Source organism: Hemiscyllium ocellatum, chromosome 11, assembly GCF_020745735.1.
Source record: "Hemiscyllium ocellatum isolate sHemOce1 chromosome 11, sHemOce1.pat.X.cur, whole genome shotgun sequence".
Lineage (NCBI taxonomy): Eukaryota > Metazoa > Chordata > Chondrichthyes > Orectolobiformes > Hemiscylliidae > Hemiscyllium > Hemiscyllium ocellatum.
The window spans coordinates 83,750,037-83,822,125 of NC_083411.1; positions in this window are offsets into that span (position 1 = coordinate 83,750,037).

Consider the following 72,089-nt stretch of genomic DNA (forward strand, 5'->3'; position numbering starts at 1 on the left):
TGCTCAGTTCAGGAATCTATTAGAAATCCTGGAATTTATTCAGCTTCTGTTGTCAGAATGATGACTGGGAAAATCACCTACCATGCTCTAAGTGCATTAACTCAAATACTTTAATTGGCTTAAAGGGTAGCAGCATCAGCTCACTTGGGAACAATTTAATTTCCCATTGATGTGGAATCACCTTCTGTGGTTGAGGACTTTTTCTGTGGAGAAATCTCATAAAATGTAAGACAATAAACTCAGTAAATGAGCCAGCTCAAAATTAAATTCCCAAATTAAGACATTGCACCATTACTTCATCATCAAACATTTCATTCACAGTTTCGACGATTTGTCAGCATTTTAAGTTGCTGGAATACAGTGGGAGGTGACATTTCTACAGGTCTGCGATGTTTGGTGAATAGGAATATCTGACAGCTACTGTCATCTGCTGCTGCTGGGACTACAGAGTGTTGGTTAGTCAGATTGGCCAGCAGCTTTGGAAAGAGAAAGCTCCTGCCCTTGAGGGTCTGACATCCAACTCTGCACTAATCAAGTATTACTGCTGTGGGGAAGCTGGATGTTACATCGGCAAAGTGACAATCAACTTTTAATTCAGGGTGGGGACAGCACATCATCCATCCTGACATCAAATGCACGTCAATGCTCCAATTGAAGCCAAATTAGTGACAAAAATAGAAATTGCTGGTAAAGGTCAGCAGGTCTAGCAGCCAAGTTTTGCGTCATCTGCAAATATTGAAATTGTGTCCTATGCACCTACATGTAGATCATTAATATAGATTGAGAAAAGTATTGGAGAATCCCATGACATGCTTTCTTCCAATTCCGGAACAGATTTTCACCAGAACTTTCCCGTTTCCTTAAATCAACCAATAATTTGCCCAAGTCACCCAACCAACATTTATTGGAACAAAGTGTAGTCAGAATGTTGTATGGTGGTCCATCCGTATTATACATTATTATTGTTTACAATACTAGTTTACTATAAATTTAGCTAAAAGCAAAATCCTTGCATGACTAGCAACATTACACTTCTCAGTACAAGACAAGCACTTGCTCTACTGGTGGCATTACAATTCCATGCTTGCTTGTGTTTTTTTTTGTAGCTAATTGATTTAGACAAATATACATTATTAATACAGACACTGTTAAGGAAAAAAATCACATCAGTCTCTATTACTCTGGTAGCAATACCAAAGTAATCATTGTCAAAGCTGATTAACAGTGCCAGAAACAAAAAAGTACAGATTTAAAATTTAACAGCATAAGCAGAACACTGCATTCAGAAGACAGTTGATTGTCATCATGAGCAAATATCTCCTTTCAAAACTGAATTATAGTTTGTAAATGCTGTTTGACTACTTAATGGATTTTAATGTTTTCAAATCAGTCACTGAAAATGCTTCTTTTGTAATCTGGCTGCTCAAAGAATAGAAAATTGTATCTTTCACCAGATATCATAGACACCACCTGTTTTGAACTTGACTACTTTCAGTTGCAGAGAGAAAGTGAGGACTGCAGATGCTGGAGATCAGAGACAAAAGTGTGGTGCTGGAAAAGTACAGCCAGTCAGGCAGCAGCCAAGGAGCAGGAGAATCGACTTTTTGAGCATAAGCTGTTCATCAGGAATTTTGGGGGGGGTGGGAGGGGAGGGGTCAAGGAGGCTGAGATAAATGGGAGGGTGGGGATGGGGCTACAGAGATAAATGGAGGTGGGGATGGGGCTGGAGGAAGGTAGCTGGGAAGGAAATAGGCTGATGCAGATGGAGGATGAAAGTAATTGGTCGGAGGGGAGAGTGGAACAGATAGGTGAGAAGGAAGGTGGAGAGTTCAAGGGGCCGGTGCTGAGTTGGAGGATTGAAACTGGGATGATGTAGGGGGAGGGCAGATGAAGAAACTGATGAAGTTGATGTGGATGTTGTGTGGTTGGAGAGTCCCAAGGCAGAAGGTGAGACATTCTTCCTCCAGTCATTGAGTGGCTTGGATTTTATGGTGGAGGAGGCCCAGGACTTGCATATCATTGGTGGGGTGGAGGGGAAGTTGAGGTGGTCAGGCAAGGGGTATTGGGGTTGTTTGGTGAGACAAATGTACCAAACAATCCCGCCGCCTTGTGCCAACCACTTCTTATTCTCACAGTGTCTATCACCTTCATGTACTGGTGGGAAATCAAATCAAAGCCAATTTATTTAATCCTTTGTGGGAGATGGGTGTCACTTATTGGGTCAGCATTTGTTGCCCATCCTTAATTGCCCTTGCACTGATTCAGTGGGCAGGTAAAGATCACCACATTCTGTGGTCCGGAGACACATGTCAGTCAATAAAGTAAAGATGGCAAATTTCCTTTCTTCTTTTCCATTACAGGACATTTGTGAGGAAATAAAACTAAGCAAATTCCTACTTATCACCTTTTAGGCAATCTGAGGTATTCCTAGAGATCACACTGAATTTGAATCATATTCTAGGAGGTAAGGAAAGACTGGATGAGACAATTTCCACCCATCCTGCAGAGGTCTTTTGGAAGAGTTCATATTTCAGGTTGATGACCTTTCCAGCTGCCTGGGGCAGAAGCTGATTGTCCTTCCAGGAGACCCTTCAGAAACATGTTTGGAGGCAGTAAAAGTATACTGCTGCAAAGTTCAATACCAGGAGACAAGGTCTGAGGAGTTGGAGGCAGTGCTGCAAAAGTCAGTGACCTCACAAATGATCGAGGCCAGTGAGTGCATCTTCAAACACCTTTTCCTATGGACTACACCACCAGATTTAGACACTACTTGATTCACCACAGCCCCACTAATCTTTATTAATCAGAACAAATACCTGATCTACATGTGCTTCAGGGAGGAGAAAGTGAGGACTGCAGATGCTGGAGATCAGAGTTGAGAGTGTGGTGCTGGAAAAGTTCAGCAGATCAGGCAGCATCAGAAGAGCAGGTGCTTCACTTCACCTTCTCAACTGGAACTGCTGCAAGCCTCACACCCACATCTCACAGTTGACACCTGCAGCCAGCTACTCAACCATTCCAGTGACATCACCCAAAGATATTGCACCACACTTACTGACAAACACTTGTTTCTTATACACTTACTTTCTTACAGGATGATAACTGAAAGACAACTCTTGTGCTTGCATGTCCCAACCTCTATGGAGAAGACAATGTTTGCCATTATGGAATGGTTATTGCCAAGGCCATAGCCAGAGACAGGCTGAAAGCATCAACATGAATATTATGGTCCTACCAAAACTCCTTATTGGTGCATTGTAATGTGACCAAACCATTTGTTTGTCTACCTGTAAATTATCCCCCCAGTTCTGATGGCAGGCAGTAAGAGTGGAAACATTTTCAGGTCAGCCATATTGCAGAAGGCAATGGCAAACCACTGAGTATTTTGACCACAAGAATGGATCAATCCAATGGAAATTCATGGCCTTGAAAATAATGCAGGAAGAAAGTCAGATAGGATGCCCTTCCTCCCAACCCACTGCATGAACATCCCACATTCTCCTTTGTTTTACTCGCTGCAGATATTGCAAGCGTGCAACTTGTACCTGCCTGACCTGCATTACCATCACAACCCTATCCTTGTGCCTGTCTGCTTTAGGATAACCAACAAGTGAACCCTAGCTAGACAGCAGAGGAAAAGCAACAAGACTGTGATGCTGAAGATGCACTATCACTTGGTGTATCTTACTCTGCCACCAGCTCACACACTAACATTGTTGACAATTTAGCTGATAGCAGGTGATGAGACATCAGGTTCAAGTACTGTAGCCAGACTTTGAGACAGGGTTGCAAAACTCACTGGGAGGGTGGGAGGAGAGGAAACAGCATATACATCTTGCACAGAGAACACAGGTGACAACTTCAATGTAGCAGGGTAGGTAAAAACAATGACTGCAGATGCTAGAAACCAGTGGTGCTGGAAGAGCACAGCAGTTCAGGCAGCATCCAAGGAGCAGCGAAATGTAGCAGCCCACTGAACACTGGTGGTGAGATACGAAACAAAATGCTTGGTGCATTGAGGAACCTACTAGAAAATTCAATGTTTACTGAGTGTCGAGGGATCCTGCATTAACTTGGTACGGGGCTTCCTGCAGTGCTTGCAGCCTGTCCATTCTTCACACTTGACCAACTCTTCACCCTCTTGTGAATATGCCGCTTATGCAAAGTATGATCACCCGTTTCACAGCTTCCAGTGCAGGAAGCTGCCGCCACTCAGTATAAGTGCTGCCATGTAAGTTCAGACTGCTGCCTTCATTGCTGTCGATTATAACATGCAAAAGATCGTGCAGAGTATTATAATAGTGCAGCAATCTGTACCCGAACAGATTTTTAGTAATGCTGAAGCACTACTGAATGACAGTGTTTCAGGGAGCACAAATCCGCTATCTTCTTTCGGAGTGACATGCTTTCATTCTTCTACCTTTGCCATTCTAATAATTCTTGCTGTTGCCTGTCCGTCTGCAAAACCAGGTAACCACTCAGTGAGTTCGTGCAAGAATTCTGCAATGCAGCCCAGGCAGTGAAATCTTTGTTTCGCCATGCCAATGGTCAGCTCTATTATATTATATGCGCTGGCAGGGTTTTCATTACGTGTGTGAGTGGTGTACACATCTCGTCAACTAGTTGGAAGAATAAACTATCTTGTCCATTGTTAAAATTGTTAAGTTCTCAAAATATCATTTAGTATTACGTATTATGGCCAAGTGAGGAAGGATGACTTCCCTTTTCAATTCCCTTCGTTTATTTGAATAAAGATTTATAATTCTTATTAGCACTCAGCTTTGTCACACTTCAATTAAAATCTACTGCTTATCAAACTGAAGGAGTCAATTTCAAAGCTTGCTTGAGTGAAAGAAAATGGAATTTCATTGCTTACTAATCTCAAGAAAAATGATAAAATACAACATCAACCACACACAACAAAGTGTAAAATTCATAAAAAGAGAAGATTGTCTAGTACTTTAAAAATAATCTCAAATATGTAGTTTAAAACTTCCTTAGAGCTCTCAATGTGCTGTGAAATCTGGTATCAGAATTGTTTAATTGATAATTTGTACCCTTGCAGTTGTGAAATTTGTAGATGTTACTAAGTTCTCACTGAATGGATTTTTCTTCAATTTGTTTTTCACCCTGCATTGTGAGACAAAAACATAAGTTGTTGAAAAATCTCAGCAGATCTGGCAGCAGCTGTGGAGAGAAATCAAAGTGAATGTTTCAGGTCCAGTGACCCTTTCTGAATGGTTAACTTCAATTTCTCTTCACAGGTGTTGCCAGACTTGCCGAGACTTTCCAACAATTTCTATTTTTTGTTTCAGATTTCTAGCATCTACAGTTCTTTCGGTTTAAAGGTAGTTCTCCTATAATGCTCGTTTATTGAATGCGATTTGGCTGTAATGCTATTAGTGAATTGTAGACCTTTTTCTTATTAAGTAAATCCCATTTGCTGTTACGTGACTCTATCCCCACCTCCCACCACATATGTGGCAGGTACTCATGCGATTCAGCCAACGTTGTCTATTTCATACGCTGCAGGCAAGGATGCCTTTAGGCATGGCACATTGCTGAGATTAAACAGAGGCTACGGCAACAAATGAATGGAGACGGCAGAACAACCAACAGACAGGGGTGTTCCCTCCCATCGGAGAACACTTCAGCAGTCCAGGACATTTGACCTTGGACCTTTGGGTAACCGTCCTCCAAGTTGGGCTTCAGGACAGGCAACACTGAAAAGTGGCTCAGCAGAGGCTGATAGCCAAGTCCGGTACCCATGGGGATGGCCTCAACCGTTCATGTCACATTACAGGTGACCCCATTGCACTATACTCACACTCAGACAGGCGCGCACACACATACAGATGCACACACACACACACTCACGCAGACGCTCTCTCATACACTCACACATACAGTCCCACACATACCCTCTCACAGACTTAAATCCTTTTAGACTCACACTCACATGTACACACACTCTCTCACAGACACTCATAACCCTTCCACCTCCACACACACACAGACACACACACACTGACATGCAGACATGCACACATACACACATAAGCTTGTGGGGTGATTTTGTACTTGCAGAATTACAATTGACTTTGTTCAAAAACTGCATGTGAGATTCTGTAAATCCATGTGTGAGGCTGTCTGTGCCACAATAGACAGACTGAATCTAATCAAAAAAATGGATTTACAGAATCTCACATGCAGTTACATCACACTGTAAACTTTTGCAATAAGTTCTGTGTCTTTCAATCTTATTCTCCACAACCACCTGATGAAGGAGCAGCGCTCTGAAAGCTAATGCTTCCAAATAAACCTCTTGGACCATAACCTGGTGTTGTGTAATTTTTAACTTTGTACACCTCAGTCTAACACCAGCGTCTCCAAATCAAATTTACTGTACTATTTCATTTAAATTTTTGATTTAAAGATTTACTTAAACTGTACTATTGTTTGTGTTAGACTATTATTTTTGTTTTGATTTTAACTGATATTTTTCATGGTTCTCTGTTTTTCCCATAGGGCCCATTATTTTTATTGCACAAATTTCTATAACAGAGTTTTGGGCAGGAATGCATCTGTCACTTTATAGGAGAACTACTTGTCTTCTGGAAGGCGAAGTAAAGGCAGAAGAGAGAGAGGAGCAAGCCTTCCAGTTCTGTCATTACAAATACATTGTTTTTGCTCTCCTATGCAAAAGTTATTGCCGAAAATATATTTCCATCTCTGTTCCATTGCTTTTCTCCAGGCTGGATGATCAGCAGATAACATTTGTTCCAATATGTGAAACTTACTGCAAAGGTGTAAATCAAAAACAGGAGATGCAGGTCTGTGTAATTGATTTCAGCCTTTTCATGTCATATTAATTTCAGTTCAAACTATTTCTCCTTTTTGACAGCTGAATAAAGTTTGGCTCAATTTGGTGAGGTGATCATTTGCGGCCATCTTAAGTCAATATCTTTCCTTTTTAAAGACCATCATAGTCTCTGAAAGGTTCCATGTATTTTAATCAGATGATGAAAGTTTTTTTAAAAATCATTCATTTTATCAGCAACACAGGGTAATTTTCTTGAGTAAATTCCACAGCAGTTGTGAAGTTACAAATTGTCCCTCTAAGGTACCACATATGCCCAGCATCATAAAAAAAATTAAAGATACTGTACATTGAAGTAAACAGGCCATGCACAGAAAGAAATTTGTATTAGGCGATTAATTTCTGGTAATTTCTGGAAATTTCTGTTTCAGTGCAGCAAAGGATTCAAGCAATATCTGAACACAGCAGAATTAAAGCCTTCGGAGACAGTGGAGTGAAACTTCTTTTTGACACAGTGCTGTGTTTGCTAAAACAAAATATTACTCATGTTTGGGAGAAATGTAACATATCTGTCATTCGTGTAAATTATCATCTGCATTGAGTGATTGTTTGCATGGAATACTCTCCTCACGTACAAGAAAAAAAAGAGGCAGCCCAGATGTTTCCAAATGCCTATGGCAATATGTTTCCTCCCATGGATTGATTTTAAACTTTCCTGTTCACTTGTCTCAATCCGTCTCAGCTGCTGTACGTCAGTCTCGTGGCGATGAGCACTGCCCGTTAGATATACGTCTAATTTCTCCTTGCTATTGGATCCTTTGCTGCAATGCAGGCTGAAAGGTTTCAGAGCTGCACTTTGCCCCTGTCTTTGCTGAGAATGCCATCACAGTGGGCCACCTTTTGTTTCCAATGAGCACTGAGATCCACAGCCGGTGTGTCATGCACACTTTTTGCAGTTTGCGTCACCACGGATGGAACAAAAGGAACCATCGACTTTTGCTGACTTCAGATGCATGCGATTGCATCTCCCCTCTCTTAAACATCGCGTGTGAGGTGATTGAATAATCAGTGGGATTACCCTGGAGGGATATAAATCCCTAGATCCAACCAGTCAGCAAGAGAGGCTGACTACTTTGGAAAAAAAGCAAAGAAACGCACTCTGCAGTGTAATGCAATGCTTCAGACGGGTTAGTTCACATGCCAGACAACTGCAGGGGGAGAAAGAAAAGGTTTGGAGTGTTTTTTTTTAAAGCTATACACAGTTCAAACCAATAAACCCAAATTTAAATGGCAAATTAAGATTTCTCACAAAGCATTGATTCTAAAAGAATCATAATGCATTTTATTAGAAGTCAAAATTAATGATGCTATAACATATTATAGAATTCAATTGATTTTTAAAAAGAAACAGATAATCATCCTTTAGCAATAAAACAGAAAAACCCCACAAATTTATCAAAACAAACTAACTTTAAAAAAAGAACATTCTAATCTCTATATGTTCACCTGTTTCAAGCCGCAATTATATCATCATCAGCATTAGTCATGTCCAAAGTGTTAGCCTCTGGTTTATGTCTGATTGGTCTTATCAGAATGCTTTCAACACTTCCCATGGTGTGGGCCTTATTGACACAGTACAAATCCTATGGGGGTTTATTGCTAACCAGGTTGTCATAACCATTATCTTTCTATGGCTCTTTGCTGCACAGAATAGAACAGCAAACCAAAACAAACACATGAGCTTGTACTTGAAATGCACGCTATCTTTCTATGTTCTTTTAAAAAACATTATCCATTGATATGCTGACATCTGTATTGGATCTCTCTGGGTGATACTTCACAAGGTAATTCAATTTATGTTGGCCATCAAAAGCCCACTCTTGCTTCCAAAATTAATTATTGCAAATATTTGATGTTTTGAATGGTTATCAATTCAATGAAACTCATTAGATTAATAAGTGTTATAATTTCATAATTGCATATATTGTTGATATCCTTTTAATTTTTTGAGAGTCAATAACATTGTTGGGGGTGAGGGGGGAGATTTTGGTTGCTGGAAATGCCAAAATAATTGATTTCCCTTCTATGCTGAAGCTGATGGCAACAATTTTGTTTTATTCATTGATGGGAGGTTGGTGTTGCTGGCTGGGAAAGTATTTTCTATGCATCTAAAGTCGCACTTGAGCAGGTGCTGGTGAATTGCTTTCTTCAACCACTGAAGTCCACTTTAGTTTGTCACTAGATCAAAATGCCTTCAACAGGGGGTTTCATGACTTTGCCCTACCAATTTGATTATATGAAAAAGGCAGAAGGAGGAACAGAACTAAAGAAGAGGAAATTTCAGGCTGTTGACAAACTGAGTGCCATATAATTGAGGGGTTGATTCATAACAACATTCCTGCTGTCACTCCAGTTACAGCAACATTCCACACAACTCAAATATTGGGAAGTTGGAAGAGTGACTTGATTTATGCAGTAAGCCGATTTAAAATGTTATTTTTGCCACACATACCTCAATCAGGAACAGTTTATGCTCTAACTTTTATTTATTCATGGGATATGGGTTGTTGCCCTTCCTAGTCACCCTTGAGAAGGTGGTGTGAGCTGCCTTCTTTAATCATTGCAGTCCATGTGGTGCAGATATAGCCATGTGTTGTTATGAAGGGAGGTCCAGGACTTTGATCGAGCAATAGTAATGTAAAGGCAATGTAGTTGCAAAAGAAGATGGTGAGTGGCTTGGAGGGGAACTTGCAAGTGCTATTCATCCAGCATCCCCGCCCGTGGCCCTTCCAGGTAGTAGAGGTCACAAGTTTAAAAGGTACTTCTAAAGAACCTTGGTGAGTTGTTTCAGATTATCATGTAAATGGTATGAACTCCTGACACTGTATATCTGTGATGAAGGGAGTGAATGTTGGAGATAGATAGAGTGCCAATCACGCAGGCATTTTTTTTAAGATGGTGCCATGCTTCTTGAAATGAAAAATAAATTGCTGGATAAACTCAGCAGGTTTGGAAGCATCCAGATAGAATGCAGAATAACTGTTTCAAGTCCAGTGACTCTTCATCCAAATCATGGCAGAACTTTCCCGAAGTGTTTGGATTACCAATCCATTGATAATACCACTAAGCCATTGCTTACCTCACGGACACAAACTGTTTCAGCAATTCAGGAGCTAAAAATTACACCCATTGCATGGTAAAATAGTTGATCCTAGGTCACCACCTGAAAGAAATGCTGCAGTGATGTTTTGGGGCTGAAATGATTGACCAACAACAAACCTCAACCATTTTTCTTTATGCTAAGAACTACTCCAACCTGGATAACTTTCCCCTGGCTTTCACTGACTCCAGTCTTGCTGGTGGTTGTTGATGCCCACTTGCTCAATTGCTGTCTTGATGCCCAGTGCACTCATTCTCACTTGCCCTCCTTTGGTTCAGCTCTATTATTTATGTTTGGACCAAAGTTATGATGAGGTCAGCGGCTCAGTGGGCTTCGCAGAACTCAAACATACCATCAAGGAGTCGATTATTATTAGTGTGACTTGACAGTTCTGGTGAGGACTCCTTCTATCACTTTGTTGAAAATTGAGAGTAGACTGATGGGTCAGGAGTTGGCCAGGTTGGATAGAGACGCCATATCTGATTAAATTTTCACATTGCCAGGTGGCAGCCAGTTGTGTAACTTTACTGGAACAACTTGGGTAGGGGCATGGCTAATTCGCCTAAGCCCAGGTCTTCAGTATTATTGCCAGAATGAAGGCTGGAATCTGCTGGGCTCTCCTCTCGTTGAGACTGAGAATATTTGCAGATCCTCCATCCCTAGTGAGTCGTTTAAATGTGACATACTGTAACCCGAAATTTGCTGCTTGATTTTTGTGCATTTGAGAGAAGGATAGTCATATACTCCACCTATCCTCTACTACTCCATCCTTATTCCCTTTAAAATTTACCCCTTTGCATAATCTTACAATTTGGCCTCACAACCATCTGTGCTGTTGGTCAAAGACACTTTGGATATTTAATCTTCAACCATGGTTCATCACTGACATTAATGATGCCCAATCCCTCAAACATTTTTTGAGGAATGAACATTTGTTAAGCCAATACATTTCTTCAAATCTTTTCAATCCAGTTCAGACAAAAATTGAGTTCAATGCCTCTACCAAGCAATGATGCTGCCAATTGGACATCACATCCTCCATGCTGCACTGAAATGACAGCCTGGATTTTGTTCTCCCGTCTCTGAAGTGAGATTTGCTAGAGAGGAAGTTATCTTTGAGTCATGCCCACTCTTTCCCAATAAAATTGAAAGATTGTATTGACTTGGCCTCCACATGATTTGCAGGAGCTAAATGGGGCTATGCAGCTGTGGATGAGCTGGTGGAGAAAAGAGTTAATAAATTTGAACTACACTTTCTATGAAGAAGTGTTTCATAATTTTATTCCAAAATGGCTTGGTTATAAATTTAAGGTTATGTCTCCATGTTCTGAGTTCTTTATTGGAAGAAAGCATTTCATTTTATCACTTATCGTGAATCCCAAATCCAGCTTGTCCCTCTCGAAGACTTTTTTAAAATCTTCTTCTTATCACAAAAGCTCCTATCTTCCCAAGGAGCAGGAAGCTGCAAAATGCAGAAGATTAAAAATGAAAACCACGAATGAGGAGGCATTAACAGACAAGTCCGCTTATTAATTTAAAACAGGACCGATTTGCAGGGTGTAATCCCTAATTCGATGATAAAAGTCACAGAATATTAAGTAACAAGGAAGAAACATATTCAATCATCATAAATCACTGTCACAAAACAGAACGTCCTCTGACATACTAGTATTAATGTTACATTTAGTTCACTGGTACTGATTAAGTAAATGAGAATTTTTATTTTGAGTATTCTTAATATGTTCAAACAGTCAAATTTCAGAATAGTAAGGAAGTTAGGGGTAAAAGGAAAAAAAAACAGCTGAGTGCAAAATGTATTCACATAGCAGCACTTCATTAATAGATTGATTCACCATTACAGGCAGGAGAAACCCACAGCACTATTCATCCACTGCTTTTTGTCACATATATAAATGGTTTGGATGTGAACAAAAGAGGTATAGTTAGTAAGTTTGCAGATGACACCAAAATTGGAGGTGCAGTGGCCAGTGAAGAAGGCTACCTCAGACTACAACAGGATCTTGATCAGATGGGCCACTGGGCCAAGGAGTGACAGACCAAATTTACTTTAGATAAATATGAGGTGCTGCAATTTGGAAGGGCAAATCAGGGCAGGACTTATACATTTAATGGTAAGGTCCTGTGGGGTGTGGCTGAACAAAGAGACCTTGGATGAAAAATGTGGTGCTGGAAAAACACAGCAGACCAGGCCAGGAAGAAGGGCTGATGCCCGAAACGTCAATTCTCCTGCTCCTCGGATGCTGCCTGGCCTGCTGTGTTTTTCCAGCACCACATTTTTCAACTCTGGTGTCCAGTATCTGCAGTCCTCACTTTCTCCAAAGAGACCTTGGAGTCAGGTTCATTGTTTCTTGAGAGTGGAGGCACAGGTAGATAGGATACTGAAGAAGGTGTTTAGTATGCTTGCCTTTATGTTCAGTGCATTGAGTATAGGAGTTGGGAGGTCATGTTGTGGCTGTAAAGGACATTGGTTAAATCACTATTGGAAAACTGTGTGCAATTCTGGTTTCCTTCCTGTCGGAAGGATGTTGTGAAACTGGAAAGGGTTCAGAAAAGATTTACAAGGATGTTGCCAGGGTTGCGAGGATTTGAGCTATAGGGAGAGGCTGAATAAACTGGGGCTATTTTCCCTGGAGTGTCGGAGACTGCAGGGTGACCTATTAGAGGTTTATAAAATCACAAGGGGAATATATATAACAAAAAGACAAGGTCTTTTCTCTGGGGTGGAGGTGTCCAATACTAAAGGGCATAGGTTTAAGGTGAGAGGGGAAAGATTTAAAAAGGATCTAAGGGTCAATGTTTTCACACAGAGCGTGGGGCATGTATGGAATGAACTGCCAGAGGAAGTGATGGAGGCTGGCACAATTACAACATTTAAAAGACATCTGGATGGGTATATGAATAGGAAGAATATAAGCCAAATGTTGGCAAATGGGACAAGATTTATTTAGGATATTTGGTAGGTATGGATGAGTTGGATGAAAGGGTCTGTTTTTGTGCTGGATATCTCTATGACTGTGTGACTCTAATTGATGTAAATCTTTAAAACAGTGTTTTATGACTGAAATTGCACTCCCAGCTTCTAAAAGATAATTCTTCAGGTATCATATTTGTAAGTGTGAGAAGTGTTTTCAAAACTACAGTATTTTGTTGTCAGGTCAATCAGTATTCATGGGTGTAATCCAGGAAAGTCAAATTTTCTTGTCAGAACCTCGTGCATTGTATTTTGCTGTATGAAAATGGGTAACTGTGTTTCCCACATTTTAACAATGACCACATGTCAAAAGCTACCTGTGAAGCATTTTGAAGTATTTGGAAGGTTAATAAAGGTGCTGCACAATGTGAGCTTTACTTATTTTAATGTGTAGACATTTTGACAAATACGTGGCTTGAAGATATGCAATTAAATTCCTCAAGATTTGATCATCCCATTACATTAGGTTGCCTGCAAATAAAGATTCACATAATATTCACTGTCCCCTTCCCACTAACCTCCCTTATCCCATGACCATTTATAAGGGATATTTATCATGAATGTTTAAATGACAACCGTGGGGGAATTTGAGATCACTGGGATTTGCATTATACGCAAACATTGACGTGAAATGATTTTGATTACATTAGTTGCAGCTATGGAGAATTTCTAATCAAGTATCTATCAGCAGGAAAGAAAGAAGATGTTTCAAATGGCTGAGAACATGCACAGTGACTTAAAATTACAAAAATAACTGGTGAATGAAGCAGAGAACCCACATCAACACAGGAATAATTTTAATCAAGTGGGGAAAATATATGCTATTAATTGAAATTTGATGTTTCTAACTGGGACAAAATTAAAAGATAAAAAAAGACAGAGACTTGCATCCTATTTTGTTCATTCTATGTCTCCTGGAAGTGCTTCAGAGCCAAGATCAACTACTTTTGTAGAGTAACAGCTGTTGCTTTCTGCAAACAACTGGACAATTTGCGAACAAGGGCATCATAAATAGCTTTTAGATGGTGACTGGCTAATCTGTTTTTGATTGCAATGGTGGGGAATAAATGTTGACCGCAACATTGGAAAACTTCATTGCTCTTTGTGATCTTATGCATTCTCATCAAGCAGATAGAGCTTTTGATTTAATGCCTTTTAGCTAGGACACCACCTTTCGTAGTGATTTAAACCTTCGCAGCAGCAATTAATTACCAGTCTAGATTATATGTGCAAGTCCTTAAGAATACAGAAGCTTTGACTCTGAGGTGAGAGACCTACCAACCAGTCTAATTTAATAGTAGTTCTATTAAATCTTTATACATGGATAGCAGAGGAAATAGGGAGCTCTAAGGTGATGAGGGAGGTAGAGAAGAAAAGGCAGCAGCAAATTAATGTGTTTGACAGATGTCAGATTGATAATACAAGTGAAAAATCAGGCTGACTATAGGAAATCCAAAGGAGCAGTGAGAAAGCAGATAAGGGAGACAGAAAGTATGAAAACAGATTGGTAAGTAATAGCAATCTGAAAGTCATCTTCTGGCACTTACATAGTAAAAATGATACTCAGAGGAAGGTTGTGATCAAAAAGGAAACCTATGCTCAGAGTCAGAGAAATGGCAGTGGTAGTAAATGTATATATTGCTTCTGACTTTAGCATGGAAGAAGATGCTGTTGCAGGCAGTTTATCTAATGACTCAGCAGGGTCAGATACAGATTAACAATTGTTTTGCAAAGCACCACACAGAGAAGATCCAAACCAGAGCTCAGACCTCAGCAAGATATCTTGGATATTTATAAATTTCAAGTCATGTAGACAAACAAATCATGTTTTTCATGCATACCAAAATGGCAGAGGAACCTAACCACTTCCATCCCAAAGCCTCTGCTTCATTGCCATCTTTTGACAAAACCCCACTGCTTTGTCTGAAAAGTATTTGCTCAATATGGTCCAGGGTCACTCTCACAATCCATTTCCAAGTCAGACCTCAGGATCAGTGCTGGTTCAGCCATGTTTCACTTTTGCAAAGTTGTGTCTATCTGCTGTATCATCATTGTAAGCCTGCTTGTGTGTGTTGACCCTTTTTAACCTGACTACCTTTCTTCAATAAAAATAAATGGAGAATAATCTTAAATAAAAGTTTTACATGATTGTTACTTATTAAGCTAACTAAATCTCACTACCTTATTCTCACCCACACTACCTCATGCTCTACCCAATATATGTCTCTACAGTGCTGCCAAAATCATTGCGAGAGAACACATAACTATAATAATAAATGAGTATGACAGAAATGTTAGATGTATTTAGTATTTTCAGTCACCAAATCTGGAGGGATGCATCCAAGGATATAGATGGGAGAGGAGAGTGGGGGAAAATAAGGTGGAAATTTTGAAGGCACATAAACTTCCAATCTTCCTTTGTTACAGAATTGGTAACAAGAGGACTGTAGATTTAGAGTCATAGAGTCATAGAGATGTGCAGCGTGGGAACAGACCCTTCGGTCCAACCCATCCATGCTGACCAGATATCCCAACCCAATCTAGTTCCACCTGCCAGCACCTGGCCCATATCCCTCCAAACCCTTCCTATTCATATGCCCATCCAGATGCCTTTTAAATGTTGCAGTTGTGCTAGCCTCCACCACTTCCTCTGGCAGCTCATTCCATACATGTACCACCCTCTGCATGAAAAGGTTGCCCCTTAGGTCTCTTTTATATTTTTCCCCTCTCACCCTAAACCATTTGCAAATATTACACCATTGCTCAAAAAGGGGCGATGGATAAATCCAGTGTATGTAGGCTAATCGGTTTAATAATGGGTTGGAAATTTTCCAAGGATTGGCAATCATGCACAAATCACACCGTTTTCTTTACATTGAGAAAGAGTTCCACAATTCTGACAAAAGATTTTGATCAGGATTCCTTCAGGAATGCAGAGCCACACTTTAAATCTGCAAGTCCCTCAGGGTGCAGAAGAGTTGAGGGATGGCAAACCATACCTTTTTCACAGCAGCCAGTTGCCATTTTCTGCGCTTTTATGGTCTCATAGCACACTTTGATAGCTCCTGTGAAAGAAAAAGAATTATTGCATAGTGAGAGGTTAGGGTGGCAAGAGGGAGGATGAAGTGCCATGTGGGTAGACAATAAGGAACCAAGAAGGAGAGCACCAGGTAAGTGTGATGCCAGGAAAGAAGGTAGTAATGGGCAAGATAAATGATGGAGTGTTTATGGTAGATCAGGGTGGTCTGTAAATATCAGACAGTAGGATTGGGTGTCTGGTGCCATTGGGAGGGAAAGAAAGGGATGTCAGGACCTGGAGGAATGGATTGAGAGTCCAACAGCTTTGGGGGGTGGGGGTGGGGAATGGCGTTGGATCCCAGAGGGCTGGGGGTGTCGAGATAGTTCATAGGGGTGGCAGGCTCTGGGTGTATGGGGAGGGATATGTGGTAGTGGAAGATGTTGATTTCTGGGGTTGGTTGGTGATAGTGTCAGCTTTGCCAGCCAGGAAGAGGGGTGGTTCCATTTGGCAGCAGAGTGTCAGGTCCTGGAGGTAGTGGGGAGGTATGGGTCAGGGTTTGGAGAGGTATAGTTGGGGATAAAATAGTCTGATTTTTTTTCCCTGAATATTTACTCAACTACACCAGAACTGTCTGAATTCTCAGACCTAAATGGATACTTTTGGAGTTTCCAAGCATTGGGGATATACCCATCAGAATCCTCAATTTCCCACGCAATGTCTTCAGAGTTCTGCCACACCAGGGATTCCACACAACCCCAATGCACAACTTCCCATCCCTGCTCAGAAATGATTATCTGGCCATCAGAAAATAAAGGCCAAAGTGTTACAGGCTTTCTTCTTTTGCATAGCTAACACTGAACAGAAACATTTCATCATAAATGTATAAGGCCAAGGTACAATACTGAATTCATCACTGTCTTATAATGAAAAGAATAGATGTAACCTTGTCATATGTTGGACTTTTGTGTAAGAATGCTATTGCATTGCTCAAGGGTCTCACAGTATTCGGCTGAATAATGCCAAGTATGTGAGTTCTCTGTTGAAAACTATTGTGCTGATAATAGATAGTCAGTAAGTTATAGTAATACTTTGTATATTCAAGGTTCGCACAAAGATTTGTAGCTTGGGTGCCGGTTGTCATGGTTATGGTATGTTTGCCGAGCTGGGAAGTTGATTTGCAGATGTTTCGTCCCCCGTTTAGGTGACATCCTCAGTGCTTTGAAGCCTCCTGTAAAGTGCTGCTGTACTGAGGGGGTTGGAGTTTATTTGGTTTTGTTCCCGTTGCTTCCGGTTGCCGGTTCGGGAGGTTCATTGCTGTGTTTGGTATATAGGTTCTAGGTCAATGTGTTTATTGATGGAATCCATGGATGAGTTCTAGGAATTCTCTGGCTCTCCACTGTTTGATTTGTCCTATTGTTGTTGTGTTGTCCCAGTCAAATTTGTGGTCCTTGCCATCTCTATGTACAGATATTAGGGACAGCTGGTCATGGTGTTTAGTGATTAGTTTATGTTCATGAATGCAGACCACTGTCTGTTTGTCCTAAATAGTGTTTCATGCAGTCTGTGCATGGAATCTTGGACACCATGTTTGTCCCACACATGACAGGTATTGGGTCTTTTGTTCTGGTGAGCTGTCTGAGCGTAGCTGTCAGTTTATGTGTTGTGATGAATCCAAGTAGTCAGAGGAGTCTGGCTGTTAGTTCCAAAGATTTGTTTTAATTTCAGGTGGAGTGGTTAGTGTGTTAGGCCGTGGCATGTCCTCATCACATTGCTTGTCTGTTCGGCAGCTGCGCATGAAGTTACGGAGATATCTGTCATTGGCAAGACTTTGTAGAGGTATTGTTCCTTTTCCCTTCATAGATCTGGAGTGCTGCAGGATGTTGTAGCCCTTTTGAATAGGGTCCTAATGCAGCTTCTCTTGTGTGTGTGTTTGGGTGATTGCTGTTGTAGTTCAGAATCTGGTCAGTGTGTGTGGCTTATCTATACACTATTATTGTGCAGGACAAGTGTGGTGTACAATATTCCATGCACAGACTGCATGAAACACTATATAGGACAAACAGGTAGACAACTAGCAATCTGCATTCATGAACATCAACTAGTCACTAAACACCACGATCAGCTATCCCTAGAATCTATACACGCAAATTACAAATTCGACTGGGACAACACAACAATATTAGGACAAGTCAAACAGAGGACAGCCAGAGAATTCCTAGAAGCTCATCCATGCACTCCATCAATAAACCCATTGACCTAGACTGTATATATGCACCACAGCAACAAACAACTGGAACCAGCAACCAGAAGCAACAGGAACAAAACCAAATAAATTCCAACTGACTCAGTGCAGCAGCGCTTCCCAGGAGGCTCCATAGCACTGAAGGTGTCACCTAGACAGGGGAAGAAATGTTTGCAAATCAACTTCTCAGCTTGGCAAACATACCCACAACTATAGTAACTTTCTATCCTTTAATGCAGTGAAATAGGATTCAAATATTCCTCATTTCTGTATGATACATTTTTGCTCATGACTCATGATTTTTACTTTCCATACATGCTTTCAAATAGCGATGTACCCATTTTAATTATTATTTTTATACCAAATGAGGCAATATCCGTTCTGAGAAATCCTCTTTGAAACTGAAGTTGATTATTAAATGTGTATTATTTTGCAAAAAATACAGAAATAGAGGGCATCAATGTCTTTTCACTGATTAATCAGTAACATTTCATCTTGTGCTGATGTTCTGTTGACAATTTACAGAAATCTGAGGCACATACTGCAGCTCTTGCATTGACATCAATCTTCTCTATATTCTTGTAAGATAATACATTTATCTTCCATGGTTTTTCACTTTTTGAAGGGATGTATCTGATCCTGAAAGCTTGAGAAAAAATTTGTCATCTGATAGTCAGCTAAGCACAAGTTGTGACACTCGCTGAAACCTTGCATGTCATATTCTTTTCAAACTGCCCAAAAAATGCTGATTTTAGTCAGATCAGCCTGTAATATCTTCACACCCAACTTGCTCAAACTGACTCCTGTCCTACACTTCTCATATCAATCAAATGAAGAGAGTCATTATGTCATGACAAACCAGTCCTCCTCCATCATCTCAGTGCAGAGACAACCAACTTTAATACACATAGACCTGTCAATAATAGAAAGCCTTAAATATCAGCAGCCCGCAGATGTTTGGTTTTCCATCAGCAGCCCTGTAGATGTTTAGTTTTTGAGCTGTGTATACTGATATTACTATGGTATCACATTTTCTTAACTACGCACAGTGTGACCCTAAAAGGTTGCCTGTTTGTTCTGAAATTTTGTTTTCAAAAATATGCCACTTGGTGCTGTGCTGTGTTAAAATTACATTGTATAGAACTCCATGAGCACAATTCCTCAACTTATCTTAATATTTACTTTGTCATTAAAATGTCACCATTACCAGTTCTGGTTCAATTGGTGCATACTACTCAGTATTTGTCTCTTTTTATTTATTCATAGGACATGGACATTGCTGGCTATGCCAGTAAAATGTGCCCATCCGGGATTGCCCTAGAGAAGGTGTGGATGACCTGCTTTCTTGAATTGCTGCAGTTCCTGGGGTGTAGAAACACCCACAATGCTATTTGGAAGGGAACTTCAAGATTTTAATAAAACAACAGGAAAGATATGGTGATATAGTCTCAAGTCAGGATGATAGGTAGTGTGGAGGGGAATTTGCATGTGTCCTTCGAGGTGGTACAGGTCATGAATTTGGACTATCAGAAGGGCCTTGGTGAGTTAGTGCACTGTCTTTCGTCGATGTTACACACTGCTGCCACTGTACATTGAGGGTGAAGGGGCAGAATGGTGAATGTGATGGAGAGGGTGCCAGCTGGCTTTCCCTTGGAAGGTGTTAAGCTTAATGAGTGTTATTGGAGCTTCACACTCTAAGAAAGTAGAGAGTATTTCACCTTACCCTGACATATATTTTGTAGATGGTGAGCAGGCTGCGAGGACGCAGAAGGTGAGCTACTTGTTGCAAGAATCCTAGCCTCTGTCAGGTTCTTTAATGATGTTAATTTATTGTCACTTGTTCATATTACAGTGAACAATGCAGTAAAATACAGCAAAAAGCTTCAAATCAATCCAATGCCATTTTGAACAGTTTAAGACTAAAAAGCATAAAGATATAACTGAAAGAGAATCAGTCTTAGTCATCTGTGCCCACCATGAGTCCCAAGACTACTCATCAGCAACACTTCATCTACCCTGCCGTCCCTCTCCCACCACCTCATTGCCATCTACACTGGACCCACCATCATTGGAGTTGCCATTCTTTCGGCACCATCTCTTCACCGCTGGGCCCACCTCACCAGTGGAGAGCTTGCTCCTGGATTCTCATTGACTCCAGGTTTGCTAAGGATCTTCGATACCACATTCTGTCAATTGTAGCCCTGATTTTAAGGGTAGTCACTTGTCTCTGGAATTCAGCTCTTTTGTGCATGGTAAACCAAACATGCAATGAGATCAGGAGTTGAGTGGTCCAGGCAGAACACAAACTGAGCATCAATAGGCAGTTGCCACTGAGTAAATTCTTGGTAGCACTATTGATGACACCTTCCATCACTTTACTGTTGGCCATCCAAGTTGTCCAGCAGATGCTGGTGTTATAGTTAGACTAGAACAGCTTGGCTCAGGATGCAGCAAGCTATGCAGCAAGTCTTCAAGACAATTGCTGAATGTTGTTAGGGTCAGATTGCATCAGAGTACAATTCTGCTAGTGATAATGGCACATGAATTGCTAGATCTGTTCAAATTCTGTCCCAAATAGCGTGGTGATAGTACTATATAACACGATGGAGGATAGTCTCAATCTGATGACAGGATTTTGTCTCCACATACCCAGTGCAGTCATTCTTACTCATGGAGAGATTAATTTGCAACAGTTTCAGCAGCTCCATTACTGATAATAGCCAGTTGTGTCCTAAAGTACATTGCTGCTAGTACATTGCTGAAGCAACCGAAAAGAGGTAAACATTAAAAATCATACAACACCAGGTTATAATGCAACAGGTGTTGTGTGACTTTAAATTTTGTCCACCCCAGTCCAACACTGGAACCTCCACATCAAAAAGAGGAAAAAACACACTTGATCTCATCAACTGACAATAACAGCATAGGCAAAAAAAAGACAGTCCATGTTGAGACAACATCCTGTCTTCACATTGAGCAAATGCTCCATTATCTTGTGAGACTCTATCATTATACTAAATTGGATAGACTTTGAACAGATCTAGCCACTCAAGTCTGGGCATCCATTAGATGTCACTGTTAACTCCATATTTTTATTGGATTGAAATTCCACCATCTGCTATTACAGGATTTGAACCTGAATACCTAGATTATTACCTGGGTCTCTGGATTCATTGTCTAATAACAGTGCCACTTGGCCTCCATCTCCTTGTGCACCATATCAATTCTGTGATTCTGAGACTTCCATATTTCACAACTAACCTGGAGAAGGTTCATTAACTCATATCTATTCCACCACAATTGATTTATGACCAAAACTGTTCAGAGGGCTTATCAATGAAGTATTTACAATCGGCTTCCAGTATACCTGTTCGATTCCTTATCAGGCTATTGAATTATTGCTGCTTACTAAAGTAGCATTTCTTTTTATACACTAATTAACATGCATACAAGCAGTGCCCTAACTTAGTGTGGCTGAATGAAAAAAACAAAACCTTTTGTAATATGTTGTGTTTAAAGCATCTATCATGTTCTCTTATCAGAAAGGCATGATTGCTGATGCCTTATCTAACCATTGTCCCTTTTTGGACTGCTTACAGGTATCATCACTTAATCATTCCATGGATTTCTATCCAGAGACACAAAATTTCATACAATTTTCAGGAAAACAAAACTCACAGAAGTAACCTATTAGCTTTTCCATTTCAATCATATCTATTAGGCATATTGTTAAGTTCTAACAATTCTATAATAGGAACAGTTAACATTGAGGAAAGAGGGCATCTTCAAAAATTTTCTGTACGTTATATTGTGACAGCAATGAAACTAATCAGCGAGAGTTGGACAAATCCTTCCCACTGCATTGCTCCACTTCAGCAAAAAATATAAGACACAGTACTTCAGGGGAGAGAGTTTTTGTGATTAATGTGACTCACTACAAACCACTGGACCAGCTGGCAGAGAGCTTTCAAATCAAGAATTATAAGTTCTTCTTTATTATCTTCTTGTGTATATTAAGGTCAGGCTAATGCTTCTAATAATTTGACATAAATACTTCCCCACACCAACGCTCAGACATTGCACTTACAGTTGTTATCAAGATTCACTAAGATAGATCGTGTCACATGCTTTTTGAGAAATTTATATTCAGGGAATTATGAAGAATTGGAAATAAACATGTAGAATTTTAAGATAAAAATAATTCCTTGCCAAAAAGACACATGAGGAAACATTGGTTAAAGCCTGAAGCTGTGTACAGGATCACAGAATGTGATTAAACCCTTGTGTTTCTTTTCACATTGCAATGTAGACAACACACAAATTAAAGGCTTTGACATAAGAATTAAACAGAAGGAGAGAGATCCTCCAGTTCAACAGAGGAATCAAATTGCTATCATTGTCATTGCTCTATCGTCAATGAACAGTATTCCTCACACACTTGACTACAGCACAGGAAGGTAAATGACCTCACAAGAGTGGTCAAGGTCAGATATCATAGACTTATAAAGGAATCAGAAACCTAAATCTTTATTTCATTTGCAATTATTAGAGCCAAGCTGAAAATTCATAGTCTCAGCTGATACTTAATATCACAGCAGCCCTTGTATACATTTCTCTTTCCGCTTCCTTGCATCTATTCAGTTATGGTGTGGAGATGCCGGTGTTAGACTTGGGTGGACAAAGTTAAAAATCACACAGCACCAGGTTATAATCCAACAAGTTTCTTTGGATACAAGCTTTTGGAGTACTGCCCTTTTGTCAAGTAGCTAATGGGGCAGGATCATAGGACACAGAATTTATAATAAAAGATCAAAGTGTCATACAACTGATGCAAAGTATCGAACAAAGCTACATGCTGTTAAGTGATTAACAGCACAAAGCTTGCTGTCATTGTTTAGGAGAATGGGGAGCTTGATACCAACTTCACCTACTATTCAGCTCTGAGATTAGCTGTTCTTTGCAGTGTAGAAATGGTGACAAACTCCACAAGAACACCCTCAAACCTGAGCAGCAGCACCTGATGACAGATGACTCAAATTTCATACTGACATAAGCAGAAATCACTATTGGAGTAAAAGTTTGGATCGAGCCTGTGAAGGTTCTACCTGTCTCTTCATTACCGGGCAGGCTCAGGCTGCTGAACCATGCTTACAGACAGTGTGTGACTGCTGAAGATTGATTTCAGGGTCTCAGCAGTTCAGCAATCAGCACTTTGATATATGATGAGGATTTCCGAGGCACCATGCTGTTGATCATGAACTCATGGTCCTCTTTCAGTGTGACAGCATTTGTAATCCCATCACCGCCACATATCAGTGGTCTTGCCATAGTCTGTCAATAGCCAGCCCACAGTGCTGCAACCACACCAAGGTGGCGCATTCGGAAGATGGATCTTTGAGAGTCAGAGCTGCTGGAGGTCATCCTGGAAGGTCAATGGCGTCTCTCCCACTGAATGCTAGCATCCTTTCACCAGCCATGTTGTACCCACTGAAGCAACACTGCATGGAAGCATTGGACAAGGCGGATTTGTTGAGTTTCTCTGAAATATCGCAAAAGTTGGCGTGGCATGTGTTTTATGGTGGATTTCAAATCAACATGGTGGTCAAGAAAACATAGTGACAGTGAGAAACAGTGGGAAGGTAAGGTATAGGACTGCTGTACCACAGGAAAGTGTGATTGTGTTTGGTAGAACTTTTATCAGATGAGCTCAACACAGTCAACCCGCCAGAAAGCAGATTAATTGGTTGATTCCTTCCTTTCTGCTACTGCTCCTCTCCTTCCTCCACTTCCTCCTCCTCCTCCTCCAGCAATTGAGTGCTCACATTATCCCTGATAGAATGGCTGTGACAATATACACTCGACCATGATGAATTGGGACTAACACTTGAGTGTGTTCTTCAAGGTTCTTCCAGAATTCATTCCAAGTTAATACAAGTGAACAGCACAGCACAAGCTAAAACACTGGTGCCTATCTGACAATGTGGAAAATTGACCAAGTTGTCCTGTGTGCAAAAAACAGGCCCAATCCAACATGGCCAATCAATGCCCTGTCAGCCCTCACCGATTATCAGAAAGTTGATTAAAAGGATTGTAAAAAGCTACATTGGCAAAGGAATTTCATTGACCCTCACTTTGGGTTTGGCCTGACCTCATCACAACCTTCATCCAAACATAGATACCATTATTATTAGTACAAAGAATAGCCCGGGAATTCCTAGAGGCATGGCACTCATCCACAGATTCAATCAATAAGCACATCGACCTGGACCCAATATACCGGCCACTGCAGCGGACAGCTGGAACTGACAACCGGAAGCGGCAGATACAAACCACTACAGATGCCGGAGGAAAGATCACAGAAGCGCTTCACAGGAGGCTCCCAAACACTGAGGATGTCACCTAGACAGGGGACGAAACGTCTGCAACACAAGTTCACAGCTCGGCGAACAGAACCACAACAACGAGCACCCGAGCTACAAATCTTCTCCCAAACTTTGAACATAGAGAAAGAAGATGAATTCCAGAGGTAAGGTGAGAGTGACAGCTCTTGACAGCACGATAGCATTCAACCAAGTATGGCATCAATGAGCCCTAGCAAAACTGAAGTCAACAGGAACCAGGGAAAAATCTGCACTGATTGGAGTCAAACCTAACAGAAAGAAAGATGATTGTGTTTGTCAGAGGTCAATCATCTCTGTCCCAGGACATCACTGAAGCAGTTCCTCTAGATAATGTCTGAGGTCCAACCATCTTCAGCCTGAGCATCCATGACCTTCCCTCTATCAGAAGGTTAGAGATGAGGATATTTGCCGATGACTGTACAATGTTCAGCACTATTCATGATTCATGAAATTCTGAAGCAATCCATCTTCATGCACAGCAAGACTTGTGCAAAATTCAGGCCTGGGCCAGTAAGTCACAAATAACATTCATGCCATTGAAGTATCAAGAAATAACTATCTCCCACAAGAGACAATCTAACCTTTGCTCCTCAGTACTCAAAAGAATCATCATCATTGGTTCCACAGTTATCAAGACTAACATGTGATGAAGGAGCAGCACTCTGAAAGCTAGTATTTTCAAATAAACCTGTTGGATTATAACCTGGTGTTGTGTGATTTTTAACCTTGTCCAATACCCTGAGGGTTATCATTGACAAGAAACTGAACTGGTCTGATCATGTAAATACTTTGACCACAAGACCAAGAGAGAGCAGGCAATTCAGTGCAAGTGTAATTCCAAATCCATATAATAAATGTCCCTGTTTGCTCATGCGCATAACCTAATAGTTTAGAAAGCTAAGCCCAACCAATGTTGTTTCATCAACGTCTTTCCCTCCATTGTAAAGTAAAAAAGTGGGGATATTTGCTAATGAATCAGCTTTGTGACAATGCTAAGACATTAAGAACCATCTCATGGCCTTTGCACTGAGGGAAAATGGATTGTTATTCCATGTGCCCACAAATATTCTTAGCTAAATAGCCTGTAGGTGGCATCAACTACTCAAAATGATAAAGATAACATTTCCTTCAAAATTTGAGACTTGGGCTGAATATAATATTTACCTTGAAAAGTGTGAGTTGTATAAAGATTTTGGAAGACTTCCTACTGCAAAGTCTAGCAAGATATCTTGTCAAACACACCTCATTAACTACCTATCCATCCTACAGCATTCCTCACATCAAACTCTAACCCTATCTTACCATGCACTGTTCCCAGAACAACTTGCCTCTCAGTGGATATCCATCAGAAAACTGGCATCCCTTACACACATGCCATCTTTGAAAGGCCAAAGAAACTGCAGATACTGAAGCAATCTGTGTTCAAAAGCAGCAAGAGTTCAAAAAATATCCAGGTTTGGGATGTAAAGCAACATTCACACACACAATTACCAGAGCAGAATCTAGCCATCGCCCTTGACTTTTAATGGCCTTACTTGATCCTCCACTATCAACATCCTGGGAATTACCATTGACTAGAAACCGAACTGGACTTGCCAATATAAATACTTTAGTTGCAAGAGCAGCTCAGAGGTAAGGAATATTGTTATGAATAACTCACTTTCTGACTCTCCAAAACTTTTAGAAGAGTGTGGAGCTGGAAAAGCACAGCTGGTCAGGCAGCATCTGAGGAGGAGGAGGAGAGTCATGTTTTGGGCATAAGCCCTTCATCAGGAATGAGTCGTCAATTTCTCTCCAAAACCTGTCCTCCATCTACAACATACAAGTCAGAGGCCGGATGGAATACTCCCCACTTGCCGGGATGGATGCCCATGCAACAATACTCAAGAGTTTGACACAATCCACCACAAAGTAGTTGCTTGATTGGTACTACATCCATAAATGTTTACTCTCTCCATCACCAATGCTCAATAATAGCTGTCTTTATCATCCACAAGGTGCACTGCAGGAAAACAAATCACCAAGCCTCCTCAGACAGCACGTTCCAAACCCACAGCCACTTCAATTTAGAAGGACAAGGGAGGCAGGTACATGGAAATGCCACCACTTTCAAGTTCTCCTCCCAGCCACTTACCACCCTAACTTAGAAATAAATCAAAACTGGAAATGAATGCATTGGCATGCCAGTTAGCATGTTCTCATCCTCGGAAGTACCTAAGAATACAGCTGTATAACTGGAAGGACCATTGATTGTGGGTTCATCTACACCAAATAGTTTGCAGAAGTTCAAAGGAGCAGGCCAGCCACCACTATCCTTTCAAGTGCAACAAGGGGTTGTAATAAAAAGTGGTTGAGCCAGTGACACCCACATTCCATGACAGAGAAATAGCTTTTCAGGCATGTCTGCTGTCTTGTCCATTCTGGTTTGGTGCACAGTACTGATTGGAAAGATACAGAGAAGATTAGCTCATGTGTCGTATTCCATCATAAGCCCTAGTGAAACTCAACAGAGCAACATACTGTTCACAGTCATTCCTGATTAGTTGCTTGATCAAGTAGTAAAACAATGAATTATGTTTTGAAAATTTAAAATTACCACATCATATTGTCCTCATTTACACTTTGATCATGGGGAATATGATGGATTGTCTTTCCTTTGTAAAGTGACTCAACAATATGACAATTTTCAACTCTTAACATTCAGATGATGTTAGAGTTAGGTAGTTGTAAGTATGATGTTGGCAATTGAGTCACTTTGCTTCAAGAATGACCCTGTAGAATCAAAGCATCATAAAGTCATTGATTGATCTTTTAGAATCATAAAATGATAGGACATCTTTCAGGCCAGTATTGTACACTGGATTTTGAAAAAAAAAATATCCTTTGCTTACAGAATTCACTTTGAAAAGTGTTAATTAATCTTCTTCGATCATACTTTCAGGCAGTGCATTGCAGAGTGTGCTCTGGGAAAAAAACACTCTCTTCCTGTCTTGGGTTCTTTTGCTAAATACTATAATTCTGTGTTCTTTGGTTATTAATTCTTTTTCTGGATCAAAATTTTCATCTATTTACTTTATCTTATACCATTGTGAAGGATGTTTTTTCAAGCAATGTTTTTTTCTTTTAAAAAATGTGTTTTGACAATGATAACTTATTTTCATGACGTTACAACATTGCACGGAAACTGGTCACTTTTCAACAGACGTATGTATTTAGAAGAAAAATTGAAGTTTTCAAAGATCAAGTTCATTTCAGCCACAAATAAGAAGCATGAAATAAAATTTTATTACAAAACTAAAGGACTGTGTTGTCTGCAATATCTTTCACATTCTGGAGAGTTTTGACAAGTAGACAGCAGGCAATTCAGCACAAGTGTAATTCGAAATCCATATAATAATTATCTGCTCATGCACATGACCTAATAGTTTAGAAAGCAAACTCTCTGTAACTAGTAACAAAAATAGAAATAGCTGGAAAAGCTCAGCAGATCTGGCAGCATCGGTGGAGAGAAATTAGAGTTCGCGTTTGGATCAAATGACCCTTCCTCAGAGCTTCCTTGAACAGAAATATTAATTCTGATTCCTCTCCACAGATGCTGCCTGATCTGCTGAGCTTTTCCCACAATTTGTGATTGACAGCATCTGCAGTTCTTTCAGTTTTTATTCTGTGTAACTAGTGCATGAAAACCTTATGGCATTTAAGTCACATGACTTTGTCATACTTTTAAAGGAGGTAATTGGTCTGTCACTATTCAATTATGGACAAAGTAACTTGCTATAATAAAATTAATGTTCATGAATTAATAATATTAAATATATTTTGTACAGAATCAGATAAAGAAGCAGATACTTTAGTCAATATTTTCAGGCTGATATTGTTATACATTATAGCTAAAACATTAGATGTTTATCAACTTCTAATTGTTGCAAGTAGTTATTAAGAAGTCTCAGTTGTTTCTTTTTAGGACAGTGATTTCACATGCAGCTTTGTGATTTCTGAGAAAGTATTTTTAAACAGAAAAATGAATTAAAATTTAATTTAAACATATCTTTTAAATCACTTGATTATTGCTTAGAAAGTGACAATTGGAATTAGATCAGTCTGTCCTTTGTCCCTAATTGTGAGATTAATTGGTGATTTTCTGCTTTTGTGGTAACGTTCAGCTTTGCAATTAATCCCAAGAACCAGAAGCAAGATGCAGTAATGGCACCTCAAGTGCTTTTAATAACACCAATTCTTTTTTCTATTGATGAATTATATCAACACAATACCACTTACAGAATGATTTTACATTCACATTTTGAAGTGATAGTCATTTTTCTTGTATTTATAGCGATATTCATCTATTCTCTTGCTGTTCTCACTGTTTAATATTTCACTGTTTCTCCTTCGATTTGCCATTTTTGCAAGCCAGAATATCCTTTATGCAAATAATCATCCAGAGCATTTCAGTTCCTGCAGTTGAATCTTTTTTCCAACGCATTTGGCTAGTGCGCATAGCAAAATGTTGCACAGCAAGTTTTTTGAACTAAAAAAGATTCCTTTTTATATTGTTCTTCTCCTCTCTTTTCCCCTTCCTTCTTTATAAAGATAAAATGTATTCCACTACATTCTGGACCACCCTTCCACCATGCCTAACATCCCTCCCCCTCCTACTCTATTTTCCTAAGCAACTATAACAAATGCAAGGTAAGTGCTCCCATTCCCATTTTCAGGGGACCTGAAGACTCATTTCAGTTGAAACAAAGATTTCATTTTACCCACAGTTCATGATGCAGTTTCTCTGACCAGTCTTCTCATCTAACCCTGATCTCCTAGTCACCTGCCACTTCAGTGCTATGGTCAATAACTGTGATGACTCGTTTGGCTCCGGCCTTACACTTTTCTATGAGACTCAGCTGAAGCTCATACAACAGCACGTCATCTTTGAAGGGGATCTTACAACTTCCTGGAATCAACATTGTGTTCAACAATTTCAAATCATAACCTCTATTATCATGTATCAGGCAATAATTGCACAGTGATTCTGTTGTTGCTATTTACAGTTCCAATGCACCTATCTTGTTTTCGCTTTACTTGCCTCAGGCCTCATCCCCTTTTGCCCGGTACTGTCATATGTTACTGTCAGCTTGTTGTCAGGACTGTCTACTGTAAGGAGTCTCCCATTCATTAGTGTCTAATGGTCCACAATAAACCATGAGTAATGATCAAAAAAGAGACCTTACCTTAACAATGTGTAGCTTATTGCATGATAGCAATAGATACAACTTCCACTGGCTAGTTAGACATAATTGCAAAGACTTATGGCAGGCAAAGATGTCCCACCTGTCATCAGTGGCAGATTGTGATAGAGTGCCTCTTTTCCATTCAAAGGCGGTGTAACATTATCAGATTAGGTGGGCCATCAGCATTAACTCTTTCAGAACAATTACCTTATGCAACATGCACTACTGTTCCTTTATTTAATCATTTATGTCCTCCACCTTTCACAGACCTTGCCCCCTTCTTTCCTTTGTCTCATCCCTCAATCTTTCCCTATCTCTGTATTTTGTGAACATTCACTCTTTCTCTCTACAGAGACAGATGCTGACTGAACTGAGGAGCATTTCTAGTATTTTCTCTTTGTATCAAATGATCAGGTACCATAGTACTTTCATTTCATTTATCTATATGAAGTGTTGCATTAGTAACATTGCTTCCAATAATTATGGTTATTTTTCTTAGAAATCATATGCAAGGAGAATGATTGTCTCCTAGTCCTTCTGATAAACCAAACATTGTACTAAACTAATATATAAAATAAAATTACTTAACCATCTATGTTTACTCATTAAACATAAAAAGGTTAGGTTTGTCCTTTGGCCATCCTTAAAGAGCGCCTTCCACATCTGTGATACATACCACCTAGAAGTGCAAAGAGACATTGGAATATCCATTACCCTCAACTTCCCTTCAAAGTCACACAGATACATTTGGAACCATATTGCCATTCCTTCACTGTTGGCAGTCTAAGCTTTGGAATTCCTTTTCCCAACAGCACTGTGGGTGTCCTATGAAGAAAGATTGTGGAAATTGAGCCTGTATTCTCTGGAGTTTAGAAGAATGACTGGCAATCTCATAGAAACTTACAACGTTTTTAAAAGGACAGACAGACTAAATGTGGAATGGATTTTTCTCCTGCTGTGGGGTCTGGAACAAGAGGACACAATCTTAGAATAAAAGGCAAGTCACTTGGGATTGCAATGAGCTGGAACTGCTTCACTCAGAAGGCAGTTAATCTTTAGAATTCTCTGCCACCACAGGCAGCGGAAGCTCAGTCAGTCAGTAAGTTCAAGGCAAGATTGAGAGATATCTAGTTTCTAACAAGATTAAGGGATATTAGGGATAATGTGGAATAAGGCAATGAAATAGATGATCAGCCATGATCTGGAATGACAAGGCAGGAGCTGAAAGGCCCACTTCTGCTCCTGTGTTTGAAGAATGAATGACTCATATTTCTATCAGAACATTAGTGTTTTTCACTCAATAAAATACTTGTGAAATATGGTGACTTTGGTAATATCAAAAACATTGATTTTCTCCAGCAATTTCTATTTTTATTTCAGATTTCCAGGATTCACAGCTCTTGGTTTTATATTTTGCTTTGTTTTGGGTTTAACAAGGTGGCATCTCACAATATTGTGGATGTTGTTTTAACAATAAAATAAAAATGTATTATTATACACTGAAAGACTGTTTCCCCAGGCTGGAGCATCTAGAGCATAGTGCACAGTCTCAGGGTAGCGGCTTGATCAGTTAGGACTGACATATGGAGAAATGTACTCACTCATAGCATTATTAATCTTTGGCATTCTCTCCCCTGACATTTGTCAATGCTCAGCTCAGTCCACCAGAGCAGTCTATTTAAACTCAGAAGCAGGCTTGCTGTTCCATATAATTGAAATTAGTTTAGAAGCTTTTGCAAGTATTGGTACTATCAGCCTACCATTTGGAAGCAGCACACCAGAATCATTCTCAATATTTTATTCACAGAGTCCAAGCTCTGTCCTTACGAATAACTGAGTTCTTTTCTTGGTTCTTTCCCATATCTAGTGACATATGAAGCAGACAAAGCATGTATTTATGTTTTTTCCATCGCTATTTTTTCTGAAGTAAGTTGTCAGCCTGTCACCAGAAGACGCAGTTTGAGGAGCAACACTCCACATTAAGTACGACTGACCAGAAGACTCTTTTGCTCTTATCACAGAATTGTTATGAAAGAAACCATTTGCCGATAGTGCCTGAACCCACTGCGCATTTTGAATTCCCAATTTCCAGCCTTTCTCCTGCTATCCTGTCTTATATGTTGATAGTCAGCCTGTTCAATGCCATTCTGTGACCATCAAATCAAAGTGTGGAACCTGAAACTGGATCTTCTGACTTAGAGGCAGAAATACTGTCCAATGTGGCACAAGACACCCCCCTCATACTAACAACATTGAGGTTTATTTGGCACTTCAGTTCAGACGTTTGTCTTTGCACTCATAACTGCTAAGTCATGTTCAATTCAAAATTTTGCTGGGAAAATGTGACCTTGCAAGAAGAGAAGCTTCATGCAAGACGGTTTTTCTATTTCAAACCATATGATATCATCATCCTGGCAGTTATCCTTTCTGTCTTAACTTGCAAATAACACTCATGTGCACATATTTGTAAATTAATGCTTGTACAGATGCTACACTTTGATGGTTCAAAAACTGAACTTCTGGAAACTGCCCCAGTAACAAGAAGCTCTATGGCAGAGTGATGTTTGAAACACCTTGTAATATTCTCTGTCATTATTCCAAACTCTTCAAAGGCATAAAATATAAGTGTCAAAATACAAATTAAATAGAAACAATTATTTACGATTTACTGCACTGTTCCATCAAAAATTGCTTCCCGTTGCAACATTTTAATAAGTGCAATGATGATGTCTCTTAAATTCACTTGTTCAGAGAAATAAATTCACTATATGGATAGGAGGGTCTGAATATGCGTGATAAATGTTTATTTGAAATAAATCTTGCAAGGCGTGATTGTGGTCAGCTTTATGCAACATTTTTTTGCATATTCTCAGCTATTAGAATACTTTATCATCTCAAAAGGAACATTTCAGCCTAATTAAAATTATGTAGAAGTCAACAAGAACTAAAGAACTACTGTAACTGCTTTTTGTTAAGCCGTTAAAGAAACCGAAAACCATTTTCCTGCTGTATGAGTGTTACATTTAACATGGATACATGTCATTTGTTGGAATTGCACATGCTACAAGTGGGCAAAATAATCATAATTATGTATCAGAGGTTAAAGAGTTTCACTTCTTTGCTGCAGTCATTTTTAACGCTGTTCATTAGGTAGAGCATAATGCAGTGGAAGATTTTGATTGCCACAAAAATAATTCAGAATTTCAAGAGTTTTGCTGCATTAGAAGTTAGCAAGCTGACCTGCATTAAATCAGAGAAAGTTAGACTGAGCAGAGCAAAATGAAATTCAAATCTTCTGAACTGGGTCAGAATCCTGAGGCCAAAATTTGCTCACTTACATTTGGTGCAGGTTTTCAGGTGCACCTTTGGCTCAAGAGGTTTCCCAGCTGAAGTTGTATGGAGAATTCCAGGCATATACTCACAGATATCAAGTGGAGTGGACTGATATTGAAAGCAATGGGCCAAGTGGCCTCCATCTATAGCATAATAATTCTATGATTCTGTTTAACTATGCTCCCTTTTTCAGCAGTAAGTGCTATATTCTGTAGTTGAGAGATTTTTAAATCACGCTGACAGCTACAGAGAGAAGGAAAATATAAGGTACATGAGGGACTAGGATACCTGGTAGTACAGTGCAGAGTGGGGCTATGATGCTGAGCAAATGAGGGAGTAAAGGTGTCAAGTCTGTAAGGTACCACGTTGGTGAGAGTGCTTAGTGGTCAGGTCAAAGGAGGTGCTAGGTAAGGGAGGGATCTGGGGTGTGGGTGGAATTGGGTCAACAAAGGGTTGGTATTAGGAATCGCCTGAAGAGTGTTAGGTGTTGGGTTTGAGTGGCCCCTGGGTGCTGAAGATTGGGTTGGGGAGGTAGACGTCAGATCTGGATTTGGGTGTCCAGTTATCTGTGGGGGAAATCAGGAATTTAGTTGTGTGTGAGTCAGGAAAGATGGTTACGCTGCTTGTTATTGCTAGTTTAATTCCTTGAACATTTAAGGGGAACAATTCAGCTAAGTGAGACTTGTGCCAGGTAACTTACTCACCTGCTTCCCAGGGCAATTTGCATGGAATCAATTCATTGGAACTCCGTATGAACCTGTATGCATTGTTGCAATGATGATCTGACATGCAGAAGGTGTGTCCAATATTCACAGATAAGGTTTTAGAGCTATAACATTGACATTACTTTTCAACCAAAGATGCTGTTTTCCCCTCTTTTCATTTTCAGGTCTGCATCATTTTCAGAATTCTGTTTTTGTTTACAAATTGAAAGCTGCAACTGATTATAATCTAGAATCATATCTACAAATTGACCTTAAATGGTGGAACAGACCCACAGAGTTGAATGGGATGGACCTACTTCTAGTTCTTTCATTTTAAGTAGATTGCTTAGATATAATGAAGGTATCTGACATTTCAGAAACATAGAATTAGCATTTTATTGTGGCTTGAGAGTTTATTCTGCAGTAATAATATGGCTAGTATACTCTTAAAAAGCTAAATTCAACAAGGTGCAACATTTCCTTGAAATAAAAATAACAGTCAAAAAAGAAACATTGTCATTAGTTCAGGTTGGTTTGCTCAGTTGGCTGGATGACTGGTTTGTGATGCAAAGTAACAGCAATGGCATGGGCTAAACTGGCTGAGGTTACCTTGGAAGACTTTCCCTCTATATCTCTCCCCATGCCTGAGGTGTGGTAACCCCGAGATTAAATTACCACCAGTCATCTCTCTATAGTGAGAAAGCAGCCCTACGGTCTGGTAAAACTGTGATGACTTTAATTTAAGAACACTCTATCACCAGAGTGGATCTTGTCACCATGTCAATTCTGTGCAAAACCATGGAATCACTGACAACAATTTCTGGGTTTTGCATTTAACCTATTTTTCTAATTAACCTGCTCCAAGATATTATTGCACACCTCTGGAGAAGGTGGGATTTGAACCTAGACCTCCTAACCCAGGGGTAAGGACACTACCACTGAATTGTGCACATTTGACCTCCAGAAAATGTTGCCAGCTGAAGAGCAACAGCATGAACACTGATTGATTCGCCATCAACAAACTGTGATATATGAGCTGATATATTTCAGCACATTCTCTAAAGATGCTTCACATTTCATCTAAATTTTTGTTTTGCATGTTATGTTAGGAGAAAGTTAGGAAAAGGTTAGCATTTTCTGTATAATAACAAGGAGAGAAATGTCAGATGAAATCACTAACTACTTTTATGAGGAGGAACGCAACGGACACCTGAAGGTGCTCAAGGATGACCTCATAAGAACGGGGTACAATACCCAACTCAAAAACTGCCAGTTCCGATGTGTCACAGCGAGAAACCATAATGACCTCCTCAGGAGATAGACACAGATGCGACTGATAGGGTATTCTTCATTGTCCAGTACTTCCCGGCAACGCCATGTTCTTCGCAGACTGCAACACATTATCGATGAGGATGACCATCTCACCAAGACCTTCCCCACACCTCCACTTCTTGCCTCTAAACAAACACCAAACCTCAAACAGATCTTTGTTCGCAGCAAATTGTCCAGCCTTCAGGACAACGTTGATCATGACAACATAAAACCCTGTCATAGCAACCACTGCAAGACATGTCAGAGTGTCAGCATGGAAACTATCATTACATGTGGGGATACCACCCACCATGTACACGACAGGTACACATGCAATTTGGCCAACGTTGTCTATCTCATACATTGCAAGCAAGGATGCCCCGAGGCATGGTACATTGGCGAGACCAAGCAGATTCTATGACAACGGATTAATGGACATCACGCAGCAATTACTAGACAAGGGTGTTCCCTCCCAGTCAGGAACATTTCAGTAGTCAGGGATATTTGGCCTCAAATCATCGAGTGTCCATCCTCCAAGGCAGGCTTCAGGATGTGCAACAATGCAGAGTGGCCAAATAGAGGCTGATAGTCAAGTTCGGTACCCATGACGATGGCCGCAACTGGGACCTTGGATTCATGTCACATTACAGGTCACCCCACTACACTATACACTTTCATACACATACACACAAACGCACATACACATACACTCTTGCATACTCATACACTCATGCTCTCTCTCAGACACACACACACACACACAAAACACCCACACTCACACCCACACACAAACCCTCCCACAGGTTTATACTCTGTCACACTCATACGCACACTCTACCAAGCATGCACACATGCAAACACACACTCTCTCATGCATACTCACATGCACAGGCTCACATGCAAGCACCCACATACACACACTCATACTCTCTCTCTTTGTCACATGCACACACATACACACACACACACACACACACACACATACAAAAGTCTATGGGGTGAACTCAGATTTGCAGAATTGTATTTGCAGATACATTCTATTTTTGCTCAAAAAAGCACACAATTTGCATGCAGTCATTGCAGACAGACAGTCCATATAACATTTTATAAATTCCTACTTTGGAAATAGAACCAGTCTGACTTAAGATTGGGAGATAGACTGACTCTAACCTCAGCTGCAAATGTGTTGCTGGTCAAAGCACAGCAGGTCAGGCAGCATCTCAGGAATAGAGAATTCGACGTTTCGAGCATAAGCCCTTCATCAGGAATAAGAGAGAAAGAGCCAAGCAGGCTAAGATAAAAGGTAGGGAGGAGGGACTAGGGGGAGGGCGATGGAGGTGGGATAGGTGGAAGGAGGTCAAGGTGAGGGTGATAGGCCGGAGTGGGGTGGGGGCGGAGAGGTCAGGAAGAGGATTGCAGGTTAGGAGGGCGGTGCTGAGTTGAGGGAACCGACTGAGACAAGGTGGGGGGAGGGGAAATGAGGAAACTGGAGAAATCTGAATTCATACCTTGCGGTTGGAGGGTTCCCAGGCGGAAGATGAGGCGCTCCTCCTCCAGCCGTCGTGTTGTTGTGTTCTGCCGGTGGAGGAGTCCAAGGACCTGCATGTCCTCGGTGGAGTGGGAGGGAGAGTTAAAGTGTTGAGCCACGGGGTGATTGGGTTGGTTGGTTCGGGCGGCCCGGAGGTGTTCTCTGAAGCGTTCCGCAAGTAAGCGGCCTGTCTCACCAATATAGAGGAGGCCACATCGGGTGCAGCGGATGCAATAGATGATGTGTGTGGAGGTACAGGTGAACTTGTGGTGGATATGGAAGGATCCCTTGGGGCCTTGGAGGGAAGTGAGTGTGGAGGTGTGGGCGCAAGTTTTACATTTCCTGCGGTTGCAGGGGAAGGTGCCGGGGGTGGAGGTTGGGTTGGTGGGGGGTGTGGATCTGACGAGGGAGTCACGAAGGGAGTGGTCCTTGCGGAACGCTGATAGGGGAGGGGAGGGAAATATATCCTTGATGGTGGGGTCCGTTTGGAGGTGGCGGAAATGGCGGCGGATGATACGTTGTATGCGGAGGTTGGTGGGGTGGTAGGTGAGAACCAGTGGGGTTCTGTCTTGGTGGCGGTTGGAGGAGCGGGGCTCAAGGGCGGAGGAGCGGGAAGTGGAGGAGATGCGGTGGAGGGCATCGTCGATCACGTCTGGGGGGAATCTGCGGTCCTTGAAGAAGGAGGCCATCTGGGCTGTGCGGTGTTGGAATTGGTCTTCCTGGGAGCAGATGCGGCGGAGACGAAGGAATTGGGAATATGGGATGGCGTTTTTACAGGGGGCAGGGTGGGAGGAGGTGTAGCCCAGGTAGCTGTGGGAGTCAGTCGGTTTATAATAGATGTCTGTGTTGAGTCGGTCGCCTGAGATAGAAATGGAAAGGTCTAGGAAGGGGAGGGAGGAGTCTGAGACAGTCCAGGTGAATTTCAGGTCGGGATGGAAGGTGTTAGTAAAGTTGATGAACTGTTCAACCTCCTCGTGGGAGCACGAGGCAGCGCCGATACAGTCATCGATGTAGCGGAGGAAAAGGTGGGGGGTGGTGCCAGTGTAGTTGCGGAAGATGGACTGTTCCACATATCCTACGAAGAGACAGGCATAGCTGGGACCCATGCGGGTGCCCATGGCAACTCCTTTAGTTTGGAGGAAGTGGGAGGATTGAAAAGAGAAGTTATTCAGGGTGAGGACCAGTTCAGTCAGTCGAAGGAGGGTATCAGTGGAAGGGTACTGGTTGGTGCGGCGGAAAAGGAAGAAGCGGAGGGCTTTGAGTCCTTCGTGATGGGGGATGGAGGTGTACAGGGACTGGATGTCCATCGTGAAAATAAGGCATTGGGGACCGGGGAAGCGAAAATCCTGGAGGAGGTGGAGGGCATGGGTGGTGTCCCGAACGTAGGTGGGGAGTTCTTGGACTAAAGGGGACAGGACCGTGTCGAGGTATTGGGTGATGAGTTCGGTGGGGCAGGAGCAGGCTGAGACAATGGGTCGGCCGGGGCAGGCAGGTTTGTGGATTTTGGGCAGGAGGTAGAAACGGGCGGTGCGGGGTTGTGGGACTATGAGGTTGGAGGCGGTGGATGGGAGATCCCCTGAGGTGATGAGGTCCTGGATGGGCTGGGAGATGATGGTTTGGGGGTGGGAGGTGGGGTCGTGGTCAAGGGGGCGATAAGAGGAGGCGTCCGCGAGCTGGCGTTTGGCTTCAACGGTATACAGGTCAGTGCGCCAAACTATCACCGCGCCTCCCTTGTCTGTGGGTTTGATGGTGAGGTTGGGATTGGAGCGGAGGGAGTGGAGGGCTGCACGTTCTGAGGGTGAGAGGTTGGAGTGGGTGAGAGGGGTGGACAGGTTGAGTCGGTTAATGTCACGGCGGCAGTTGGCTATAAAGAGGTCGAGGGCGGGTAGGAGGCCAGCACGGGGTGTCCAGGTGGATGGGGTGTGTTGGAGGCGGGACATTTGCACAGCAACACATTTGCAGCTGTGATCTCCAGCATCTGCAGACCTCATTTTTTACTCCCTGACTCTAACCTCACACCTTTAATACATTGTCTGAGCTGAGATGTCACCTTTTGTTTTGGAAAAACACAGCCGGTTAGGCAGAATCCCAAGAGTGGGAGAGCTGACGTTTTGAACATAAGCACCGTCACTTGAGTCTGCACCATCATTCAATTACATCACTGCTGACCTTCACTGCATTCCCAATGAAGAGTTTATGCTCGAGACGTCGACTTTCCTGCTCCTTGGATGCTCCCTGCCGGGCCGATTTTTAACTTTGTCCATCCCAGTCCAACAGCAGCACCTCCACTTCATTCTTTTATGTCATAATGCAATTTTACAATGTAATTTACTTGCATTAACACCAGAAAAGGAAAACTGGGCGTGGTATAAAATGTGGTGCTAATTCATTATGAACTGGCAAAGACTAATTTCACCTGATTGTCTCTTACAGTAAATACCTACCTATTTAATGCAGTTTGATGAAAAAGGCTGATTTACCACCATCCATATTGTCTCCCCAACCAAGTTGAATTTCACCTCCTTATAGGGCTTCAATTCCACATAGGTCTTTGCTTATATGAAATAATATGCTTTGACATCGGATTGATTACATGGGAATGAGTCAAAGTGGATTTTGAGGTCAAAGATCAGCAGTGATGTTATTGAATGATGGAGCAGGCTCGTGACCATATGGTCTACTCCTTCTCCAAGTTCCTATGTCCTCATGGTCTTAATCACACCCGGATGTGCAATGGTCTTTAAGTTAAATGTACTGTAACAATTTTTGAATGGCCATTTTTAAAGCCGTAATTACTGGAGCATCTGCTGACACAGACTTAACAGAAAAGTAAATTGGCACAGAGTACAGCATGTGACGTAATCCCTCTCACCCATTTTGTGCTACCACAACCAATTTCATCTCCCCATCCCCTCACCCCACTTTTCTGATTGCAATGCAAATAGAATTCACTGTGCTGATATTTTATCCAATTTTAAAGTTTTCATAATGACAAATTAATATCAGAATAGCATTCCCAACTTTCACATATTGCAACTCGTCTGACAGTTAAACTCTTGGGGTCAATCCCACGAGATCCTATTTTGACTATACCATTACCAACACCAGCAGCATTACGACATTTATGGCACATTGCTGTAATTTATTGCCTGCATCCAGGTACAGGAAGCAAAATTAGAAGAGTTGGTAATCTATAGGGAACTGATTGAGAAAGATAATGAGAAGAATGTATCCTGATGTCCCACTAATAATCTGCAAACAAGTTATACCAATTTTAACACTGGAACATGTTAACATAAAATCAAATAGAGAGAATGTGAGCATTCTCCAGTAGTCAAAGGGCATTATCAACATAGCAATCTACAACATGTGGGAGCCAATGTGGAAAAGTCACTTATGTATCACTAACATACTACAATCTGTTCCAGTTGTGTCTACTTAGTTTGTGTAAAAAATAAGAATCCATTTGCTTCCATACGCTGTTGTGTTCACTTTCAACAGACACATAGTAAGAAACGCAAAGAGACTGACAATCACACACTGAAGTAATTTCCATTGGGGAAATCTGCTCATTGTTCTGGGAAATTGAAAAATATCAGCAAACTCTCTCTTGCTCCAACATCCTGTCTCTTACAGATTTTGGGAATGAAATGTTACAAAAGAAAACTTTTCTATTGGTTTAATGAGCAATTTCAAAATGATCAACTGGCATGCTTGACAGAAGAATAATATGAAGGAGATTGCAGGGAATATATTATGTACAATTGCAAGATGTGAATGGTATTTTGGCTGCTTCCAAAGTATCAAAATGCATAATTTCTTTCAACAATTCAACTGGTAGCATAAAATGGGAAAAGGAAAAGTTGCATTTCTGTAGCATCCTACAAGAGATATTTCTTTCGCAAAATGCTTTCTAGGCAATGAAATACCTGAGAAGTGTAGTCAGTGTTATGCGGTTGATAAACAGAGTGTGGAAATACTCGAGAGAACTGAAAGCTGGCAGGCTGTGCGGTGCCATTTTGTCTCAGCCAACAGTTAGGGAGCTAAGACTAGCCTCAGCAAGTATGCTGAAAATAAAAGGAATGTTTATCTTTTGAGGACTTGTTCCCCCTCTGGAGAAGAAGTCAAATTGTGTTTATATGTAATTATGACACTTGGGGCTATAAATTGATCTGCAGCTGTTTTGGGCTGTGGGTCACGACTCTTTATCTATCAGTATGTTATTCCATTGAGGCAGGCAGTAGGAAAATTTCAAATTGCCACCCCTGTTGTCTGCTTGGAGTGTACAAACAAATATAGTACACACAGCTGATTGGCAGAGCAATGTACGTGGGCTTAGAAACACATGTGTTTAGCACATGTTTCAGTTAGCCCCCAGCACCTAAAGGCTCTCTTCAAAAACATTGCATCACTGTCAGTTAATTGAAGAAGGGAAGGTGCTACTAAACGTGAGGGCTGCATTTGGCTGCAATGGTAATCAAAGCAAATGGACAAATAGAACAGAGATATGGCTCAGATTCACCGTGGAGACCTGAACATGGAAATCAAATGTAAGAGAGAGGTAATATGTGTGCAGGGTGCCAGAGGCAATCAAGTAATACTCTCAAAAGGAAACAGGAATAGAGACCTAGTAAAGCAACTCTGGCACTGAATGCAAGGTAGCTGTGTTATCATGAAGCTCTCACACCGCACTATAATCTTCAGCCTAACCAAACACCCATCTTCATTCAGAAGATGTTGACTACTGACTGGCCTAGTGTTTATTACACATCTCCAATTGTCCTTGAGAAGGTTTGGTAAGTTGCCTTCCTGAACCAGTTATTGATGTAAGTTTGCTTGTTAAGCTGCAAGTCATTCCATCACCATATTAGGTAACATCACCAGTGAGTTTCTGGATGAAGCACTGGTGGTATGACCCACTTTTTATTTATGTGTTTAGGTTTCCTTGGGTTGGTGATGACATTTCCTATGGTGACATCATTTCCCATGGTAACATTATTTCCTGTGGTGCTGTCATTTCTTATGGTGATGTCATTTTCTGTTCTTTTTCTCAGGGGGTGATAAATGTGATCCCATCTCTCAATAAACACAATGACTTGGATCCCATTTACCACCTTCTGAAACAAAGAATGGGAAATGACATCGCCGCAGGAAATGATGTCACCACAGGAAATGGTGTCACCACAGTAAATGGCATCACCAACCCAAGGAAACCTAAACACATAAATAAAAAGCAGGCCATACTATCAGTGCTTCACCTGGAGGCTCACTGATGATATTACCTAGTATGGAGACGAAAAATCTGCAACCGAACCTTCCAGCTTAGCGAGCAAATCTACATCGAGAACCTCCACCTGAGCTACGAATCTTCTCAAAACTCACTGAATCTATTGTGTTCCTTGCTAATGTTATTACTGGTCACGTCAGAACCAGACTGACATATGGATTGAAAGATTTACTTCTTTGGTTTCAATTAGGTGGGTTTTCAATAAAACTCAAACATGCAATATTGCAGGTTTGGGTTTAACAATAAAACAGAAGTGCATAATGCAAAAGGAATGAAGATAAGAGAATAAACCAAACTATTTACATATAAAACACATTGCAAAAATTCAAAACATGCATTAATCCCAAAAGCACCCCTTTACAAAGCGTACATTAGAGAAAATTCTCTTCTGTATCACCTCTGTAAGTTTTAATTTCACTGTGACATCAATGCCTTGTCTTGCCAATCTGAGAGCCTTTTCCTGAAGACTTTGTGTGACTGAAATTTTAAAAAAATGTTCTCAGTTTCAAATAGCCCCTTGGTGGTTTTAACCAAATGCTTTTGGTTTTTCACTGAACTCCTTACGCTGAGATCATCTATTTTTTTTTGAATTAGATTAGATTAGATTACTTACAGTGTGGAAACAGGCCCTTCGGCCCAACAAGTCCACACCGACCCGCCGAAGCGAAACCTACCCATTCCCCTACATTTACCCCTTTTACCTAACACTACAGGCTATTTAGCATGGCCAATTCACCTGACCTGCACATCTTTGGACTGTGGGAGGAAACCGGAGTACCCGGAGGAAGCGCACACAGACACGGGGAGAACGTGTAAACTCCACACAGTCAGTTGCCTGAGTCGGGAATTGAACCCAGGTCTCAGGTGCTGTGAGGCAGCAGTGCTAACCACTGTGCCACCTTGCCGCCCACAATTTCTCAACAATTTTCATGAATTTCCTTCCTTAAGAGCAAATGCTTTACACATCCAACTTAAGTCAATATTGTGAAAAATTGTCCAAACTGAAACCTGAAAATATTTCCAAAACTCTGTGTTTTCACATTGAATTTAAAAAAAAATCAATCTGTGACCATCCAAACAGATGACTAATGCACAACCAGTGACATTACTTGGCTGTAAAATTCTCCCAAAGTAAACACAAACCTGTTGTCCATCAAATCTTTTCAGCACACTGTTTTAAATCACCATCTTTACAGAAGTATTTATAAGTTATATTTAAACACATTCTGATACCCATAAAACCGAGAGGCCATGAGTTTAAATTCAAAGATTCAAATTTTAAAATTAACTGTATTAAAATACATACAAATCACACACCTTGTACCACAAACCGCCATAGTTCATTTGGTACAAGTACACTGACAATGCTGTTCAGGAGAGAGTTCCATGGTTTCTGACACAGAAACACTGGATGAAGAGTAATACATTTCCAAATCAGGATGATGAATGGATTGAAGAGAAATTGTCAGCTGGTGGTGTAGCCCTCATCCTCCTAGAAAATAGCCATTATGTGGAGGATGTGGAGGAGATGGTGTTGGACTGGAGTGGACAAAGTTAAAAATCATACAACACCACATTATCATCCAACAGGTTTAGAACATAGAACATTACCACAGTAAAGGCCCTTCGGCCCTCGATATTGCATCAACTGATGGAACCAATCTGAAGCCTATCTATCCTATACTATTCCATTTTCATTCATATGTTTATCCAATGACCATTTAAATGCCCTTAAATTTGGCGAGTTTACTACTGTTGCAGGCAGTGCATTCCATGCCCCTATTACTCTCTGAGTAAATAAACTACCTCTGACATCTGTCCACATCTATCATCCCTCAATTTAAAGTTATATTCCCTCGTGCTAGCCATCACCATCTCTGGAAAAATATTCTTAATCTAACCCTCTGATTATCTTGTATGTCTCAATTAAGTCACCTCTCAACCTCTTCTCTCTAATGAAAACAGCCTTACATCCCTTAGCCTTTCCTCAATAGACCTTCCCTCCATACCAGGCAACATCCTAGTAAATTTCCTCTGAACCCTTTCCAAAGCTTCCACATCCTATAATGCTGTGACCAGAACTGTACACAATACTCCAAGTGCGGCCATACCAGAGTTTTGTACAGCTGCAGCATGAGCTCATGGCTCTGAAACTCAATCCCTCTACCAATAAAAGCCAACACACCTTCTTAATAACCCTATTGACCTGGGTGGCAACTTTCACGGATCCATGTACTTGGACACCAAGATCTATCTGCTCATCTACACTACCAAGAACCTTACCATTAGCCCAGTAACCTTTATTCCTATTGCTCTTTCCAAAGTGAATCACCTCACACATTTCTGCATTAAACTCCATTTATCAACTCTCAGCCCAGCTCTGCAGCTTATCTGTGTCGCTCTGTAATCCTGCAACATCCTTTAGCACTATCTATAACTCTACCATCGTTAGTGTCATCTGCAAATTTACTAACCCATCCAGATTATTTATAAAAATGACAAACAGGAGTAGATCCAAAACAAATCTGTCGTTGTGGAGCCACCTGAAGAAGGAGCAGCGTTCCAAAAGCTGGTGCTTTCAAATAAACCTGTTGGACTATAACCCGGTGTTGTGTGATTTTTAACTTTCCCGATGATAGTGATTGTGGGCTTGATGTCTAAGGAGCCTTGGTCAATCTCTGCAGTGTACCTCATAGATGGCACACATTACTGCTACTATGTAACGTGGTGGACAGAGTGAAGATTGTGAATGTGCTCCAAATCAAACATCTAAAATTTTCCTAGATGCTGTCAAGCTTCTTCAGTGTTGTTGCAGCTGCACTCATCCAGAGAGTATACCATTACACTCCTGACCTGTACCTTGCAGATGACAGAAGAGTTTTGGAGAGTAAGGACGCAAATTGCTCGCTGCAAGATTTTTGACCCTGTGATTGATTGACGGTAATAGCTTTGAATGTCAAGGGATTTTGGTAGATTCTTTCTTGCTGCAAAAGATAATTGCTTGACATTGGTGTGGCACAACTCTTTCTTGCCAGCCCAAGCCTAGATGTTGCCCATGTCTTGTGGCATATGGGCATGGATCATTTGAACGTCTGAGGAGATGTGAATGATGATGAACAGAATGGAATTATCAGTGAACATCCTCGTTTCTGCACTTATGATAGAGGAATGGTCATTGATGAAGCAGCTGAAGATGTTTGGGACAAGGACTCTGCCCTGATGAACATCTGTGTTCATGTCCTAAAGCTGAGATGACTGACGCCCAACATCAATAACCATCTTCCTTTGTGACAGATATAATCCATCCAGCATTGAGTTCCGCCACCCAATTCCCATTCACTCTAGTTTTGCTTGGGGTCTGTGAAGTCATGCTTGGACAAATGTGGTCTTGATGACAATGGCAGTCACCTCATTTCTACAGACCAGCTCTTTTGTCCATATTTGGACCAAATCCCAATCATATCCAGGGCTGAAGTGGCACTGAGAGAAACTAAACTCAGTGTCAGGAAGCAGGTTATTGCAAAGCAAGTGACGCTTGATAGCTTTGTTTGTGATCACTTCCATCATTTTACGGATGAATGAAAGTAAACAGATGAGGTGATAATTGGCCAGGTTGTATTTATCTAGCATTTTGTGTACAGGACATATAAGGGCAATCTGAAAGTGTGTTGCTGGTTAAAGCACAGTAGGTTAGGCAGCATCCAAGGAACAGGAAATTCAACGTTTCGGGCACAAGCCCTTCCCGAAACGTCGAATTTCCTGTTCCTTGGATGCTGCCTAACCTACTGTGCTTTAACCAGCAACACATTTTCAGCTGTGATCTCCAGCATCTGCAGACCTCATTTTTTACCCATACAAGGGCAATCTTCCACATTAGTTTAGATTAGATTAGACTTACAGTGTGGAAACAGGCCCTTCGGCCCAACAAGTCCACACCGACCCGCCGAAGCGCAACCCACCCATACCCGTACATTTACCCCTTACCTAACACTACGGACAATTTAGCTTCGCCAATTCACCTGACCTGCACATCTTTGGACTGTGGGAGGAAACCGGAGCACCCGGAGGAAACCCACGCAGACACGGGGAGAACGTGCAAACTCCACACAGTCAGTCGCCTGAGTCGGGAATTGAACCCGGGTCTACAGGCGCTGTGAGGCAGCAGTGCTAACCACTGTGCCACCGTGCCGCCCACAAGGTAAATTACTGGGTAAATGCCAGGGTTGTAGCTGTATTAAAACAACTTGGCTAGTGGCTCAGCAATTTCTGGAGAACAAGTCTTCAGGATTATTGCTGATGTATTGTCAAGGAACATAAACTCTCAAGTATCCAGTGATCCCTCCCATTTTCTGATTTTTTTTAACTCACCCATAGGATGTGAGCATCACTGCCAGGCAGTTAATATTGCTCATCCCTAGTTACCCTTGAGAAGGTGATGAACTGACTTCTCGCGCCACTGCAATTTATATCCTGTGGTAGACCCACAATGCCATTAAGGAGAGAACTCTAGGATTTTGGAATGAAGCAGATTTCTAGGATTTTGGCTGAAGATTGTATGTCTGATGCTGAGATGGACTGTCTACTCAGTACTTCTGGCTGAAGGTTTCTACAACTTAATCTAAGTGCTTTGGCCTTATCTTTTGTACAGATGTGTTGGGCTTCCCAAAATTGAAGATGAGAATATTTGAGGGCCTCTTCCTCTAGCGAGTTGTTCTGGCAGTCAGCCTCAAATCATATATTCAGATACTTCAACTAATCTTCCCACATACTCTAACAATATTAGTCTCATGTCCACCTCTGAGTGCTTCCACATATTGCCATGCCAGGCACATCACTATTAGGTTATATCTCCACTGACTCTGACAGTATAGCTTTGAGAAACATGCTCATGATATCATCACTTGGTGATAACACAAATTCTGTTTGGCAATAGAGCACAGACTCCATTTCAACTTTGATCACCTGAAACCAGACATGTGTTGAAATTGTGTTGCTGTTTATTATGGAATAGCTTAATGTGACCCAGACATTTGTATGACATTTGTGTGAATTAGTGAGGTTAAACAAACATCTGTTGGATGCTTTAATACCATATTTTCCACAATTATTTTCTTACGTTCAAAGTGATGAAATAAGCATTGCTGGTTGAGGTCATTTACTCTACTGGAGGCAAAACAACATTAAGATCAACACAGTTTCTGTTGATAGATATTGAAGTCATCCACCTATAACACGTTCTGTGCCCGAGATGCCCTAATGCTTCTTTCAAGTGTTGTTTAACATGAAGGATTACTGATTTATTGACTCAGCAGGCTGGAGAGTTAGGAGGTTTCGTTGTCCAGATTTGATCTGATACTATAAGACTTGATGGAACCCAAAGTTGATATTGAGGAGTCCCAACTGTTCACAAGTGCCATCACTTCTGGTACGACAGGATGTACCCTTATATGGTAATGGAAGTGGCTGGGCCATACTCCTTCTCATAGAATCATGCCTGACAGACAATATTAGGCTGTTGCCTGACTAGTCTCTTTCCTAATTTTGCTACAAGTCTTTAATGTTAGGAAGAAAGGCTTGACAAGGCCAACAAGGCTTTGTAGTGTAGACAGGTTATGTGTATCACTGTCATTTCCACTGCCTTGGCTGATGCTCTGTGTTCTGTCCTTTTTTTTCATCTGAAACATGCCTCCAGTTGTTTGACACAACTGGGTGATCATTTAAGAGCTAGAGGATTTGGGGTCACTGGTAGATCCCATTGAGTAAGGATGGCAGATTTGTTTCCTTCAAGGACTTCAGTGAACCAGATAGATCTGACTAGTTCCTTGTGTAAGTTTAGCAAAACCTATCAATATTTGTGTTCTACTGCCTGCCTTTGAAATAAAGGCCAACATTCCATTTGCCTTCCCTATTTCCTCCTGAACATGGATGGTTGTTTCTTTTTGCATGATTCAAGGACAAGGATCCCAAATTCTTCTGTTCTACAACTTTTGGAAATCTTTCTCCATTTAAGTAGTATTCATCTACTCCATTCTCCCTGATAAAATGCATAACCTAACATTTCACCATATTATATTCCATCTGCCAATTTTGTGCACTCGCTTAATCTGTTTATATCCTTCTGCAGACTCTTCATAGCATCCACACTACTTGCCTTCCGGCTATCTTTGTCTCATCTGCAAACTTGGCTGTACATCTTGTTATAATGAGTGTCTCTTCATAAGATTTACTCGTGATTCACCCCCTACAGCTGGTAATTATATAAGCCCTTAGACCCAATACAAACAACAGGATTATTGTCATGTGGCACTGTGGTAGCAGCCTTACCTCTGGGGCAGAAGGTTTGAGTTCAAGTCCTACTTGTTTCTGAAATAACCCAACACATGCCAGTACCCCATCACCAAGCCACCCTTTATTTACACATGAAGAGCTTGACACTGATCCAGCTCCCTCAGAGACAGCTCTGAGTAAATAGAACCACTGGCACTCCTGTTCCTATCTGTCAACCGGGGCTCCCTGATTGGATCAGATTAACAGCCCCAATCAGGGAACTCATATTCTGTGAGGTCCATCTGATTAATATTGTTACAGACACTACAGTTTCAGAAGTGTGTAACAAAACACCTTGACAGGTTGGTTTAAAATATATATTTTTAAACCATTAACGTTGATTATTTTAAGAGCAGAAAAGGGGATTGAAGGGTGCTTGTGGTACGATGGTTGTGTCCCTAAATCTGAGCTGGAAAGTCTGGCTTCAAGTCCTATATACCTTGGATATGTGTCATAGCATCTCAGAACTGGCTGATTTTACAGAAATAAATCAACCTATTAACTTATTGATAAGACCTAGCAACACAGTGCTTATGTCCCTATCTCTAAGGCAAAAGGCATGGGCTCATATCTCACCTGCACTAGACATGTGTCATAACATTTCTAAGCAAGTTGATTGGAAAATAACTAAATGGCCTCGAAGCAAGAGGTCTCTTGCGCCAGAAGGAATGACCCTACTTCTAGACCAGAAGGTTTGGTTCAAATCTCATTTGCTCCAGAAATATATTGTGACATTCCTGAAGAAATGGATTAGACATATTTCAAAACAAAAGATTAAAGGCAGCAGTCTCTCCCAACTATTAGTTGATATTAATACTACATCCAACACCACCTTTCCCTGAAGTGGCAGCTTGGTGCTTGGTGGCACTGGCTTTTCCCTTATGACGACAATTCTGTGGAGGATGCAGAGGATGACCACAAAATTGGAGTTGCACTCTGTCATGTACAGGAGGACGCCTTTCAGCTAAACCGGTAATTTGTCTTCTCGCAACTCCCAAATTTTCTGGAATATTTGAAGCCAGCAGGAAGGTCAGGCTGCTAAGGGACATTTTAGCTTATGCATAGTTCCACACCAAATGTACATTGCTGTCACTGTAGACCTTGGGGCTCCTGTACTTCTCCCAGTTGGCACAAAGGGCTGTTGAAACATGTGCACATTTCTTTCACCATTAGAAATCCCAGTACCTGACAAACACATGTACTTGCCCGGCTTGATTCTCCATGCTTACAGTGAACATAATACATTCACATTTCTTTGCATACAAAGCGTCTGTTACATTTTGATGGCCAATATACTGAAAGGTATTTAATGTGTTTCCTGTACTTGCCTATAATCATTTGATCATATTGAAATTTTATGCAATTGTGAACTTTATAGCTTTTAGCAGCACTGTTACCCTCCAGCTGTGAGGCTACAGTCATTCTTGAAGGAGGTGGTGTGGTGTTTTGACCTTTATCAAATCCAGTGTGACAAAGGCTTTGCTGTTTGATGAGATGGTGGTTATAAGAGTTGTTCTCTGCTAACATGTAATGGACCACTCTTCTTACTCTTCCACCATCACCAAACAACTCCTCTCAACAACCTCTACTCTATTTTGCAGCAATGTTACAAACCCAGAGATATTAGCTGACCTCTTGCAGACTTGGTGTGTGCAGATAACCAAATCCTTAGCCTCACTGGCTGCATTAACTCACCAATAGACCACAAAAAACCCACTGCATTTCAGCAGACATAGCTATAGCAGAACCAATTCAGACACACCTCCCTGACAAGTTGAATGGCTGATCTTTTACTTACCATTAGTGAAAGGTATTTTATGATTTTGTGTGGTTGAAATTATGGAAATTTGCATCAAATCTGTCAGAATCATACTACAATGCTTCATTGGCCACACCAGAGAGAACTTTGTGACAAAAGCATTCTGTTTTAACTTTAAAATGTTTGTTGTCAAATGTGTCTGGTCAAATTGTGGTTGATCTGTGTATGTGGCTGTGCTGATGGGCTTGATGATACTTTTATTCAACTATGAAGTACCAACTTACTGAAGTTATATGCAATATGTCCCATATTTGCTCATGATAATCTAGTTGAGATGATAAATTTGGACTAAGTATTTAATGGAATTATGTAAGATTAAGGTTTGAAAGTTGCCAATGAGATACTTGACCTTTGTTGTTCAATACAGCTTATTATGCACTGCCAATAAGGCATGGAAATTGACAAGTTGATCTAAAGCAACTCAAAAGCTATTTGCCAGAAAGAAATGAACTATACAAATGCGTAAAGGCTTCATAACCCTGCAGCAACAATTGCAATAAGGCCATAGAGTTGCACGTGATTGAGTATATATAGCATGGTGATAATGTTAGAATTCTCAGGAAGATTCACATGAGCGTGTCTACACGAACACATGAAGAAGATAGATTAGTTCCTTAATAGTGTAACAATAAAATCATAGTATATCGATGATTACTGTGTATAACAGCATATCACATTAATATTTACTAAGTTATGTTCCTTTGAAGAAAGATCTTGACTTGGCCATCTCTTTTGAGCATTCTGTCTTGAAGTCAAACCACAAATGCAGCATCAAGCCACATGATAAATGTATTCAGTTATAAAACAACTAAGGAACATTACTTTTCCCAATAGGATACCAATGACTTCTGGACATCAAATGTTGATGCCATAATGCTCAAGAAATTAAGGTCATGTATAAAAATTTCTTTTGACTAACAAAGTTAAGGTCGAAACATAAAATTGCAAAGAGTAGTTCCTTGAATTCAGGACTGTTAAAACAGCAGAGCCATTCTGGAATACGCAGGACTTTAATCTCCTAGAGGCTGTTCTCAGCAACCTTGGACAGAAATATAATTGGAACATTCAAAAGAAAATACTCTCATTAATCATCAAAATATAGAAGGTGGGATTTAAAAAAATGTTTAGTTGCCTGGGGTGATTAGAGGCAGGAATTTGAGTGGTGAAACCTCCAGGAACCAATCAAAGTTGGTACAAAAATCAAGACTCCAGACCAGAAGATCTCTGGTTTTCATCCTGGCTATTATTCTTTGAGCTTCTTACCTTTTGTAGGATTGAACAAAAATCCCCATCAGCTGAAATACTGGTAAAGACCCTGATCTTTTCCAATATCAAAAATACTGGGCAAAACCCTGGACCAAGGCTGTAGCAAATACTCAACAGAGCATGCAGAATGGGGATTTCTGACTGGAACTATTGTTCAGCCTGGAATTCCCTTTAACTCCTCCACTCTAAAAAAAATGTCAACAACATTTAACAGACCCTCGCCCAAGACAGCTTTTACACCTCACACTACTCAAAACAGACAATATGGGGCCTAGAGAGATTCTGGGCATTCAACTTCAATCAAAATTTATTAATGTGTACTCTTAATAATCGAGAAACCAACGGACTCCAGAAGAAAACACCAGAAACACAATGGAGGGCATAGATTTAGCGCGAAGATAAGGGGCCCAGAATTGATATAATTGGAGACCCTGATATCACCTGAAGGAGGTTCCAGCAGCTATTTCCAAGTAGCAATTCCAAGAACGTTCCAAGAGTTTCCAAGCAAGAGCAACCAGACACAAGCCTGGTCTGAACCAAGGGAAACCAACAACTGACCACAAATAGCAAGATCCAAGAGCTGGCAAACTCTGAAAACCAACTTACTCAGACCAATACAGCCAGGCCTCAGACATCATCCTGAGATGAAAACTTGGCCAGCAAAATCAACAGAAAAGAAAGAAAACCTAGTACGTACTTAATAAATTCACTACATACTTTATTGCATCAGCGGACTCAATTCAACCTGAAAAGCCTGCAGTCAGAAGACTTCATCCAGGGTCCAGATACGGCAAGCAGGAACAGCCTGACATATTTCAAAACTGTGCTTTCCTTAATGGTGAGCTGAAAGTCCGGAGGCCACAAAGTTCCAACCTAGTTAGCGGGGAGGGGAAGGCAGGTGCATGGGACCCCAAGGATAGGAAGCCTGATTATAGATTCTGTAATTAAAACCATTGTTTTTAGGTTTGAATAGTATTTAATCTAGTTAATAATGTATTTACCAGTATTCCTATTCCCTGTACAATTGATTGTGTCAATTTCCCTGTTAATTGCATTTACCTATATTTCTCGTATTATACTTACCTTTTATATTTAAATAAACACAGAGATTCATTTTTGCCCTGTCTATTGCCTTCTTCATTTCATATTCCCGAAATAAGTGCAATGTCTAGAACCATGGATCTGGAAGTGATTTGAACCAACTAAAAATCAGAAAATAACTGATTGCAAACCAGAACCCCACACTTTTCAAGCCAGACTAACAGAATGTCATAGCTTTTAATCCATGGTGGAGAAAGGAAGTATTTTCTTTTGTGTTTTTTATCCTCTGTGGAAAACAAACATATAAAATTCCGACAGGCTAGACAGACTCGACACAAGGAGATGCAGGAGTTTCGAACCAGGGTCACAATTAAAGGACTCAGTTAGGACTAAGATGAAAAAACATTTTTTTCACTCAGAAGGGAGTGAACCTGTCACATTCATGATTCAGAAAGTTGTGGAGGTTGGGTCATTGTATATTTTCAAGAAATAGATATTTTCAAGATATTGACAGCATCGATGAGGTGTGGAGAGGAAGCAGGATTATGGCTTCAATATAGGGGATTGGCCAGGATCATATTAAATGGTGCAGCATGCTCAAAAAGATTGACAGCCTATTCCAGCCCCTTGTGTCGGTGTATCAATGTTCTTATGAGATTAACTTTGCACAAAAATACATGTCTTAAAAAAAAATTGACATTTGTGGAACAGTTCCTTCACTGGAGAGGAAAGACAATCACCACACTCCCAGGGGACTACAGGCTGCAATCTCGTTAAAAAGGGATGTTTGGTGGTGAGAATAACCCGAGGGTCTTCATGCATCAGGCAAGGAACAACTTTGAGTAGGCAGGGCCCGAATGGTGACCTTGGCCAACACAGGAACTGGAGCTATACTGACAACATCACTCTGCATCACAGACTAGACATCCATCCAAATGAGCCACTCTGAATATCTGTGATATTTGCATCATTTAAGCAAATGCACTCACAACTGTACTAAGGAACTGACATAATAAAAGGCTCCAATACAAAAAAGCTGCCAATAATTTGCATAATTACCATAAACCACTTCTGTCAACTGCAAAGTGCCAAATTGCCAAAGAATACTATAAAGTCAATACTAACTCTATATATGGGACGACGGGGGCTATGATTCTTGACGCCAAAAGCAAAAGATTTTATTTATTTGACATGCTGATTTACGACGGCAAAGGTACTGCCATGATGGGTTGTTATGGATATGCAGATGGTTTTTGAGAAAGACTATTTCAGGTGATCCAACACACCAACACAATATGACAACCACGTGGACTTTCCAAAAGTGTGGAGTCACCCACAATCTGTTGTAAGGCCACATCTGGAATATTATGTACAATTTTGGTGTTCTGACCGAAAGAATACCATACTTGCTTTTGAGGGAGTGTATCAAAGGTTCATTAGATTGAGATGAAAAAATATTGTTGTTAGATAAGAAATTAAATAGGCGAGGCAATGGGAGCAGGTAGCAATGGAGGTCCCAGCTAGAAGCCTGACCCCAAAGGTTTGCAAGACCATTGGTGGTGGTATTGGTGTTGATTTGCAGGAAGGATAGTTCTCTTGTCATTCAAACTTGAGTTCAGCTAATGCATATTTGAAGGATGGACTATCGCTGAACCTCCTGTTTGTACTCAATCCCACCAAGGGAACTGCTATCATGGTATGCCATGCTGAAGCATTGAGTTCCAAAACAGCAATGTTGACACGGAATCAGTTAAAATGACACTTGGTGCCAAAAAAAAGTGCTAAAAAACAAATTTCCATGGTTTCGCTCCCAATATTCATTGAATCTAGAGAATTAAAACTAATTATTTTGAATGTTGTAACTGAATGAAACTGAAGGTATAATTATGACCAAAAGTCATCATTGTTCAGTGCTTATTTATTTACTTTCTTTGAAATGAGAACAAAAGGGAACTGATTAAATGAAGTACAGTAGCTATCGAACCTGTGGCCATGGGTGAAAGAATCACTGGGCTTAGTTTACCAGCCTTAAACATTTAATTCGATTTGCTTTGCTGGTTTTTACTTGCGAACTTGGTTTCTATAAAGAGAAGAAAACGAGGCAAAAAAAATCTGTTGCAGGAGAAACATAGACCGGCGACTGAGGAAAACTGATGCTGAAAACTAAAGGATAAATTGTTTGTGTGTCATTGTGCAGTCAGTCAGATGATACTGTCCAAAATCCAAACAAATGGAATCTGTATCAGGAAAGAATTAGAGACAATTGATGAAACACAACTGATTGGTCACAAAAGCATTCGAGACTTAATAAGGACCAGGGAATGGTACCTTTAAATAATAAATCATCTAATATTAAAATAGACCAGAAATTGATGCCAACCATCAGGGAATTAGGACAGACCAAAAATCAACACCTTTACGCAATAAATCCACAGAGGGAGACTCAACAAAGATAGGGATGACTGCAGCTACATTTGTGTCCTGCTTTACGAAATGTTTTTGCTAAGGGTTGACAGGCTGAAGAAATCTTGTCCTTGAAACTGTTAGTTATATATTGTAACATTTTGCTAAATTAAGGGGTGATGTCTCTATTTGGGAATTCTCTGCTAAAATCAGTCTGAAGCTTGAGTTTGTCTGCCTCTCCACAGATTCTGCTGAGTACTTCAAATGTTTTATTTTCATATTCTCAGAAAATTTTAAATACAGACAACTAGAACTACCACTCTATTTGCATGCATATTTTAACTATCACTTAGTCATAATTCTTTACTTCATCCAGTCCTATTGTCAACTTTCATTTCTTGGATTTCTGAGCCCATCTGCTCCTGATTTTCAGGCCTACTGCATCCTTCTTTTCTGTTTTCCATTTATTATTTTTAACATCAATACTCAACAGCCCGCCATGAAGGTCTTCTTTGGCAGAACTTTGTCAGATTTCTGCAGCAGTACTGTCTTTTCCTGAACCCAGGAGCAGTGAATTGAATTAAGATGGACTTTGTCTTAATTTTAAACATTTTTTCTTATCTGTGCCTTCTGTTTTTAATATAGGTGCCTCAGAATGACAAGTTAAACACATTTCATGTTACTTTTCTCTTGTTAAAAATGCAAGTGACAATAAATTACTATTTTATTCCTTTATAGGGGGTTCATATTGAATATAGAAGTCCTGATCGGAATTGCCTGTCAAAAGTTTGGAACACTTTCTTAACAGAAGGAGCAGAGTGGCAATTTGAATGTGATTCTCACTCCTTAGAAAATCTGGTCCATGATTTAAAAAAAAACTGGAAATCCTCTGACATGAAAGTACGTAAAGGTCATTCTTTCTAACCTTTCATTGTAAGTTTATATTATTAATACTATATATTATACGTTTAATTTCTGGTTTCTTAATAACATCCCTGCCATCTGTGTATCCCTAGAAGGACACCATAAGAGTCTAAATGATTAAATATGCAAGTATATTTTTTAAATCTGCTCAACTATGAATACTTCTGTGTACTTTCACAAGTTAATTTTCAATTTCAAGTTCATCTGTATTAGTAGAATAATGTTCCAGTTATTGATGTTCAATTTTTCATGTCTAAATGTGAACATTGTATTTCTTTCACACCACCCCATCACCCAAATTGAAGATTGGACCCAATTCTGCATTTTAGTTTTTTAGCTCTGGAGCAGAAATGGAGGATAATTCCGAGCTCCACAAACCTGATTTAGAAGAAAGTGCCTCAAATTTGGAGTTTCATTGTAGGAGGAATCAAGGCCTGCAGCCTTGGGACGAGTGCATAACTTGTCAGCAATAGAGGCAGATTGCGTGGTCAGCCTGCCTCATTAATGTGGCACTTTGATAAACAAAATTAAAACCAAAACCAGCCCATTAGCCCATAGCCCTCACAAATTCATGCCTCACACTCACACTCTGCCCTTACACTTACTGTGTCAACTCACATCGCATCCACCATTACTAACTTCAGAACCCATATTGAGATGAAGAATAATTTTTAACTCACGATTAAAAGAAGAAGCATTCACTGTATTTACACTCCTTTAATACCTTATATCGTCATCTGGCACGAATCCCATAATGACAGCCTTTAGGCTTATGCTAATAGATTGAGTGAAATAACAAAGTCTGAACCTTAAAAAAACAGACAGCTTATTTTCAAATATTTAAGAGGCAGAATGTTTAAATGCATCAACAATTTTACAGTTCATTCAGATACATCTGTTTATAGGTTCTCTTGACAATTTCAATGATGTCAGGGTTCCAATGAGTTTAAGAATTTTGATGCACATATTTTTTTCTTATTCCCTCTCAGCCATGTCTTCTCTGTGTCTGGTTGACTTTGCCCTCAGCAGTATGAACCCATTCAGCTCCTTTTCACACCTTTCATTCACATTTTACATGTCTATGTTTATCTCTCTTTTACTATCATTTGCACTCCCTTGGTTTTTAGATTCCAACACAAAAAACAAGAGCATCATCTCAGATTTGAAAAAGTGACTCTGTTTCTCTTTCCATAATGAGGAGGTGCCAGTGTTGGACCAAGGTGGACCAAGTTAAAAATCACACAACACTAGGTTAGAGGCCAACAGGTTTATTTGGAAGTACTAGCTTTCAGAGCACCTTTCCTTCATCAGATAACCAGTGGGGCAGGATCATAAGACACAGAACGTTCCATCAACAGACCTGCTGAATTCGTCCAGCTTTCTGTTTCACTTCAGATTCCAGCACCTGCAATATTTTGCTTTTATATGAAATAAAGTGTCTGCCTGACACCATTTGGATCAGCAGTTTTGATACAAAAAAAACACAAAAATTCTTTTGCTATAAAGTAGGAATACAGGTACTCCATCTCGCTGAATTGAATCATATTTTTATGCCACTTTGAGATAATCAATTGCTTTCCTTACGTTCTATAAAACTAAAGCATAAAACCTTGAAACTCATCAAATGACAAGCCTTTACAACAAAACCAAGCATAAATTATATTACTATGGCAAATTGGAAGTAAAACATTCCAAGTGCTTTCTGGAAACATTATCAAATAATTTAACACTGAGCTGTAACAGAAGATATTAGGCCAGAGCGGTAAGTTTGAAGGAATGCCATTGACAAGGCGGAAGGATAAGAGGAGATTTTCAGAAGAATGGCTGTCAAAAGTACACTGATTAAAATTAGACATGGTCAAATGTTTGAAATTGAGTGGATACAGATATCTTGGAAGAAGACATCAGTAATTCAGTCACAAGGTTAAGTCTTACTATAATATGCCTCAATTGGTTATGTTTAACTCATTGCAATTTATTAGCAAGTGTTGAAAAATGTTGAAGTTGTAGAAAAATAGTTGATAATAAAACAAACAATGAATTTCTCAGTAAATCACTATATTTCCATTATTCTTTTACAGGCATGCTCTTAGGGTAGAATACCTTTGCATTTTTCTCACTTCTACTCAGTCAGCTCAGACATTTCCAAATTTTGGCCTTCTTTCAAATGACCATCCTTCAAGGTCATGGTGACTGAACTAAAAACAGGTGCTGAAGCAATTATATGCCGACATTGCAAATGTTGAAAATTAAATTGGACCATTGAATTCAAACTCTTATATCCCATTTCTATGAATATGTCCATGGTGTTTGGAGCAATGTGAAACATTATTGCTATGATGATACAGAAAACATTTTTTGTTAGGTTTGTGTTCATCTACAAACCTAGTAACTGAAACTAAAGCACATCACATCACACCTAATTGTATTGTAATTGTATTGTTTTCCGTTTTAGACAGATTGACATTTTCTTTCTTTCTTTCTATTAAGAATTATTGTCAGACACAACCTTCCCACCCCCAAAATCAATGTGACTTTTCTTTTGCCTTTTTTTAAACCAGTAACCACCACCAGAAAAACAGCCAGGTAACCAATGGGATATTTACAAGTCCATTATGGGCCATGAAAACTATCAAAGGTGAGGGAGGATGTGGGTAGGAAGATTGGAATGGATCTACATCAAGATGGGGTGGGGGAAGAGGGGAATAAAGCACTGTGACCCCACCATGGCCATCTTTGCCTACAAGCATCAAGACCATTAATGTATACTGCATGTTCCTTCTCCAAGGATACCCGGGTTGGACATAGCAGGAGACAATTGTTTCTTAAAGGCTAACATTAATGCCTCAAATCTTCCAATCTTAGAGTCATACAATGTTTGTGTAAAGATCTGTAGCTCGGGTGCCTGGTGTTGTGATTGTGGGTATTTTCAGCAAGCTGGGAAGTTGATTTGGAAGCTGGAAAGACTGCTCACTTCAATTGACAAAACTCTCGCCAGGGAAACAATAGCCAATCCCCTGGAAAAGCAGAACAGACAACACAACAGAGAACCTATCAACAAGAACTGCATGCTCAAGCTATTAGATCTGTGCTTGACATTCAACAACTAAATATATGTACAGATCAAAGGGACATCGATGGGCTTATCCATCTCTGGGCTCATAGCAGAAGCAGTGTTTCAAAGACTGGAACAAACAGCCCTACAAGAAACTCTGGATCAGATACATAGATAAAACTTTTGTTATCATTAAGAGAAGAGAAATCGAAAACACACGCTGAATTCTCAACACTATATTGACAGTGGTCAGATTTACGAGAGAGGAGGAAACCAACAATCAACATCCATGTGATCGTACAAAGAACACAGAACGGTGAATGCACCACAAAAATGTACAGGAAAGTCACACACACTGCCCAGGTCCTGAATTACAACAGTAATCACCCAAACACACACAAGAGAAGCTGTATTAGGACGCTTTTCAAAAAGACTACAACATACTGCAACACTCCTGACCTGTGAAGAGAAGAAGTACACCTCTACAGAGTATTCACCAAGAATGGATATCTCCGCAACTTCATCCCCAGATGCCTGGCAAACAATGCATCAAGTACACACTATGATCCAACACACTAGCCATGCTACCTTACATAAAAAGTGTCTCCGAACTGACAGCCAGACTTCCCCGACCATTGGGATTCATGATAGCCCATAAACTGGCAACTACACTCTGACAGTGCAGCAGCGCTTCACAGGAGGGTCCAAGCACTGAAGATGTCACCGAGGCAGGGGGCAAAATATCTATAAATCAACTTCCTAACTCGGCAAACATATCCACAACTATGAAAGAGTCTTACAGCACAGAAACAAACCCTTTAGCCCAAGCCCTTGTACACGCTGACCAGATTTCCTAAACTGAACTGGTCCCATTTATCTGCAATTGGCCCACATCCCTCTAAACTTCTCCTATCCAGGCAACTGTCCAAGTATTATTTAAGTGCACTCACTTCTACGACTTCCTCTGGCACCTCATTCCATATACACATCACTGTGTATGTGAGAAGATTGTCCCTCAGGTCCTTTTTAATCTTTCCCCTTCAACCTATGCCCTCTAGTTTTGGACTCTTCTAACCTGGAGGATCAGGTGGTTATAATGGAGATAGAATCCTTTCCTCCTTGATGTGCTGCATTTCCAACCTATCACCAATTAGCAGCTCATACAAACAATAGACATATAATTGTTTGTGACTTTAATCTTCAAATTAATTGGGTTCATCAAATTGGAATGGGGAGCTACAACAATGAATTCATAGAATGCATTAGGGATAGTTACCTAGAACAACATATCAAAGAGGTAACCAGGGAGCAAGCTATTGGCTGGACATCGGCTTATGCCCGAAACGTCGATTCTCCTGGTCTTCGGATGCTACCTGACCTCCAGCACCACACTCTCGACTCTGATCTCCAGCATCTGTATTCCTCACTTTTTCCTATGAACAAAGAATTGGCTAATGGGTAGGAAACAACGAGTGGAGATGGGAGCTCTTTTCCAGGTTGGTGACCTATAACCAATAGGGTTCCACAGGGATCAGTGCTCGGACTGTAACTGTTTACAATATGTATTACTTGGAGGACAGAAGTGAATGTACTGTAGCTAAATTTGCAAATGACACTAAAATAGGTGGAAAATCAAGTTGCAAGAGGGATAAAATGATCTACAGAGAGATATTGATCAGTTAATTAAGTGGGCAAATAGTTGGCAGATGGCGTATAATGTAGGAAAATGTGAAGTTGTTTGTTTTGGGAGGGAGAAGAAAAGGACAGAGTTTTACTTAAACGGAGTAAACAGCAGAAAGTGACAACACAAAAGGACTTGGAGGTGCTTGTGCACAAAGCACACCAAGCTTGCAGCTTGTTCAGAAAGCTAATGGCATGTTGGCCTTTATTTCAAGGGGATTAGAATAAATGAGTTAGAGGGTTGTACTGCGACTGGACAAGGTGCTGGAATACTCTGAGCAGTTTTGGTCCTCTTATTCCAGGAAAGATATGATTTTATTGGAGGCAGTTCAGAGAAGGTTAACAAGGATGATCACTGGTATGGTGTGGGGAATGGGGAGAGTGGGGATAAAGAGGTACAGCTTGGTACTCTACTCATTGGAGTTTAGAGAACATGAGAGGTGATCTCTTCGGACATGTAGGATTCTGAAGAGGCTTAATAGGGTCAATACTGAGAGGATGTGTCCCTTCATAGGATAGACCAGGGCCATAGACTTTCATCATCATGTTGGATCTCACAAGACCATGGTCCTGAAACCTGAAATGGAGCTCCGAGTGCCACTGTTGTCAGTCCCCAATGAGCTGAAAGGCAGTGAGTCTCTTTACTTTGTATGTGTATAAAGTGGTTCAAGCTGATAGGTTCACTTATTAGTTTGTATATAAAGTACATTAAGCTAATAGTTTCACTTATTAATTTGTATGTATATTAAGTATATTCATCTAATAAATTTGTTATGTATTGAAGCACACATGTCTTTTTGCAATCAGTTGGATCAGGCCTCAAAGAAGCCGTTAGGGTACTTTCAGCCTAGCAATACAGTAGGTTATGGGGAAAATGAAGGAAAATGGAGGTGAAGAATGTCAGATCAGCAATGATCCTGAAGAGGCTGAGTGGCTTACTCCTGTTCCTATTGCTTGTAGTCATGGCAATGTATTGCCAAGGTTTTGGGGAATATGTGAAGCTTTCACTGAAGTTAGGACACTATTAAAAAGAACACAGGGAATGATAGATGAATAAAAGGCCAAGTTCAAGCTTATTGGCCTTTCACCATCCCAGTAGTCACACTAATACTAAAGCTATTGATAAATTGTGGCAATCATTCCATGACAGTGAGTCTAAACAGACCTGAAAATGATGCAGACTGGAGAATGTTTGAATCCCAAAAGCTTTCATTATCATGATTACTGTTATCAGAAGGTCATGCCTGGTTCAGCTAGTACTAATCACATTCATATATGTTGGCAGAATATAAATATTAATCTTAGATATGAACATAACTAAGAAGAAGCAAACCATCTGCACCAACAACTTGCGTTTCTAACATCATACCAAAACACAAATAAACTTTTACGAGCTAAGACGCAGAGAATGTTGGAGAAACTCAGCAGATCTGGCAGCATCGGTGAAGAGAACAATGGAGCTGATGTTGAATCTAGTATGACTCTTGTTTCACACAGAAGGAGAGTCAGACTGGACTCGAAATGTTAACTCCAATTTTCTCTCCATAGATGTTGCCAGACTTGCTGACTTTCTCCATAATTCTCTATGTTTGTTTCAAATTTCCAGCATCCAGAGCATTTAGCTTTTAATAAAGAGCATTCTTTCTTCTCAAAGACAATCATAGAATCCCTAGAGTGCAGAAATGGGCCATTTGGCCCAACAAGTCCACACCAAACCTCTGAAGAGTATCCCATCTGGATCCATTCCTCTATCCTATTACTCTACATTTTTCCTGACTAATGCACCTAACATGCACATCTCTGAAAGACTATGAGCAATTTTAGCACAACCAATTCACTTAACCTGCACATCTTTGGACTATGGAAGGAAACCGGGGCACCTGGAGGAAACCCACACAGACATGGGAAGAATGTGCAAACTCCACACAAACAGTCGCCCAAGGCTAGAATCAAACTCAGGTCCTTCACGCTGTGAGGCATCAGTGTTAACCACTGAGCTACCATGCTGCCCTCCCACAAACAACTATCAAAAGAAACAGCCATAATCATAGCTAAAAGACCCATCATTTAAATTTTTACCATTTATGACTTATTCGTTAGCAAGACTGCCATTTCAGCAACTTAATTCTTTCATTAAATTTTCTTAATATCCTTCCTAAAACCTACCTCTTTGGAACAGCTTTAATTTTATTGCCTTACACTTTACAGAAAGATATTATTTTGATGCTTATGTTAGAGCCATTTAGCTCAATGGGCACTGTCTCATCTTGAAACAAGGTTTGAACACATATTATCTGATACTGTACTCCAGTCAAGAGCTCAAGGAGTATTGTATGATCAGATATGCTTTTAGTAGGGCAGTGGATCCGAATATAGAAGATGCTAGAAACATGAAATAAAGCAGACAATGCTGTAAATACTCAGTATTTTGGGCAATATCTTTTGTCAGAAAAGAAGGTCTGGGAGTAAGGGAAGTTACGCTGGAGCTGTACAAGACTTGAGTTGGGCCACAGCTGGAGTACTGCGTGCAGTTCTGGTCACCACGCTCTCAGAAGGACATGATTGCATTGGAGGAGTTGCAGAGGAAATTCACCAGGATATTGCTTGGGTTGGAGTATTTCAGCTATGAAGGGAGATTGGATAAGCTAAGATCGTTCTGTTTCCAGTACAGAAAGTTGAGGGAAGGTCTGCTTGAAGTGTATAAGATTATGAGGGGCATGGATAGTGACAATAGAAAGCAGCTGTTACCCTCAGTTGGTAGGTCAATAACAAGGGGGTATCATTTTAAGGCGAATGGCAGGAGGCTTGGAGGAGATTTGAGGGATATTGTTTTTTATCCAGCAGGTGGAGGGAATTTGGAATATGCTGCCATGGAGGGTAGTTAATGCAAAAAATGTCACAAACTTTAAAAGGTTTGTGGATGAGCATGTCATAACAGTTCCACTACAAGTACTGGAAAACGGAACGAATGTGGATTTGGAATAGTTTTGTTAGTGCAGACTCAATGGGTTGAAATCCCTTTTCTTTATTTTAGGATTCTCTGAAAATCTCCAATAACATTATTTAAAGAAGAGCTATGAAGTCATCTTGTCGTCTTGGCTAGGATTAAAGTCACCATTATCTTATCAGACAATAGGGCTTCTCTCTCATTAGAGAGAGAGAGAGAAATGGTGGTGGTTTGACCTGAGGATCACCACACCTCAGGCAACAGGAGAAGTTGAGAAGGAAAGTCCTTCATGGTAACTTCAGCCAGTGTAAGAATTGAACCTACACTGTGAGTATCGCTCTGCATCGTAAACCAACTATCCAGCCAGGATTATCCCTTAACTAACTCCAAAAAAAACCCCTAGATGTTATTTAATGTTGTTTTGGGAAGCTTATTGTCTCTACATTGGCTCCCATTATTTGCCAGCATAACACTGTTCCAGCCACTACACTTAACAAGCAAGTTATTGGTTGTACAGTACTCTGCAACTTCTTCAGGGCTGAAACTACTTTGTATAAATACAAGTTCTTAATGTCTGTAATTCTTCACTTTTATATAAGATTTTAGCTACATTCGAATTGAAAATAAAACGTGTTTTCTTAATGAGAGAAGCTAGCTTGCCTTGTTGGTGTGACTAATAAACACATCGTTATGTTTCAAGAATTAAAACGATGCTGCAGAAAAACAATCTGCACAAACATGCCTGATTTTTAATCCAATCATTCGCAACACACACACAAAAAAACTTACTATTCACACATTACCTGTCAAAGACAATGTCATTATCTTCTACCTGCTTGTTGCAAGAGGATCTGGGACTGCATAAACATTATTCTACAATAAAACAAAGTTGAACTCTGTTTGATTAAAGTTCATCGCATTTACATGCAAAAGGGTGGAACAGTAAGTTGTTCATAGAAAACAGTTCATTGTATGAGTGGCTCAGGTATTCCATTTATTGCTGTTTAATCTGCTTGTTTGTTTATGCTTCTATATGACTGTGGCTTTTGTTTCTGAAAGAGAATTAAATTAGCACCTTCTAGCCTCAATTGTTTTGGTAAGTAATAACAACAAAAGAAATGTTGGCTCTACAGCTAAATTCCAGAGGCTAGAACCAATGCATATGAGAAACAGATCTATTTAAGTGCAGCCTTTAGACAGTGTCACAGGACAGAATCCCTACATTATGGAAGATGGCCATTTGGCCCATCGAGTCCACACCAACCCTTCCAGACACATCACTCTAACTTATCCCTGCATTTCCCATGGCTAATTCATTCAGCCTGCACATCCCCTGGATTTAGCATGGCCAATCCAACTAATCTGTGCATCTTTGGACTGTGGGAGGAAACCAGAGCATCTGGAGAAAACCCATGCATACAGGGGAAGAATGTGCAAACTCCACACATGCAGTAACCTGAGGTGGTAATCAAACCTGGGTCCCTGGCACTGTGAGGCAACAGTGCTAACCACTGAGCCACTGTGCAAATCAAAACCAGGTCTAAACTGGGTCTTGTAACACCAAATTTTCATGAAATATACAACCAAATAATCCTTGAAAAACTGGTCCAAGCCATATGTACATACATCTGTCAGAGGTCTGTGGGACACCAGCATGGTAAATGGGGGGGGAGGGGGGCATGAATTGTTTAATGACTACTGACAACAATAAAATATCCAGAGCTTAATACATGAAGTCAAATGGAAATGTAGTGCAGAGTGTTTTTCAAATTAGCAAAAAAGCTTGAATTTTCAATTGGGATACATGGAAGAATTAACAGTATTAATAATTTGTCATTACTTTAAAATCCTTGGGGACTCTGTAATTGTTTCAAAGAATTGCAAAAGGTCTCATTTTTCTCAAATAATAAGAAATAGTGGTCATTGTGACTTGGTGGCCCTTGTCAGTGAAGCATTGTCAACAGGAGAAGATAAAAGGTGGAGACAGAAAAACAAGAACAGAAATGCCAAGCAAGGAGCTCAGAGTTAAAGTGATTCCAGAAATAAATACTTCATATAATGAAGCATGCATAGGAGGAGCACTATTTATGTACAGGTTAGGTGGATTGGTCATGCTCAATCACTCATGGTATCCATGGATGTGCAGGCTAGGTAGATTGGCAATGGGAAATGCAGGGTTACAGGGATAGGGTGGGAGAATGAGTCTAGGTGGAATGCCCTTCAGATGGTCAGTGTGAACTTGTTGGACCAAATGGCCTGCTTCCCCACTATAAAGATTCTATGATTCTATGATAATTGGCTAAGACCTGGAAGGAAAAGGAGATACTTTCTGCTTGGAAGCAGTGTGGCTGAAATTGGGATTTCACAGAACTGGCCTTCCGATTACTTCATGATACTTTGTATGTTAGATCTGCAACTCCGTGCATAATTTACAATTTATACCAATGGGGACTTGCTAGTTAACTTGTGTTGATCCTGATTTGTGGTAAAGTGAGTCTTTGCCTGGTGATTTCTTCTTTTATGGATCATTTAGCAAATTTGATTTGATCATTCCCCATGGGGACTGTAGACATCTTTCATGTAAACAAGAGTCAGGTACGTCAGTGAGTTGCTTGCTACATATTTGAGTGTTATGGTTGAAAAACTGGTCTATTAATGAGATGTGAGATTTTAGTGCACTGCTAAAGTGCTAAGTATGGAAGGGTAAGGTTAGGGGCTGATTTTTACTAATGGTTCTTGCACAGGAAACTGGAACTCCCCATATACTGATTTCATGACGTATGTGCGAGTTTAATGATCTGTTACTCTGTTGGCCAGACCCGCTTTTAGCCAGACAAGGAGCTAATTTGCATAGGACACAGCATTATATAAGTCTGTAGCAATATTTGGAGAGCAGTGTTGGTGGGTAGGAAACTTGATCAATTGGAGTTGAATGGAAAATAATTTTCGAGGCCTGATTGGTGATTCTTTTCATGCATACCAGTTCAGTTCTTCCACATTATCCAGAATGGAGTTTGGTATAGTTCTGAGATAATGTGCCTTGGATTTTGATTGACAACTACTTGAAATTTAATTCACACATATCTGCATCTTCAAAAGACCACAAAGATGATGCTATGTAATACATTAACTGGGGAGTCAACTATGCTTTTATATGTAGGAACAGCTTGAACTTGTGGTTGATGGATCTAAAGGTTTGTGACATGTAATGTGTATCTCTACAAATAAAAATTAATAAGTGTACAGGGCATATTATTTCAGCTGACAGGTAATAGGCTAATGAGGGGAGAAATTATGAACAGGACGTCACCTGGGCAGATATCTTTTTTGACAAAGATCACGGCTATGGCAGAAAGATTCCTAGTGGTTCAAATGACAGTCATGTTCTGGAACAAACATATTCTATACTAAATCGCATGGACCATGATTGTTTGTATATGGATAAAGTCATAAGGGAAGGGTGGTGCTGTCAAGTCTTGGTTGAAGGGAAGGAAGACACTGAATTCAAACTTGTGGCTTGACCAATTCGATGCTGCCACTATAGTGCAGCAGGTCATAAACAAGTGATGAGCTCCAGACTTAAATGGTGAGGTCAGTCAGTGCAAAGTGTACTCCATGATAATAGTCTACTGCATAGGCAGGAAGGAAGAATGGAGTTCATCTCAAGTGACACTGAACAAAGAAAATCTGCAGGGTGGAGAAAGATTTAAAAACAGCCTGAGAAAATGACAATCCTGCACACTAGACCCTGAGGATATTGTTTATTTTGATGACCTAGAAATAACAGCCTTAACCAGTAATATCATGAGTGACCAAGGAGACTGTCCGAAGGACAGCACTGCTTGTTCCTGATTTAGAGTGGGGCCGAGAGACGGTAGCCTAAACAAGTGTTCATCTTTCCACCGCCCTGTTGGCTTCCCACCATCAATCGGCATTTATGAATGCAGCCAGATTGAGACACAAGAAAACACAACTGCTAACCTTGCTTCAAAACAGGTGGGATGTGAAGAACAATTCTGACATTTACCGGCTGGAACATGAAATTGATGCTCAATCTTGGTGAGAATCATCACTCCCAATGATACTCAGCTCTGGTTGTCTATGAGCTAACTAGACACGATGTTGATATAGGATCCCTGAATGAGATCGGCTTCACATTAAGGTAGACTGAAAAAACACAACACTGGCTCCACCCTCTTGTGGTCAGGTGGACTTTAGTGTGAACAATACTCTTTCCTGTCAGCTTCATGTTGAGGAAAACTAATGCTACTGCACTTTGAAGCCTGTCAATTGGCTATTTGGAATATATCATGTCCCTTCACCTCCTTCTCCAAAGCCAGCTGTATGAAAACCCTAGGTTAATAGAGCTGACAAGGTCATATTCTACATTAGATAACAAGAAATCATTTGGAATATCCCTCAAGGATAAAATCACTACCTGTAATTATTTCAGCACCAGAGCTGGTCATGACAGCTAAGCATAGAAATGCGCGCTTGAAGGAAATTTGCTATTCTTGCCTTGCCTGGCCTACATATTGCTCCACTAACGTAGGTGCCTCCTAGCTACCCTCTGGTATGGCCTATGAAGTCACTCCATTGTATCAGAAAACTACAAAGTCAAAACAAAGGAATGTAGTCGAATAGAGCAGTGGACTTTCACAATAACTGCAAAGTCAGCCCTGTCAATCCTGCAATTCCTCCTTACTAACATCTAATGCAAAAATAGGAGAATTGACTTACAGGCAAGGCCAGCAACAACCTGACACAGTCATATTCACAAAATTGTACCTTAGAGACAATATCAGCAGGACAGACCCAGCAGAAGTGACAGCATTGTAGAAAACAATGACATTACCTCAGAATGAAACTACAGCCAATTGCAATCAGGGGAAAATGCTCCCCTGGCTGGCATCATAGCTAGCGCAAAGTAAGATGTTTGCAGTTATTGGAAGTTGATCATCTCAGTTCTTGGACATTTCTGCAACTGTTAGGTAGGGTAGTGTCCTAAGCTCATACCATCTTCAGCTGCTTCAATTACCTTCCCTCTACCATAAGGTTAGAAATAGGAATGTTCACTGATGATTGCATAACATTCAACATAATTTGCAACTCAGATACTGGAATGATCAGTGCAGCAAGATCTGGATAATATCCAAATTTGAGCTGACATGTGACAGGTAGCATTTATGACAATCACCCCTTGACATTCAATGACATTGCCATCACTTAATCCCCCACAATCAATTAGCCAGAAACTGAAATGGACCAGCCATATAAATACTGAGGCTGCAAGAGCAAGTCAGAGCCCAGGAATCTTGCAGCAAATAACTCACCTCCTGATTCTCCAAAATCTGTCCACCATTTACAAGGTATGATTCAAGACTATCTGATAGAATACTCCATAGTTGCCTGGGTGAGTGCAGCTCCAAGGACATGCAAGAAACTTGGCACCAGCCAGGACACCATAGCTTACTTGGTTGAAACAATAATGTCCCAGGAATCCCGGGCTAATGTTTTAGGAACATGAGTTGAACCATGATAGATGATAAAATTTGAAGTCAAGAAGCACAATGGCACAGTGGTTAGCACTGCTGCCTCACAGCACCAGAGACCAGGGTTCAATTCCTGACTCAGGCGACTGACTGTGTGGAGTTTGCACGTTCTCCCCGTGTCTGCATGGGTTTCCTCCGGGTGCTCCGGTTTCCTCCCACAGTCCAAAGATGTGCGGGTCAGGTGAATTGGCCATGCTAAATTGCCCGTAGTGTTAGGTAATGGGTAAATGTAGGGGTATGGGTGGGTTGCGGGTCGGTGTGGACTTGTTGGGCCGAAGAGCCTGTTTCCACACTGTAAGTAATCTAATCTAAAAAAAATCCTGTATTAAGAGCTAGCCTAAGGGCAATCATATAACCACAGTCAGTTGTAAAAACATATCTGGATAACTAATGTTCTTTAGGGAAGGAAATGTGCCATTTAGCTGGTCTAGCCTACGTGTAACTCCAAACCCATTGCAATCTGGTTTCACTGCCTCTTGGATAATTAGAGATGGATACTTATGATAGCCTAGCCTTTAGAGCAGCCTCAGTAGCATCCTCAAATCCACTGACAGGACAACATCCAATATTGGAGTCCTCACATAAGCAAACACCACCAGCAATGAGGCTATCCTCTTCCAAAGCCAACTTCATTGCTCAGATGGAGAGCAGCTGACAACCCAAATCTGTGTTGTAAGGACAGCTGACAGTATGTAAAGAGAACATTGGAATCGCAAGCTAACACTTCAATGCCTTATGAAGAATGCCCTCTCTGTGTACCACAGTGACCATCGCCACAGTTTGTATGGCCTGGAGGTGCTATATTGGGATTACGTAAGGTACCTTTGAGAGAGATGAATCAGCTTGGAGGAGGGAGGGAAGGAGGCAAATTATAGATGACATTATCCCCAGCCATAACGATGCACCTGCTCTTTAAGAAATGCTGAGTCCCTTTAAATAGCGACTAACATTATTGGGCCCCCTATTGATGCATGCATACAGTGCACAATGTGAGTAGCAGCAAGAATAGAAATCCGCAGACAGCATGTATTTAATGTGTTGCCTTTGGCATAATGATTGGATGTGGGTTAATCTGTGATCCCCACACAGATTTTCACATCTTATCCTGTTTTACCCCTTAGGTACTTACTTTAATATACATATAGATTCAAACAGGAAGACAGCAGCTGACAACTGCTATTCTCCAAACTTAAATGAATGTTAAATATTAGTTATCTACTATGCCATGTCTGGGTTATGCCATGTTGTATTAAATCAAATTTAATACCGTAATTATAATTGCAAAACCAAAATACTCTGGTGATTAATTTGATGATCATGTTAAGCTTGATGCAGAAGTAATGTTTTGATGTCAATACAAGCTATACATCAAATAGTGACTTCTTATTTAATTGATAGCTTTGAGGAAATGAGGAGTTGAATGAGCTTAACTAATAGTTTTCATGTTTTCTGCTAGTGACCTGCCACTTTTTAATTGCAACACAACTTAACAATAATTAGGTACTATGTCTTAAGATCATCTGGAAACAAATCTTGTTTATTTTAACAAGCCTGTCAAATGAAAGCACAATATTCCTGCCACATTAGGACAGGTATTTCTGTTCTTCATCTTGTTTATTGCTTTCATCTTTCTTTCCTTTGATTTTTTTTTACATTTTAAGGCAAACTTTAAAGTTATGCAGAATCTGTCATGTACTTTACAGCCAGTATATCTAGCACGGTTAAAAGGGTATTCAGTTGAGTATTTATACGAAGATTCCAGTGATTGCCATGTTTTGCTATTAATTCATTTGTGGATGACTAAGAGAACTGCATTTTTGAACAAACTAATTAAAGTTTTAAAGAATCCAGAAATCCTCTGTCAGAGGAACATCTAAGTTGTCACCATGACTGAATGCTTTGGCTCCTTGGCAGTCACTCTCAAATCCTTCTCATCTTCAATTATGATTATGCATCACCAGGTATTTTCTCTTGTTTGATGTGTTTATCTCTGATATCCAATGTATGTGGAATAGAGCTGAAAGATTGTACTGAAAGATTTAGTAATGCTAATTTACTTTTGGAGAATTGGGTTGGCATTTATTTTCTGGTTTTCTCTCAATGTATAATGATAGATGGTTAGGTCCAAGTATTGTTGCTGTTGCATTCTTCATAATACAAGTTCTTTTTTCTCACTGTTACTTAACTTTCCACTGTCCAATGGATGTGAGAAGCTGTAATTATTAGTAGGGTGCAAATTTGATGGATATCAAAGATGACAACTGTTTCTATGAATTATTATTTTTTCAAACAAGCAAGTGCTTCTCAAACATCTCAGCTCCAACCTCCAGCTTTCTCCAGATTCCTGAAAGTATGTTACGAAAACAAATAGTAAATCAAAAAATTATATTGTCTCACCTGAATGCAGATACCTGTAAATTAAAAACAATTCCACGCCTGAAAGCTGTGCAGTGACCATTTTAGAATCCGTTTTTGAAGCTAAACTTGCAAAATCTCACATTGCTAACCCGAATCACTTTTGTTTCAATTGTAGACCTACAGCAAGCAGTCTTGGTGACATTAACCTGAGAAACCAACATGCTGGACCTGATTTCTCAAATCAATTCCCTCCATAAATTTGACCGTCTCATAAACATTAAAAAAAAGTCATAGGGTTCCTTGAGGTAGTGAGAATAATGGCGAGCATAATGATTTAAATTTGTCAAGAATCTAGTAATCAGCTTCTTCCAAAAAACCCCAAAGAGCTGCAGATGCTGGAACTCAAAAACAAAAACAAAAATTGCCAGAAAAAACTCAGCAGATCTGCAGTACCTGTGAAGAGAAAGTTCAGCTAATGTTTCAAGTGCAGTGACCCTTAATGAGAACAGGCTGTTCTGAAAATCAGTTCTAAATGTTAACTCTACTTTCTCTCCACACATGCTGCCAGACCTGCTGAGTTTTCTCTGGCAATTTTTGTTTTTGAATCACATTCCTCCTGTTGAGTAGTTATCTTGAGCTGCCTGTAACAAAACCATCTCATTGTTCTTTGCCTTCAACTTTAGTTGTGGCCTCTA